Consider the following 72,089-nt stretch of genomic DNA (forward strand, 5'->3'; position numbering starts at 1 on the left):
GATCGACGGATTTGGGGATCAGGGAAATTTAATCATCGATTGGATTTCCACCTTTCATCTGATGCTAGTGCCATTCGGTATTAAATCCGTGGATTACATTGTGCCAATCAGTTTGATGTGATGATGAGATAATAAAAGAAGAAAGTGTGGAACTCAATTATTATGAATTATTTTCAGTATACTTTTGCTGATTTTTTGCTATTTAATTGAGAGAGAATAGATATTTCTGGGATTTACGCAGTTTGTTATAAGAGAATTGACGTTCAAGTTTTTTCAATTTAAGATTCAATGTCTCACTGATAATCGAATTAAACTCGTCTCTCTTCACGAAATTGTTTCTTTTCAGGAGGGAAGTGACGCCGATATATCGGAAAACTATGGTAATTCGATACGTGATTTGAGACTAGAAATAATAAATTATCTGGGAGGTTTTATTGACCTGTAAAAGTGACAGTTATGAAGATAGCGAGTTGGTATCCTAAACTCCGAAGCCAAGAGACATCACCCAAAATAATCCTGGAAATTGTGTCGACGAAATCGACGTCAAAGTGAGACTGAAATGAGGTTTTTTAGATTGGCAGGAGAATACCCAGTCGTGCACCAAAGAGGTCCTCGTTCAATATCCAGTCCAGAGTCTACATAAAAGTGGCTCTCCTTGATCCCTCCTAAACCTCTTATGCACATCCTCCTAACAATGAGAAATACTTGCCAATGGAATGTAACCCAATTTTCAAGATACGACGGCAAATGAAGGTAATTCCAATAGTATACATCGATACCCAATAAGGAACAATTAGAGAGAGATGAGACGACGGAGTAATGATGATGGGATTTTCTGTGGTGGGACGGATGAGGGGGAATTGGAGGATCCAAGATCCAATTTTGTGTCAATCGATTTACAAATCCCTTCGTTTTTACTCGAGCATTGAGATGTCGCAGTAAATAATTCCAATAATTTTGTCTTACAATTTTTTCTCCACGGTTTCTTCTTCGATAACTCCTATTGGATTTTCCTCTTACAGTAAATTCGGACATTGTTGAAATTGCAATAACAACTGGAGTTCCTCGCACTGAGGAAGATTATCCTGAGTGTCAATGTAATGGCCATTCCGACATGACACCACCAGTAACTCCTTCACTAAGATCCACCCCATCCACATTCAGACTAATGCCCCCAGTGGGTACCGCAAAAGTGGTAAATTGAATCTAAAATTTAATCCTCAAAAGTTGAAAGCACGTTAATTCGAAAGTTAACCACTCTGGGCCGTTAAGTAAATCAAATTCGCGGGAATCCCCATCGCCAAAGAAAGCGGAAGGTAACGACATCTCTACCCTTTCCAATTAAAATGACCCCTTAAAAAAATCCTCAGGAAAAAAGTCCTCAACTGTCTCTGGCAATGGCAATACCTCGGTGGAAATTCACCGGAGGAAATTCACCGGAGGAAATTCACCGGAGGTACATTTCAGTGATAGAAAGGGTTGTAGATGATTGGAAAGAACCCGGAAGAAGAATGAAATGTGTGAAAGCTCGGGTTGACCCCTCGCCAACCCCTCACCACCCATAAATAGCTGTTATGTCAAATGCAGGGTAGTTCGATACATTTCTCGAACATCATTGTTGTGGCATTGCCGGTCCTTCCAATCGGCTAGTTTGCCCCCTTCCTTTTTCGCTCTTTTCTCCGGGATCCATCGAATCAATATCTCGCCGTTTTTTATTCAACCGAAAGGGATTGTTGTCGCGAATATTTTTATCTCCCCGTCACTGCAGAAAAAAAAAATATCCAGAGTTCACGGACAGTTTACTATATACTTATCTTTATTGATTCCATGTCCTGAGAAAGAATTACATTTTCGCAAAAAAAATTAGGAAGTTGGAAAAAATGGATGATGAATTTAAAATCTGTGCAGGCAATTTCCAAATTGCAATGAAATATTTGAATCGTTGGGAAATTCTTCGATTGGAAAAATGCAATTTTTTATTTATAAATAATTATGTCAAATGTTTGGGTTTTTAGCGAAAATAGTTTTTTTTAGATAAGATGCAGACCTCCGTTTTCCATGTTATCTACAATCCACAGGGAGGAAAAGTTTCTTGAAAGAAAGTCTCTTCTTTCCAGTTTCAAACAAACGGTTTTCTTGAATTTACTAGACTTATTGCTGAATCTAAAAATTTTCTCGCAATAAAAATTTCTAGATCTTTAAATTTCATTTTTCATGATTTTTCAAGAAATCATTCGCGCTATTAAAAAATTACAAATATCTGGGAAACTGTCGTGCAAATAAATTCGAGTCTTCCAGGATCTTACCGAATCTCTCGTTTTCATTTCCTCGAAATGGATAGTTGTCGGAGTACTTTTTATCAGCTGTATTGTCGTACGTCTGCTGTACTTTACGGTACTCCTAATTTCGTAAAGACGCGCATAAAAGCTTTCTGGATGGTTGAGAGGGTTGAGGGGTGAAACGCAGTCACGTATATGGTTGGTCGTATGGTTGGAACGTGTAGGGACTGTGTAAGGTCGATAATGCCATCCCGAAGAACTCTCGTTAAATCCCCCAAGTGTTGAAGTTACACGGGGTCAGGTGTGTTCGAAGCTCCTTTCTATATCGTTTCACGGTGTATTTTCTTTTTTTTTTTGTGAAAGAGGGAAAGCTCTATCCCATCTCCTCGGAGTTTTCTCCATCCTTTCGCCTGACTTCACGACCAGCAATGCACGCAGGAAATTGCATGATATTGCGGAAAATAGTCGTGGGTGTTTAGTCAAGGTATTTTCCGAGTCGAGAGAGTGTCTCAGTGTATCCATTCTCTTATTTCTCAGTGCCTCTTCCGGTTCTCCAATCTCGCAACTCCACTTCTCTCTCTCGTTTGCTGGGGGATATTCTCACTCCTGTTAGGGTGGCACATGCTAGGGGAATACTGGATTATGAGAGCCTCCAGTTTTATTGGAATTTTTGGTCATTGTATCATTGGGGGAGGATTCGTGGAGAGATTTACCTGGTGGCTCTTTGTTTTCAGGGTGGAGTATCATGTGGAAAAAATGGATCGTATTTTCTTGGAAAAAAAATGTCTTCTGGACTTTCTCATTTTTTCTTTTTAATTTGGAAAAGTCGATTTTTACTGGAGACACATTTCTTGTCAACATTAAGGAACTTTTTCTCTGTGTGTATGTACCGAGAATTGATGTATATATTTTATATATATATATATATCTATTCCCATGCGAGGTAGATGAGGGGTTGGATTTTCGGGGTAGAGTTCGCATGGAATGCACAAGGCCTGGTCTAGTTGAATGTTGGAAATGGAGATGTCACGTATTTGGGTATGTACACGTGCTTTGATCAAAAGCTACTTGAAATCTACTTGAAGGTGAGGTGTATGAATTTTGTTGAGGCTGTTCTCAATTGAAGGGGATACGTGCAGTCTAAGAATTGAATATTATTGTGAAAAAGAATAAGATATGGGCGAGGGTTTACGCGATATTTTTATTGATGGTAAATTTTCCCCTGAGTCTACAGAATTTTTAGTAGACATGGCGAAATTTTTTTCGAGATAACCAGAAATTTTACGCAAAGAGCACTGCAATTTTTTATGGCTCGTAGATTGTGATTTTTTCCACTAGTACGATGAGAAGAAAAATAAATTTCTAGAATCAAGTTCATTCTTTCCATAATCTTCTACTCGATTGGATACCAAAGAGGTTGAAAAGATTGAAGTAAATCAGGCCATTCTTGAGAGAAGAATGGATAGTTTTCTGAGTACTTCATTGGATTCTGTCGCAATCAGGATGGCAGTCCTAGAGAATTTTGCTAATTAAATCGACTTCCACCAATTTTATCGTTAATTATGCAGAATTCGAGGGATTAATTCTAAAAACTGGCAAATGATTCCAGCAAATAGTCCTTTTGAACAAAATTTCAATGATTCTATGAATTTTTTATACGATTCATTACTGCTTTAAATTTAAATACCAAAATTGGATTTATTTGTTTATATTTCTGATTCAGAGTTTTCCTCCCGCCATTCGCCATTACACGAAACACGTTATAAATTTATTCTGAGTGAAGAGTAAATGAACCCGAGAAGGAAAAATATGCGAAAATGGATACCGAAGAAAATGGAAATTATGACATTCGGTCAATCCGATTTTCATCAGCGAAACACTGAGGATTTAGCAGGAGTGGACTGAACCAGTAAATTCGAGGTGAAAATATCTGTTTACATTTTCGCTCTCATGCGAAAATGAATTAGCCAACCATGTGAGAAGCCATTAGCTTCCGATCCGTGAATTCTCTTAGATACGATAATGTGTAGATACATTAGAACGTCAAGCACGGGAATTATACTCTTCACTGATAGTCTATGTGGGGCATTCCACGCCAATTACAGCAAATGTATGATCTTGATCATCCTGCGTCCATACCTCATAGCAACTCACATAAAACATCGAGATGAACTCTCAAAATACCAATTAACACAATGAAAAATGCAAATTGCATCAATAATTTAAATGAGTAAATGAAAAGTGAAAAAACTATAGAGCAGAAGTTACAAACAATTTCCGAGCCTCGGAGTTCTTTCCCTTGAGTTCAAACAAAAAATTATTAAAGCAAGTGAAAAATATATTAATTCGTAAGATCATGCCATAAAATTGCTGCCTTGCAAATAATTATAAAATATTAATATCAATTAGTACATATTCGGATATGTAATTTTTAATATTTGAGAGGATTTTGAGCCAGACTACAATTGGGAAAGCAATTATATTTTTTTCCACTGAATACTGATGAATAAAAATTCATTCGGTCGTTCATTCACACCCGCTCACGATTCAGCGATAGAATTCACACTCCCAAGAGCACAAATTTCATCTATTGTTTGAATCGACAAATTGCATCACCATTGAGATAAGTATTGAGCTGGGTGTGAGTGCAGTTATTTATGAATTGCACATGTACAGTACGAAATCCTTTGGGAACGAGAGACTTGTTTAATTATCGCAATACCGTTTATTCCACATACACACGGTTTTAATCACATTTATCATTCCCATTTTTCATCATGTTCGTGGGATTGAAATGATTGTTGGAATTGTTTTAATTCCCCAGAACGAAACAACGTGAATCCACTTTTCCACGGCTGAAAATGACTTTGTGATGAAGGAAATACTATTGCTTGTCTGGCACGGATTCCCTCGAGTGGAACCACATAGTTAAAATAACACTTCCTAGAATTGTGGCCCGTTCAATAGTAATATGATTCCACCGCAATCCACATTACGGAGATTCAACTCAGATGAACCGTGCGATTGCTTTCCGAAGAATTACAATTTCAATGTGCAAACATCTCAAAGCCCGTGTTCTATCTTCCATCTTCAAATTAGCCCCTTTCTTCAACCTCTTTTTAGCAATGATATCTTTAACGACCAATCCATTAAAAATATAATTACTCACCGGAAATTTCATAGAAACTTCGAAATTTTCAATTGTCAATCAGCCAAAATCCGATTCCCCTAATTTTCCCGTATTTCCATTGATTAATTTCAGTATAAAAAGGTGGACTATAGGATTGGTGCAATTTTTTCAAGACCAGTATTTAAAAATATCGTGGAATTGAAGGAATAAATGAAGATAAATACCTTTTTTAGAGTTCTCATATTTCCCACAAAAAATATCTGGACAAAACTATCGCTATCGTCCGTCAATGTCGAGATATTGACGAAAAAGAGGGCCCGACAGACAGCACTCATCCTAGTTTACCACTTGACAGAACTCGCGGAATGGGAATGAAATTGATATCTTGGTGTGTTATCCCCAGAGGGAAAACTAGAAGAAAAATGACGATTTGGTCGGTGCATGAGCAAATGACGCAGATCCCTTAGGAAAACCTCTGGAGAATATTCGGCGATTTCCCAAGGTCCCGGTTAGCCGTACAAACCGAATGGTGAGTGCAGTGTTTCGAAGAGTAGTTTTTGAAGATCCATACGTCCCAGTCAACGTTGAAATTCAATATGCACATGCTCTCGGGCTGTCGTTTGCAAGCACGAGAGGGGATCGAACTTGTTCCGCTAAGATTGTTCCTACCAGCTGAGCCAGATACAAGGGGGTGTGGGTGGGATGGAAGCGGGATTTCCAGTTGAAATCCACATGGCTCGCCAAATTCGTATTTTCTGCATCGTCTGCTTAAACGGGTCATTAAAGATTCCTGGCTTTATGTACATACATGCACTATGATTTGACCCGAGATTTCAAGTGTACCGGGATAATTCCAATTGATACGCCATTTTTGGTAAATGTACTACGTGCCAATCTTACACAAAATTTTATAATTGTGCCCGATTTTCATACTAGTGTGTAACTTGTGTGATTTATTTATTCGACCGATTTATTATCACACTGACACTTTCTGGATTTATAAATCATTTTGATTTATTGGTTGTTGTAATAATTTTAGGGAGTGACTTGAGCATAATTACTCAGAAATATTCTTCAGAAGGTGGTATACTGTGGATTGACCGAATTTTTTAGTAATTCAACGATTATTTTTGAATTTCTTCCAAGGGATGAGGGAACGACAAATGCTTTGTCGAATTTTATAAATTCGATGCTTTCACCTTTTCCACTTCTTTCACTTCTTTCACTTCTTTTACCTCTTTCACCTCGGATGTGACATCCTCTCTCATTCTGCCCTTGTTCAGGAAATTTGTTAGTTTCTTCTATCTCGCTCCCTAGGAGCTCTTCCAGACGGTACATACGAGCGAGAAAAATTAAATTTATACTGAGTTTACACGAACAAGACATTCTCAAAACTTCTACGTATTTCGTGCATCATTACACTGGAATGACAAAATATGTGAACCGACGTACTTATTTTTATGGTGTATTTCTCTGTCACCGTGACCCAATTCATTTCTTCCCTGAATTATCCATGAAGTTAAACGCGTAATATAACGCCGGAACGGAAATGAATGAGAGAAATGATGGATTTTTATTCCTTTCGCATCTTTTTTTTTTTTGTTTGACTGGGGATTCTGAGGGCTTCTCTCCTCGTTACCGCTACATTGAGAGCAGCTGTTAAGTTAATGCGCAGTTGGTATTGAATGTTGGATCGATGATGCAATGGATTACATAACGAGACGGTTTTTCACTGGCTAGCGAGAAGAAATGTTTGTCACATTTATTGGATGGACTTGGTACATGCGGTGTCCTACCAACGCTCGTAAGTATGATATATTCCTATTATTTATGCCTTTATTTTCTTTATCAGGATTATGGAAATATGGCCATGCTAGCCTTCACGAGTGCTCCCATAAATCATGGGATAATTACAGCCTTGGCTGTAGCAAATCCGAGGAAAATCAAGTTCTCGAATGCTCGGGGTAGTTTTGTGTTGCAACTCTGGGAGTTGATGATATGAGTGAGTTCGTTAGACCGAAGGTCATAAAGAACTTGTGATTGATCTGGGGAGTCAGAGGCTCGAGGTGAATCATTACTCAACCATTACATGAATCGCTTTATGACTCTGTTTTATTGTTCGTGCAGAATTCTACTCGAATTGTTCGGTACTTTCCTGCGCTAATTATCAGGCGTGGTCATTTGGCAAATGTTGCTGCAAACGGAAATTAGTCGGAAATTTCAGAATTCGCGTCAATTTTTAATCTTGCCATTCAGTGTGGAAACCAACTGATTTCTTTATTCGCTTGGAATAAGAAATGTGCAATTGAGATTTCAGAATTTCCTGTAGTTTCTATGAAATAATTGCGCGAGGTTGATTGTCGCGTAATTTTGCGGGAAAGTAATAGAACATACGATTTTTTGGGACGTGTAATTGTGTACGGAAGATTTATGTAGCATTTGGAGGTCAATTCATTTGGAGAAATAGTGTTATTTTTAATAGAAAAATATCGCATAATATCGATGATAAAATAAATAATTGTGATTCTCATGCATTTTAATCGTAACGATTTAATTCAGTCGAGTGGGATGCGTCAATTTTTATTCGTTTTCGAATTTACGACGTTGAACAGTAAATTTTCGAGTGTAACGAGTGCGGCTCTACGCTTTAAACCCCATAACAGAAATTATTGTTTCCACAGTAAAAAATGATTTGATATTCTGCCAGTGAAGCTTCGGCACTTCTGAATTTCGTTTAAACTCAGAAAAATATCATTCAAATTTCTCCAATAAAATTCGATTTTTACTGACATGCAATGGTAAAAACATGTCTTCTGACAATTTCTCTCGTGAATATAAAAAAATCGAAAAATGTCGGGATGAATAGTTTCGTTTCGCAATGATTGATGAAATTATTTTCACAACAATAGAATTTATAATTTACAGGTATGAAATATTGTGCTGGGAATTCATTCCTGATGATTTACACCTCTTACAATCTGCTTATTAATATTGATATATTTCGTATCTCTAAATATTCACCTCTATATTTCAGTTACAACATTGGTGAGATATGGGGGAAGAAAATGGGACACGCGAGAAGTCATTCGTTTGTTTGAATCAACGAAAGATTTATCGGTGCCAGTAACTTCTCGTTGACAGACACATTGCAGAATATTCTCCAAATGTTTCCAAAAGATCGATCTTTCACGTGAATAATAACTTTTTTATGGCATGAATTCATTATTAATGACTGACTTCGTCACTTGTTTATTCAACTTCATTTTCACATTGCAAGGTTTGACGGTAGATATAATTCAGTCAGCAGTAAATTAAATTTTTATGTGCCGACAATATTTTGATAAGACCATGAATTCAGTTGGTATTTTACTCAAATTGAGGATTGAGCTTATTTATTCCATTCCGTCTTATTTTATTAGTTCATTTCGGTAGGAAAATATAATGGAGGGATGTAGATAATCATTAGCTTACTCCCTCGACGATGCTCACAGCAAATTTATTCCCTGGAGGCGAATAAATTATCAAAATTTGAGAATATATAATCCAATGTTGATAAGAAACATTAACATTGTTTAAATGGTTCAGTACAAAGTGCAGAAAAGACATTGCATTCTTTTAAATATTAAACCATAAATATTCAGTGCCATTTTGTATTTAATAATTTTGCTAAACTTCAATGTCACTTTGCGATTATTAAAAAGCTGTCTATTGTCACATTAAATTCTAAGTGTAATCAATGAACTGAGACGCATCGCATTTCCTGGTTTCACCACTTAATTCTCATCCCCTACTGTTAAAAAATGAATTATCGATTAATTCCACTGATTCACTGACTTTTTTATAAAACCTAAAATTCCACAATCATCACGCTTTAAATAACTAAATGCACTTTATTTCTTTCGCCGTGCGCTTGAGCCGGAATATTGCAATTGAAGTTATTCATGAGATGCCCCCAGTATTTAATCTTCATTTCCTACCCGTTCGCCCTAATTGACATACGACGTCAAAAGCAAGTGATAGTACCGGAGTATTTTCTCTCAAAACACCTGCTGGTTGTTTTATATTCCTCTCATTCCCCCGCCCCTCAAAAAAAAAAATGAATTTCCTGGTGAAGGCTGCCAGACATGTTAGAGAACACCATATCAAATATTTTGCAGGATGGATCGATCTCACTCTCTCTATTTTTTGAATACTCTTTCTTTATCTCTACGTGCATTCTCCATAGCAGCACTTCCTCCCAAGCCCATCCCGTTGCTCTACACATTTTTCGTTTCAGAAAGAAAACGAATGGTACTGCACTCGAAAGGACAGGAGTGTTCCTGAAAGAAAGTAAAAATAAAACCAAACCCATCCTCGAATTTTCGTTTTCCTTCCGTGAATTCTCGTCCAATGCACCACTCCTCACACGTTCTCCTCTTTTATTATCCAGTTCCTCAGACAACCTTTGAGGTATACGAAGAGAGAACAAGAGCGAAATGTCTGTATGAATCAGTTTGACGGAAGAGAAGTGTGCGCACAGGTGGATGACCAAGCGAAATGCAGTCATGAATGATTCAAACCCAGACCCTTCTTACGATCCTATTATTTCTCACCACGGAATTCTGTACAACTGGAATATACTGTCAGCAGACCAGTCCCCATGTCATTTTGCTGTCTTATTCAAGAGGATTATCAATTCCCCGGGTCAAATGTTAGTAGAGCTGTGACAGTCGCTCATGTTGCTATTTAAGGTGGCTCAAGCTTTTCCACTGAGAAAAAATTGTTTTTCGCTAAAATCGCGTTTATCCATGATAATCAATTCCAGGTGTGATTACTGGTCATGATCTGGGATAAAGTCGACCAATAGTTGCCACTATTCATCGATCGTAATCAATTCGGAGGAAATTATTATGCACTTGTGCATTCAATTTTGCCGAGTAGTTTCTGATTGTTAACATGCAATCCCCTGAATCAACAAAATATTGCAAGCCTTTGGGATGGAGTGGTTGAACGCCATTCCATCGAGGCTTCTGCTCAAAGGCTGCTAAAGCCCTTTGTGACGAAAAAACAGTTCCAATAGGGAAATAGCGAAGATGTAACGAGATTGAACGGCGCAAGTCGATTTTTCACATCTCTTGGAATATTGAGTTATCTGGATAACGAATGCCTTCAGGGGCAAATGTGAGAAAACATTGTTCAATCGCGTGGGAAAATATATTCGACGTATATTTCAATTACATGCACGTATTTTTAAGAGCTCAATGCATTTTACTTCCAATCAGTAGAAAAGGTCCGCGCGGGTCAGACCCTCAAATTCTACAAAATTATTCCTCAAAGTTGTCTCTCATTTTTTTTACGGATTTATTCCATATCATTAAAGCTTTGGCTATTTTCATTTGCATCAGAAAATTACATTCTCCGGATTAATAAAATACCACTATAACTCTCCGCGAATTATGATGAAATACTCCAAATGAGTTCCTCATGTGATCCATATTATCAAATATTAAATTATCTTAATTGGACTAGTATTGTTAATTTTCATCCACTTACTCGTCTATTTCTTTAGCACAAGCATGCCCATTCTCAAACCAAGCCAAGAGGAGACTTCCACAAAATAAAGTGAATTTAAATTTAAAAATGATTGAACAAATTGACTCAACTAGACTCGTTCTGATAAATTACTTCTCCCTCTTATGAAGAAATTATTCTCGTCTTCGATACACGTACAGAGTATGTGACGAAATGAATTCATTTGGCAGTGTCAGATATTTCCTTTTTGTCAATTTTCAATTTATGAGATTTTACATTCATGGTGAATAGAAAACTGCTTTCGCCGTGTAATCGACATGGGTTTGGATATCAGATGGCAATGTAGACGGGGTCTGAGTGAACTCCTAAAATCGATCAGACTCCTGGTATTCGTGGACGCACCCGATGGCTTTCTTACATTCTTCATCCTGTGGCTGAGATTATAAATAGCCCATGCCTCTTTGGCGTAGATCGATCGTCGTGCAAGTATAAAGAGTCTACCATTACTCTCGAGCTTTTTATTTTCCCTCAGTTCCTCCAGAATTTCGTTTATTTTCTTCAACTGTCGGTTCTCCATTGACATCACGTGCCAATTCACCGTGTGATTTTCTCCAAATTGTCTTCATTTTTGGAACATGCAAATGCAGATGGAATGGAGCTGTACATCAATATTTGGCGGTCCCAGGCTGTCATGCATTCTGACTGCTCGAATTGTTGCCTCGATTAATCGATTCTGACACGTATAGAGATGTTACATGGGAATCGATGCGCATCGAATTACACAGAATATCATATTCCCGATTAATCATCGAGACTCCAATGGAAAATGCAGTTGAAATTGCACACCTGCATTTGCATGAGAAAAATTTTTCCATGACTGTCAACTATGTTTTCTCTGAAATCGATTTTCACGGTATAATCTCTCGCTTAACAATGGATTTTTCGTTCGAGGGGGGGGATGTGGGAGAATGGTGCGAGGTAAAAATAAAATCTACCACAAAGTTGATAGGAATTTAATCTGAAGTTGAACACCATCGTTGCTCGATGGAAAAAAACTTCCCTCGTTTATGCCGTGTCCCTTTATAAGTTGCGAACAATTTTCTGGAATTCGAGATTTTTTTATTTCGTCGACATTCGATTGAGAAAATGGGGGGAGAGATTGCCTGGTCAATGAGTATGTGTCTGGCATTTTTGAGAAACTATTGTTCAAGGAAGCAATACTGGGGGGATTTTTATATCTTTTTATTAAGACTCTTAAACAAAATATAATTTATCTGGTGGAAGAGTATTTTCCACTCTGTTCACGAAAATATTTTATTGAGGGGAGCAAGAACGTGTGGAGAATAGAACCGGCTGATGGATTAAATTTTTCCTTGATCCTCGCATTTTTTTCGTGAACATTAATTCATCGTGGCACGAAATACTGTGGGGGATCGTGTGGTGTCCATGAGATGGGTATATTGACGACCGAGGAATATCACTAGGAGGACGTTATTTTGCTGGAGACTCTTATTTTCTTGACGCAAACTCAATTTCCACGCGAGAAATTTGAGCTTGTGCATGAACATTAGAACCGGTGACTGCAATATGCACTTTGCAGCGTGAAATTGACGTATCAAATGAAATTTCACAACTTGCATCAATTTCGGGGGAAACACTATTATTCGGTATTGAATTATGATGAACTTTTGCTATTTTTACTGAGCAATCGCTAAATTCGTGATGGTAGAAAAGAAGTTTCTAGTTTCTCGATTAGAACAGTTTTCTTCGAGCTGGAATCTTCTTTTCTGCACTGTTAGAAATTTCTTGGAAGTTCGGTAGTCGTGTCATCTGAATTTTCAATTCGGTGAATTCTAATTGTTTTTTTTTATTTAATTATATAATATTAATAATGCCCCATGGAACAAGATCTGAACGCCAGAATTACTTGCGTATTCAAGAAAGTAATGAATCTATCAATCACGACTTTTATTAATAATTATAAATAGATATTAATAATAGATATTTATTTATTTCGTCAATCGCGCGTAACATTTTTTAATAGACCTTTAATAGAATATTTCTGACGTTAAACAAAAAATCGAATTCCCCGGAATTGACAACAGCAAGAATAGCGTCAAACCCGTCACTAACCGGAATCCATTGAGATCGCACTGTTGAGAATATAATTCTTTTTTTTCTGAAGCTAAAAATAAAGCCCGATGTTATTGAAAATTGGTGATTGATGGGCCAAACAATAGGGAGTTGCCGAATAGTTTGAAAAATACGGGCAATTGAAAGTGGACCGACAAGCTCAATACTATTTTGATGTTATGTACCCACTCCGTTGGTGAGGAACACGTACAACAATTCCTACAATTTGCCAAGTACTCCCCCGGGTACAGTATAAACATTCACCACTATTATAGAATATCTGAATTTATGGCTCTCCCATCCAACAATAAAACACTGATCTACCCGAGGGTTTTTCAATTTGTCCGTTTGTTAATAAAGTTGATGAGGTGTCACATGGGAATCTCCACAACTTCAGGGAATAAAACCGATCTCAGTCAGAACTTATAAGGGGATTTCCATAGCAGTGGTCAGACCCATTTAGTCAGATGCAACTGGGTGTAGATAAACTGTGACTTAGTACTGTTCCTCTGTTGAAACTCTAACCCCGTAACCTCTTCTTTGCCGGCTGCTCTTCCACCACAAACTCCTGGCTACCAACTGTCCAGGCAAACTTTAACGTCCTCATGTTTCTTTGCCCCATTTCCGCCAATAAATAACCCCAAAATCCGCTCAAAAAATATCATTATCGGGTGATCAATTTCCCTCGTGTTTCAGTCGACCCTGTCTATTGTAAAAACGCTCATTTTTTTCTGGATGAAAAGACAACGGAACACCATTTCAGATTTTTTTTTTATCGTGTATTTTCGCACCGGTGGCCTTTGGCGGTTGTCGGACCGTCAGAAAAATGATTCTTGACTCCAAGTGGCAACCGGGGCTATCACGCACCAGTCTCGTTAGTCTAGGGATAATCGAAGTGGAATCGGGTTTTTGGTAATCGCCTGAGAGCTTTTCTGATAAAATCCAATTGAGTTAATTCGTTCTTTCGAATTCGTTGTCTTTTCGTTGTCCCAGAGAAATTACCCTTCATCTTCAGAGCAATTACCTTAATTCACTCGAATCCAAATTCATTAACAAAACGTCTCTTTTGTCAGTGTAAAATATTGTTGTCCTGAATTTTCGAGGGATGAATTTCGCCGCAGAATAAAATGAGTTTCTCCGTGCCGAGAAACAATTGGGCCTCCACCGCATTTTCGATCAAGTGATTGAACGATCGACTGAACACGCATTTTTACATTTTCACCTATTCCCATACGTTACGACTCCCATTGTTCCCGGTACCATTTTATTTATATTTCTCACGCTATTTCTTCCAATAATCGAATGTCGTCCGGATATCGCAGGCAGTAGTTCTGGCATGTGGCCAACTATCTTCGGATCTCACGGGTAAAAGCCTCGCACTATCGTCCACATAGAACGCACATATAGTGGCGGTATGTATTCGTAGAAGCCACACAAGAATATTGTCGAGGCCATAGAACCTTGCCAAATTGACCGAGAACGATCAGACATGTATATGGTAACCCATAAAGTATCCGTTAAACCCGACAATGCACTCATCGTATCACCCGATTTTTTTACACATTAATCAATTGCTAATCTACCCTCACAGCCCCAACTATCCACCGAAAATTACCGAACAATAACGAACTATTCACGTAAACCGAAACAAATCTGTTCCGCGGAAATGATTTCAATCGTTAAGCAAAAATTAGTTGACTGATTATTCTCTTGTGATTTAGATTTTTCCCTGAGATCAATAGGAACGGTGGAAATTCCACTTCGATAATAATCGAAACAACATTTTCCTCCACAAACCAATATCGAATATAACAGTTGACATGATCCAATAGCTACCGGTGAAATAAAGGATGACCTGTTGTATGCTCTTCTGTAACATTTCGCCGTTTCACTACCGAAATGATTTTCCTCTCACAAAGGAGTCTAGCGAGGCCTTTGAGTATAGAACTCCATTGAATCATCGATAAACCGAAAAAAAACTCAGCAGCAAAGGCCTGCAATATCCAACTGATTCCCAAAATCGATGTGTTTACTGACATTGACCAATTGTCCTCATCCAAATTGATTGATAAACAATCCAAATCGTTTGGCACAGTCTCTCGGATTTATTTAGTAACGCCAACAATATTAACACGCCCCAATTATCGATAACACAGGATCGGTGTTTTTAAACGCATCAATTATGCGATAGAAAATGAATGATAGAAATCGTGAAAGATAAAAAAGTAATGACAAAAAATCGGTGAACGTCCGTGCAATCGATAGCTCGCGTTCACTCGATTTATCATGGTGGTGGGGAAAAGGCTTTTTCACATTTGCATTTGCGTGTCAAGGGAGAGAAGCGGGCGGAGAGTAATGTTTCCCCAGTAAATCCCCCATTACGTATCCCTGGGAATTTTGTCCCGTCAGTTGAACCGAGAATAATTCGATAGTGTTTACGAAGAGGTGAGCGGCTACCATTTGACCGCTGTTCTTTGACTCTATTCTATCCCCCCATACATATTCATTCGATAATAAAAAATACAGTCAGTGAGACTACGCATATGCATTCGAACAAGAGTTTTTAAAAATGTACAAGGCACTGTTTACACAGCTTACGTTGGGGATATGAATTCAAGATTTTTTTTCCATCCAACTGTTGTCTGTGTTAATTAAAAGCCCACGGTAACCTATTGTGCAACGAGCCTAGGGAGAATATTTTTTTTTTCCATGGAAATACCCGGGAGAAATCAGCGAATCAGTGGGTAAGAGTCTATTGAATTAATATTGAGTTCATGTTTTTTCTCTGCATCATTAAATTTATAATTGACTTTTAGATGTGCGCAATTGGGACGTCATATCTTGTGTGAGGGGATATTAAAAATAATTTATTATTTCCGCGCGAGGGATTTCTTGGAAAGAAGATAGAAGAAAAAATGTAGCAAAAAATGTTTAGAGTCAATCCGGAGAATTGGGAGGAATGGGATTTTCAGGGGGAAATTCACAGATATTTTTGGCGGGCGCGTTCTTGAATTTTAATTAGGGCGAAAAGTGTTGAGTTTATGGCAGCGGTTATAGTCTCATTTGATGTGAAGGTCGATAAATATCTAAACCCCTTTGGACCGTCTGCTTTAATAATGTGAAAGCAGAATTAGTTGCAGGTAGTCATGTGGGCCGGCATACTTGCTGTTACAATGATTTTCAAATATTAAATAAATTCCAAATCCTGGCTATCCAAGAGAATCATCTCAAGTTTAATAATTATTCTAAGTGAAGATATAGTAGAGATCAGAAGTTTTTGGAATAGAAATATACATAATTTCCATCGGACTAAAATCAGCAATCATAAAGAGCTTTCTGCATTCACGGGCACATAAAGAAAACTGAAAATCGTAAAGAAAACTGAAAAAACTTCTCATCTAGCCATTACCAAATATCTTGCTGCCATCACGAGCGATCTGTATGCCCGGATCCCCATCAAACTGTCAATCTTCTTTGACGAATTCTTTTGAACTTGCCTGAAACAGTATCCGCCCGAGATAAAGAAAAAAATCGAAGATTCGTCTAAATGAAAAAAACCTCATCTGTACTTCTAAAACAACACTAAGAGTGGAGCTTCGCTCATCAATTGCTCAACGAGACAAACGAAAGAAAAGAGCTCTCCCCGCAGAGACCTGAAACCATCAGTCTGGGATGCCATAACAGTTGGTCCGATATATGCACCAGACAATCGTCTGTTCGAAAACCATTACAAGCCCTCCAACTTGAACATTGTTTTCAGGTGGAGGTTTTTTCCTTTCCTCCCCCCAGATGGAAATGAAAGATAATGAGAAAAAAACTTGGTACATGACCGCGTATATAGAAGAGGAGAGAGACATGGTGATGCGTGACCCAAAGTGAAACATAGGAGAAGAGCCCCCGACGAATAAGTTGGACACGCTTGCGCAATGTTACTAGAGGAAAACGCCGACGTATTCGCCAGTCGGGTCTTTAACTCCGGACCGCGTATATCGTAGATCCCGGTGGAGTCGCGGTGCAGCATCCAAACAGATCGCGATACCATCAAGTCCAACACCCACTTGCTCCGACCATTGTCAATCCAATCCACACCCTTGACTGATCAAATCATCCAACACCTCCCAGACGTTCCCCAAAACACCAATTAACACTCCAAACACATCAACGACTAATTACCGCAAAATTTAATTAAAACAGTGAAGTAAATTTGGTAACAGTTAATTGGGAATTTGATCGGAGGGGTCTGGCAAAATTGACACAATTTCGTGTATCCATCGTAACGTGGAGAAAGACTTTATTCCACCCGTGTGGATCACTCATGCCAATGTGAATCTCAACGTAATTGGAAGCCACAAATACAATTCCGATTGGTGGTAGAACAGCGTGGGAAAAGTAGGTCGTACATTAAATGCGGTTAGCAATTGCTTGGGGTGTATGTATCAGTGAGTTATACCGTGGAACAGTCTCATTCATTCACCAACTCCCAACGGGAAATTGTATCAATAAGACTCATTACCGATAGTCTGAAGACCGTAGTGTTGATTCACCATTACTAAACAGTGAATTCTGAATTCTCAAATATTACCACAGCCGGCCAATGACCTGAGATCACTGGGAATTCACTATTAAATGCATCTCAAGTTGAAACAATAAACGCATTGGCGGATCCTCGGCATTCCTCCGTAGAATTTCCTAGCGTTGGAATTCACGAGATGTTACAAGTACGCTTGTGTTGAGGCAATTGCTCTTGACTGGGAGGGTAAAAAAATTGGTCGTGCATTGTTTTCCGGTCGTCTTATATCCCCAGAAAATTCAAAACGAAAACATTCCTTCGTCACGGATGGAGATCACTGAATAATTCAAATTCCAACGTCGACAACGTCAGTTGTTCGTGAGAAGACTCGAGCTGGAGAATACCTTTACGACTGTGTTCTGCATATGAAAATACACCCCAGGGAGTTGTGTAAAACTCGATAAAACCGGCCCGTCATCGTTTTCCCGTATTTTCGTATCAAATTCAGGGGGAGCAGTTGCTCCATCAACCTGTACACCCACTTCGACGTGGTACCTACCTATTTCGACACGGTACCTAAGATCGAGCAAGCTTTACGAATGACGTGTCCCCTCGGGACTCGTGTCCGATCAAGATAAATTGGAGTCTAGCTAGACGAGAGGAGCATCGATCAAGATTGAAGGTGCAATATTTGGAAGGCGTATAAGGAATTTTCCTGTACCAAAATGAAAAAGGTAGATTAGAGTGGAGTTGATTCTCAAAGAGTTGATTCTACCTGACGCCATTCGAGAGTCCTTGATAAATTCTCATAAACTGGAATCATCTCTTGAATTATTGTTTCATCTTAATGCCATCATTCCCATCGGGTTCACGAGTAACCCAGTGCCCGATCAAGATGAATTGATGTTCATCAGAACATCAATCAAAATTGAAGGTGCAATATTATGAGAACGGAGAAGAATTCTGGTGTACCACAATAAAAAGCTGAATCGGAGTGAGGGTGATTGTGCAAGTTCCGTGAATTAACCGGAGAGTTATTGAAAAATTCCGATGAACTTTCCACCGAAGGAGAACACTCTTGGGACAGCAGTTGTATCATGATCTGAAGGACACTCTTCATCTTCAATTATTGTTTCATCTTCCGCCTTCGGAGTGTGTCCACGGTCAAGGTTCACGGATGACATGTCCTCCTGAGACTCACGTCCGATCGAGATAAATTGAAGTCCAGATAGACGATAGGAGCATCGATCAAAATTAAAGGCGCAACATTGAGAAGACGTAGAAGTAATTCCGATGTGCGAGAATAAAAAATAAACTCGATTAAAGTGAAGTTGATCGTGCAAGTTGGCCAGAATTAACCCGAGAGTTGAAAAATAGTGATAAGGTATCAACCGCAGCTCTACTGAATCACCAAGAGAAGAGCAGTGGGAGAGAAGGGCCGTGGCACCACGATTTGAAGACCACTCTTCATCCTCAATTCTTGTTTCATCTTTCACTATCAGCCACAACTTGATATGCCAGAGGCAACCTAATTAATCACGGTGCACTAACGAGCTTGCTGGGATCCCCGCGGTCTCACGGACCCCCACCTCCTTAACGACACCCACGAGAGACTTAACTTGCAACGTCGCTGCTTGTGTATGTGGCACAGACAGTAGCTGATCTTACTCTGTTAAAGAGGGCAATATCTTCTCAAGAATAGAAGCGCAGCCACTCAAACGTACCTCAGTGTAGCAAGTTACGATGGCCCTCAGCATCGGTATCATCAGTTACTCGATAACAAGCTTTTAGCCTTTTTTGACCGAAGCTTACAGCACACCAATGGGTATGTATACCACGTTTTCAAATGCTGAATTGAGGACTCTTGATGGTATCCGGTGAAATTGAGTTTGACTACGTCCAATTCCACCACACTATTTGCTGTACGATCGAGGGATATTCTCCGAATTGAAGGACATGCATGATACGTTTTATCGGGTTGCAGTCATGATGATATTGTGCGCCGATCAACAATCCAAATAATTACACCGACAGTTAAAGAAGAGAGTATCAAGACGATTTGGTGAACTTTGCCTCGAGTGTGCTATCCCAAATTCGTATTGAGCTTCATCGAATATCCTCCAGCTCAGTGAATAATTGATCACTTGAAATGGTATAATCCAGCGATTCGATCCTGCATGTGCGACGAAAGCATCTGGGTTATGGCATGAGGACATTATCAGTGAAAGCAACCTGCGGGCCCAGCGAGGTGGAGGATGAGGATGGTGATGGGTGTCATGGTGCTGGGTCAGCTTTTGATGAGGATCCTGTTGGCTGCTCATGCCGTAGATCGGCTGGCAGCTGCCCGCAGGATACTTCGGGATGTGCCACTCATAGATGGGTAAGCTCAAATAGACAGCAGACTGCCAACTACTTGGTTGCACAGGGGGATTATGTTATGAAAAGTTGAATGGGTTTAATAAAGTAGGTTTAATATGGAGAACGCGATGGTGTGAAGGAAAGAGAGAAGAAAAAACAATATCAGTTGAGGGTTCCATAAATATGTTCACCGCGAAAATATCGCCAATAAAGCTCATACAGTTATACAATATGAGGGTTCATTTTTACCGAGACTGGTAAGTCCGATGGTACTTCCAGGAGTCGTTGTACAGTCGGGTTATATCAGCCGGGATATAAGCCAGCCGCAAAATATCGCTTATGATAATGAAAAAGTTTGCGACATACGTCGAGAGCGGCTCTTGCCTCAACTTTGAGCTTTCTTATTTTGATTCTCTGGTGTATGTAACGCAACTCGGAGACATCGTTTTTTCAACTTTAGCTGCACACTTGGAATATCCGATGTGACTCTTCCTCTCTTCGTGTCTAGGATCTTTTTCATGGCTTTGTACGGCTACGGTGTATCGACGTTCTCATCACAAACAACTTCACTCACATCAGAAAGCCAACGAATACGTCCTTTGTCGAGTCAAATTGCATCCTTTCTTCCCTATTTTTTAAATTCACTGGGGATTCTGGTGAATAAAATCGTTTTTCAACTGGCAACTCGATGATCTGGGGATGGGCTTGAGGAAAAATTGCTTCGTAAAGCCCTGGTTTGCATCCATCTTCAGGGATTCGATGGGGACGAGGTTAATATCTTCGTGATATACGTCGATGCCATTTTCATCTTGAAAAACAATTCATGAATTTTCTGGGTTTATGCGCGTTGGTAATAAAAATAACCATCATAACTTTCCACTTTGTCGTAATGTCTTTTTATGCCCTCCAGCTGGGATTGAATGCGACGGGAAGATAGACTTTTAGTTCACCGATTGTAAACATATTTTTATCGGGGCACGCTTTGGGATTTTACTACAGATGATTTGTTCTGATTATTCTGGACTGCTGAATTTCAATGAATGCAAGTGCTAAGTGCCGGGGGGAGGGGAGGAGGGTGGTAGGGGGCAGAGTGAACTTATTTTGAAACGAGGTGATCTGAGTGCTTTCACTGGGAGAAATATCGAGAATTTTATGGGTAACCCACATCCGGAAAGCAGTTCAGCAGACGAATTGTAAAATTTGAGATTTTTACTTGAACATATTCACCTCAATACTGCCTTTTTCTTTTCTATATACCTTGTCAGTTGATTGTTGGAATTCAGTAAAAGGGTTAATCGATTATCGCTTGGGATTATGAAAAATCTGGTATTTATTGGAATTCCAAGAGGGACTTGTTGAATATTTCTGAGATTTTCCGCTCAAAAAGTTTACACTGCATGTGAATTATTGGTAATGGTAATTTTCAGGAGAACGTCATTGAATTGCTGACAGAGGGAAATAAGTCATGTAATTTAAAACTTTCCAGAAACTTCAAGAAAATTTCACATTTTTAGGGACTAGAACGGTGGGAAATCGTTTGCAAATTAAATGTTCAAGTACATCTTGCATGATACAATGTTAAAGGTCCACGACCGATTACAATGATTCCTCGATATTCATCCCAGCCCTTACAAATATTAAAAGATGACGATATAAAAAGACACGCCGGTGCATGATAAAAAGACCCAGTGAAAAAGCTCAGCGGTATGACCTCCGTGAAAGACAAATTTGCAAGATTAACCGCCAGTAAGGAACTGAATGATCTAAAAAGGCGCGGATCCTCCCCTCGACTTGCCCCAGCATTCGATGAAAAGCGCTTATTCCACCACCACGAGAAAACCTCAGAGACACACAGCAAGTTGAAAAAAAAAGTGGCTAGGGGAGGCTTTGGCGCAAGAAACGCCAGTGGAAAATACGAGATATAGTTCGACGTACTTTTATTTTTTTTCTCCCCAACGATCGATGTGTGCGACGCATCCTGTACAGGGAGATATGAAATGCGGCCGTCACCTCGTTCTTCCAAAGTAAATCGCTTCGTTGGTAGTCATAGCGCTTTTTCATCGTTTGTAGAACTACGTATCTCGCATGAAATACGAAGGGACACACAATGTAAACCACGAAATTTCCGAAATATTGAAAGTACCGGCTTGAAACAATGGGCCTATTTCATTCTCGCGGGAGCACGTGAAATCTTCTTTTGTCCTGGAAACTCAATTTTAAGCTCGTGCTGTGCATTTTGTTGTGGAACAGATAAAGTGGAGGCATCCACTAGTATAATCTACCCCATGGATTTTTCTCGGATGGAAAAAATAATCATTTTATAATGGACTAGAATTTTCTGACGTTTTGCCGGGGGAGTCATAATTTCATCCGAAAATCAATCGACGCTTTATAATTCAGGTTTTCTACGTCGAGGTAATAAAAGTTAACGGAATTCAGAGCGATTTGGCGGTATATATCGATTTTGGTTGTGAATCCGTGGAAATATATATAAAATTTCATTTGACAGCTATTGTCAATCCATTCTGACGCTCAGATTTTTTACAAGTCTCTAATTGTTCTTTATACGCGATGTCATACTGTTGGAAAAATTTAAAAGTCGGTTGATATATTCTATATGATGGTTCTGACGTGAAATAAAAATTTTGTTTTGAAATTCACGTGATCAATTAGAAAATGCAAAATCCTCAATAGCGAACGTTTTAAAATTTTGTTTTAATAACTACTTGTCAAAAATCCCTGAGATTCCACAAATTAAATGCAGACAAAAAATTCTCAGTGGAATTGTGACGTAAATTACCTATCAATTTTGAATATTCTTCATGCTATAGAAATGATATCCGAAATCCATATGGAATGTGAAGAGAAATTCTCAAATAAACTCCCAGCAATATTTCTGGCTTGATAATTTCTCGAACTCCACTGAACGTAAAATGAATTATTAAAATTAGTTTGCTTGATGAAATTATATCAGTCTGGATAATAGATCCTCTGTGAGCATCACCAATGGAATATCTAATTGCTAACGACTCGAGCGTATTCAGTGTACAATTATCCAAGCTCTTTAATCACACAAACAGTTTAATAATAGTTATTGATTGGCGTTCATCCTCGCTTCATTATCGCACTTTGTCAGTCTATATGTTCGCACGATACTTCGATACCAATTGACTGATCTTCCCCATCTTGTAACCACATCTTGCGCCTCGTAATATCTTGCATGTTATTGATTGTGACTGAGAAATCCATAACGCACGATAAAAGTTATCGAGCTCCACGGGGCGTGCTATTTCACACAGAGAAAGCAATTCTCGTTTCAAAAGAAAAATTCTCTCTTCCAAACTCAAATTGTCCCGTCAACCGCCGGTTAATTTCTCAAGTATTATAGACTATTACTATAAATTCCCCAACAAGTGATTCCTCCCAACTTCCAAGAATTCCACTCACTCTCCTGATATGTTCCGTATTTCACGACTAATTAACACAACTGTCCAGCAAATAACAGTAAATAACAAGTAGACAAACAAAATGAGGACTCGTTGAATGGCTAGAGTGATAATTAATTGGGCTGTTTACCCTGTATCGATGAAATAAACAAATATTAAGGTTCGATTCCGATATTCATGTTTCATCAGACGAATTCAATCAAATAAGCATTACTATAATTAACAATTTGCCCAAGCAATGTCAATATTTTCAGGTACCCCCACATCTAGAGTGTTTTGATGGTTCTGGTCCGGTCATGGAATGTTTTCAATTGGTTTTTTAATCGCGCGCAGGTGGCAATAACGGAACTTCTCGTTATTTGAATGGGACAATGAGGAAATATTTTCCATCAAATAATCTGTCACGTTTCACGTGAATACACATTGAAGGTATCTCTCGGATTCATGAATTGGCGAATGCTTTTGCTAGCCCGGACTGTATTCCAGGGAATTCTTCAGGCTTTCTACCTTCCATTTTTCTCATTTTCAGCTGTTATATGGAGCTACCATGCGTGATTCCTCTCGGTTTTTGTCAGCCATTTATTGAGCTGGAATTTATAGGGTGCAAGTTCGGTTTCTCTGATTTTTAGCATTATTTTTCACGGAATTGGGGATATTGCAGTGAGTTTGTTCGATTGTATGTTGTTGCTGAACCAATTAGTTGAATTGTTACTGAATCAATTAGGTCAGCTGTGACCGAACTAATTAATCCTATCGGATGAACTGCTCGGGGAAGTGGCATGTTTTTTCTCCATTTCTGGAGCATTTTCATGGTGACACTTTAATATTGTCACGCTTTAAAGCGAAAAACGATATTCTCTATTTCGAAACCATTATCCTCAATTTGAAGGTTCCGGTTACAAACCCCAGGGGATAGGCAAATTATTCTCCACCTTGAGGAAACATTATATTGTATTTACAATCAATTTATGTGGGAAGGCGTAAAACATTGTCTAATTTTTAATTGAATCAATTATTCTAGGGATTTTTTAAAATTTTTACTTCAGATATATGACAATCACGTCTCCATTTTATCGAATTGATAATTGAATTGAGAAAATTGAGGACAGCTGATTGCTTTTGAAAAGATCAAAGGGGCTCGACTCATGGCGAGAAAAAGTTGTAGAGAACTACCCTTGACTTCCAGTAATCGTATCTTCTGAATTTATAAAAAAATTCCAATATTTTGCACGGAGGGAAAAATATTGCAAAAAGTCGATATGCAATTGGCGTGAAATTAACCCCTGGAAGCGATAAAATGCTGCAATATCATTTTTGGTAAAGATTACTCTTATTGCTTTTCTATTCTATTTCTTTATTGTCGAGGAATCTGAATCGGAGAATAATTTCTCAGTCTTTTCTTTTATCTTTAAATGGAGCTAACCTCAATATAAAAATGACGGATGACTCGCAGAAAAATCTACCGAGATAAAGACAATATTTCCGGGAAAAACTCTGATAATTTGCGATTCCTAGCATACTTGCTCCACGATTATTCACAAATTTCAACCGTTGGAAGAAAATAGCGTTGTACCTCAGTAAAATTTCTGGAATTTCAGGGACATATTTATGTTTTGTCGCATAATTTTCCCTGAATTTTCGTGAATAATCAAAATAAGCAGATAAAGATGCAAAATAAAGATGGGATTTGGGAGGGTTTACTCCACCTTATCCTCTGGAATTGAATAAATATTCAATTTGATATCCATTCTTCCCCAGCGTATAAATGCCCTCGAGACTCTCCATTGACAAGTGCAAAATTTTTGTCGTCATATTTCCTATTTCCATTACATTCCGTGACACCTTGTTGGGTTAACCCTCGTCGTGACACGAGGTTCTTGAAATATCTGACAGGAACCATTGAAAACTCCTAATATTTCTGGTGCACCATTTCTCCGAGAGATATTTCACCCCATTGTGCACCACTGGTGTCAGCAAACGAAAATTCTTTATTCGATTCTTCGCCTCTAAATTTAACCATTTTTTGTTTTCATCCCCACACATTTATATATTTGCCATCCACTATGCGTTATCATTATCATTCGTTATTTCAACGTTCTGCTAGGTAAGCACTTTCTAGCTGTGGAACAGCTAGGAACTCGAAAAAAAAATCTACATGAGAAAAGTGTTCGTATTTCAGTCGCTCGGCTTCAGGAGAAAAAAAAATACAACTCGAGTACAATTGTACATACCTGTGTCGCCCGGAGGTATAAAAAATGTGACAGCGTACTTTTTCAATTAGAATAACAATTACCGGGGAAAACCAGGTGCGGAAATTAGAATGGTATTGTATTTTAGGGATTCACTTCGCTTTTTTTATTTTTATGATTCTTCAACTGCTGAGAACCCCTAGCCCAGATGAGTTTAATGCCCCTGGTTTTTAAATTACGAGTGCTTTTTCAGATAAGACTTTTACATAATTCTCAGGTACGAATTTCAGGTCGGAATAAACATGGATGTTATTTTTTCAGAACGTAAAAACGAACGAAAAATAGCAGGCACATCTCTATTACATACGATTCAGTATAAAAAAAAAACAAATGAAAAATTGCACCTGCATTTTTAATTGTTAAAATACCGCGGGTGTTTGTTTCATGGAATCGAAGCCAATATCAGTCCCCGAAGAATTATTACAAAATTGTGTAAAAATGTTTGATTAGATTCGCGCTGGAGAATCTAGATATGAATTTCAACAAAAAAATGTATATATGCAATCACGAGGGAAGCAGGGTGTGAAAATTAGAATGATATTGTATTTTAGATCTGTAAATTTCTGAAATGACACTTGCGCTGTCGAGAGTGTTCCGGATAGCGTCCGGATGGGTTCAATACCCGCTCTCTCAAATTTTCAGGTGCACTCTTCGTCAAGTAATATCACAGTGAACAAAAATAAAACGAAGAAAATAAAAAATCTAGTTCAATCCACAACTCGCCGGGTATAGAGTACAGCTTCCGGGATAGTACTATCACAGCTCCATTGGAGTGGAATACATAAACAAAATTGCGCCGCTTAAAAAAACCCAGTGAAAGTCTGAAAAACCTTCACTAATGACTTTAGTAGTTGATGCCGGGTGGAATAACCGATATGAAGAGAAAAAAAAAAAACTTTCCAAACTGAAGCTCAATCCATATGTATTACTCTTAACGAATACTCAAAGTTGAACGGGGGGGGATGGGGTAAAAATTGAAAAAGTTGAGCCAATCTCGTGTAATCCCGTTGGAATTATTAATGCCGTCCCAATTTCTCGGTAAAGTGGCTGCGGGAATTTATACACAATTAATATAAAACTTATGTGCACTTGAGTTCTTGGAATGAACCATTCCCCGTGGCTGTGGGAGAATGAATTTTCCAAGAAAGCCCCATTTACTCTATCAACCCCTATTCAGCCTTACAAATGAAGTACGGAGGAGGGTTGACAGGGAAAGCTGGGCATAAAGTACCTTGAATTTTATCACTTGTGTTTTTGGAATAAGTAGAGTGAGAGTTTTATGTGCGTGCCCGGTATTAGAAGCCCTATAATCTCATATTTTACGCAATGAAATACGATGGCACTTTGGAGAATAGGGCTATGACCTCGTTTTTAAGATGGAGAAATGAAATTCGCCCTCCGGCACGTCAAGTACCTTTTCACACGCATGATTTCAGATTTTTTAAAATAATTTTACTATTATTAACTGGCTCAATAGTTTTTTTCAATAAAATAAGAAATTCTTTGAAAACACAACTCAGTTTTCAGTTATTCTTAAATTAGTTCGTACAAATTTTGTTTAATATCGAGTTTCCGATTCCACGGCTGTGGAAAAATTTTCACCACCCGCAAATTATCGAAACTTGAAGCCCCGTGAGTCTTTTCCCCCAAATCGAATTCCACATTGCCCTTCTGAAAATTATTACCCAATTGAACGCGAAATCCAATCCCCTTTGACATACTGTACATTCTTCGAAAAAACTTCCTCAAACTATTTCTCCATGTAAATCAATCCCTGAATTAATTTCAACTCCATAAAAAAATCATCTCCCAATAAAAAAAAAGCCTTTCTATTAAAATGTAATTATTGCTGCAATTCTTTCGGCAGTCGCTAATACAATTATTTACGCCAAGTAAATTTGCGAATTACGAGGAAATGAATTGCTTCAAAAAAATATTCCTGCACACCTACTTGTCCAGAGTAAATTACCTTGGCAGAAATGACTGGAATTATCCATTTGTCCTTTTTTTCACGGTACCAAAAATATGGAAAACACGGATTTATTTTGTGACGCCCCCCGAAAAATCCTCTAACCCCCAACAATGTCAACGGGGCGCAGCAGTAAATTGAAAATACATAAAAAATGGGATTTATTTTGAGGTGTGAAAACAATCTGACGCGCGAAAACTCATAAAAACTTAGAGAAGAAAAATATGCTATGTCACGCTTATGAGTATGCATGCGTGTCACAGCTAATTCCCTTAAAACACCCTGGGGGGTTTACAACCTCGAGTCGGATAATTATTATTATGCTAAGTGTCCTGGATACCCGTGGGCTGATCCCAGAACGTGTAGCTAGAGAAAATATTTTATAGCGTGTAATATATTCACAAAATAAATAACAATCACACGAAAATCTAACTTTGTATAAGAAAATCAAGATGGATAATTTCCTGGAGTTCCAATGATTGCCGGATGATTCTGGGGTGCATCCAAAGTTCAAAGGGCTGAATCACGAAATGAGTCTGTGAGCTTCCTATTGCCTTGATGGCACCAAGTATCAACAGTTTCAAGATCTAGGAGTGGTAGAAATCACTCAGTCGCACATATATCCTTCAGGGAAGCAGCTAATTGCCTCGTTGAGCTTTACGACGCAATAATACTATAAACGCGTTGAGTATTAATTACGTACACTCATGCTCTTAAAATTTTGTAATTCAGTGCGGAGGAGATTAACTGCAAGTCAAATTCAATTCGTTTGAAAAACGAATTTATGGGGAATCGATAAGGGGATATGCCAACCGATTTATTAGATTGAAAGGAGAAATTACTTTCGCTCAACAATTACGCAGGAGCGACCAGCTGAAGGGTACAAGTCAATTTAGGTAATTGGTAAGTTTTCGAAGAATATCTTTTAATCTGAGGGAAGTAGCGACAATTTGGTTAGGACCTTTTTTGTAGGGCTCAAACCACTCTGCAAATTAAGTCTTTATGATAATTTCACTATTTTCATTAGATTGAGAGATATTCCCGGAAAATGGAGGACGAAAAGCGTCAATTTGCTAGGCTTTAGTTTTCCGCTAGTGATGTATTGCACGTAAGACTATTCCATCGAGGAAAAAGGGTTCACTGGCACATTTACCAATTATCCATTAGTTTTTATAAATATTCGTTTTGGTCACAAAAAATTTGTAAGTTAATTCGTAAAATTCAAAGTTGCTCACCAGAAATTTTGAAATTTTAAATTAGTTTACCCTTACAAAAACTTTTGGTGTTGCTCACAGACAAATGGAATCAATACATCAAACCCCAAAAAATATATGAAAGCATGAACCCTGTTTCCTGTATCTTATACTCTTTCACCTAGGGAATAAAAAAAACTCAAGTACATGAGTGATTCAGTATTTTTTGGTGTGATCGCCCCTCAAAGTAAATGTTTCACCGTTATCCTCAGATGATCTATTCTTCCCGGCTGTAAATCATCCCTCAACCGAGATCATTTTATCCCCAAGACAGAAGCGGATAAAAATCCTTAGAGAAGGAGAAAAATCGGCTGAGCAGGGGTTCCACATCCCTCGTAATTTCTCACAGTATGTGTGCGTGCTCTATAATTTCTAGAGAATGCGAAAAACTTCAATCAATGATCATTAATCGCGATTGGTAATCGATGAGAGATAGTTCAACAGGAGAATTGTACCCTTGACCCCAGTTGTTCACCGCGATCCTAATCCTCCATTACCCTAGTGAAGATTTCTGATAGTCCCTCTACCTCCCTTCAACAATTTCCCGGTCTCAATCTTATCTTTAGTACCTGTGCGAGTACTTAAAGTGGTCTCCCAAGGATATACCACACAAATCTCGTTGCCCACAATGTGTCTCGTATGTGACAAATGAAAACACTTTGCCCTCGACTAGAGGGAATTTTTATTGCCCTTCGCGTCAAGATAAATAATCCCCAGGAGCTTACACTATTACTAAACGTCAGGCGAAATTTTACTAGAAATTTTCCCATAAGAAAGCTTTCTCAATGGGGATTAATTGACACCCCATGAAATTCCCCATAAAATTAATATTCACACGAGAAATAGTGCATGAATGAGGAAGAGATTTTTTCTGCATTTCGCAGAGAATTTCTTTCAACAGAAAAAAGGGAAAACTAGGCAAATTAGTATCTGAAGATTCTGATGAATGACTTCCCCTTCCCCTTCCCCGACAATTCATCGTATGTGCATTCATCATATTCGATATGGGATCCATATATATCCCACGAGATGTACAAACGATATGGGAAAATGTCTCTTTGCTCTTAGGCAAATGCAAAGTACTCGACTCCATTTCAAAAGTTGCTGGTGAATTTACGCATTTCGCTGGGTGTGAGATGTACCAAAGGAGTTGTACAGGTGTATACATAACAGTGTGTATGTATACTCTGGAAAAGTAATTTCTTGAAACTACTCATGGAAACTCGTTTTATAAACATCTGCTGGTCACGAGTGGTTCTGTCTGAAGAGAGACGGTCGCCGATTTTTTATAAAAGCTCTCTCAAGACCCCTTGCTTCCTGTTTACAACGAATATTTTCATTATAAAAACGACGGGAATTTTTGCGAACAAGTACGCTTGAGTTCGCGATATTTTTCCGCTGTTTTTGGGATAACATCGCGGAACAGATGGTCAGCCGGTACGTTACGAGTTTCTAAAGTGGAGTTTGTGATAATTAACGGTTCGTTAGTTATCGAAAGCATCATTTTTCCAGTTTTTTATAACGAGCGGTGATTAATTCCGCGTAAACTATTTCAAACTGATGATTTTCAGAAATATAAATTTTCCAATTTCATGCGGGATGGCATTAATAAAAATTTCAATGAATATCAATATTAACCCATTACCTCAAATCATTAAAAATTTGTTGTTGCAATTTTTACTTACATTCACTTCGGGGTTGAATTTTATTTCCGCTCCAATGACCACTCAAAAAATATAAAACTAAAAATAATTAATCAATCAAATTAATGGATTCTAGATTGAAATAATCACACAGATTCATTGAGTCGAAGTAATTTTTTTGAGTGCATATTTTTGTCGTTCCGAATCAAGTGGAAAAATGGAATTAAGTCAGCCAGAAATTCCCGTTTGCTTCTTTTGGAGTCGGACTTAATATAATTCAGTTCCACTTAATTCAAGTCAACATTTTTGGGCTGTTTGACGGTTGTTTATCCTTTTGCTTTATATTGTTGAAATTCTGAGTGAATCGCTAATCTCAATTGTTGATTAAATACCGCATTATCCGCTGATTGGTCTGACACATTCCGAATTCGCGGTTTCAACGTAAATTTAATTCCCGAGATGATGTATCGTGTCATAAACACGGAAGCGCGCCATTCCCATATCTTCAATCTTCATACTCCAAAATTGCATACACATCGTCGAATGGAATCGCAATATCTCGCACGTTGTCATGCTCATCGTCGATTGGTCCAATCCGACGTTTAAGTTTACGTCGGACGTAAAAAGGGCGGGCGCGGTGTGCATACCTGATATCTTTAAACGCGAAATAGCTTTCCCATCGTGATACCCTATATCGAACTAGAGTGTTCGAATAATAGACATTGCCGGCAAGATGTGACATTGCCAACAATTCGGATGCAACCATCAAATACCAAAATTACAGGTGCCACATCAATTAAACTCAAATTGGATTTTGATGATTGCAGGCACAACGATTTACCCTGGAATATTCGCAAGTTCCTGAAAAATCAACTGCGTGACTTTAGGTTTGAGGATCTGAAAGGCAGCCAGCCGTGGTCACAATCAGCCTGGAGTCACACTGATCTCAGAAGACTGAAGGAGGGCATGGTAGCAGCTCAAGTGAGTATTTACACACAGGTTAAGTGCCTCAATTAGTAAACCAACCCGAGTTCAGACCATTCACCCATCTGTATTTCCCTTATTAACAAAGTTAATTTCAGGTTAAATGGGAACTCCAGTGTAATGGGTTTTCGAAAAATAATTGGGGGCTTTTGTTACCGGAAATATCGGGCTTCTTCTGGGAATAATTGTTACATACAGCTCAATGCGACTGGGAATTTTTCACCGGAACGTGGTGTACACTTCGGAGTCAAATCAATAATGAGAGTTTATAATAGCGGAGGGTCGGGTTAAATAAACGGTGTGATGAGACAGACCGACGGAATTTTTATAATTTTTTTTGACAATGGAATTGATAATTGGTGTCAATCGCATCTGAATATCAGTTAAAATGAGAACTCAGCTATTAGCACTTGAGAATTCGATGAATTTCTCACATGGACTGAAATATTCAATGAATTACGGACCTGGAATTCAGCTATCGATTACCGAAGTGATGAAGAAAAATTACGCAACGGTATTGTAATTTTCACAGAAATACCAGATAAAAATTACGATAAACTCTAAAAACGCTCGTTTCCCTCAAATTATTATGTAATTAATTATTCCCGCGTCTTTTCCTCTCATTTTTTCCCCCGGATAGTGGGCCATAGCTTGGGAAATATTTTTTTAGTGCGATACAACTGCCAGGAGTAGTGAAAAAAGGAGTAAAATTTTTTTGTTGAATTTTGCCAATCTATTCATTGCTTTCCGCGCGTACCGTGATTCCACCAGAATTAAACATATTTTTTCCCCCAACAAGTGACAATAGCATCAAGTCATTTTCGGTTTACTCGTGTTTTACTGTAAAAAACAGAATATTGGAGAGAATGGAGGTTGGAAAATGGATCGAATGCAGCAGTAACGAGGCAGAAATACCAAAGCGCATGCTGTATTTGTCAGGATGCTACGGCGAAGCGTGAAAAACAGGATGTGATTATGAAAAATTATTTGTCACTCGTGTGGAATACACTCGGAAAGATGATACACGTATGAAAATGTATAAAGAATTGAAAAAAAAAACCTCTGCTCTAGGTACCGCCATGAAGACGCGACTATTTGTATTACCGTGAATAATTCGAGATACCCGGGATGTGAGAGTCACGAATGAAACAGCCAGCGCTCGAGTACATTTGTAATGGGAAAATTCCCACAGGGAAAAAGTAATTTTCGAAACTGAACAAAAGCCCATACTGTTGATTTAAAAATGTTAATAGCTCTTTGTTCCACCTCGACAACTGGTTGAATTCTAAAAGCCCCTCGTATGTGTTTCATTAAATTTGATTGGATGCTTCAATCTATGAAGTCCCGAAAAATCCACTTTTGCAGAATTTCCATGAGAAAATATTTCATTATGATTCTATGGACATTATTTTTAGAGCAGAAAATCGTTTATTATTCTTGAAAATTAATAATTGTTTCATTCTTTAAACTGTTTTGTATTTGACCGGTAAAATTTTTTATTTTTCTCACATTTACGGATTTTTCAACACTGAAGGAAAAATACCGTGGATTCAACTGAAATTTGTGGCGGGTGAATTTTTTCATGATCAGCAAAATGAACGCATTCACTTGTGAATTGTTATGCTAGGGTAAGTGCTTTTCATTTCACACGTTTTTTTTTTTTTTTGTAAAATCGCTGCCACAAATGAGTGAGAAGTAGTTCAACCGGTAAAATGGACGTAAAAAACAAATCCATTTATCCCAATTTACCAATAAACACCAGATTTGATATGTATTTTTACGTCCCCTTCAACAACACGAAAATTTCGGAAAATTATTCGCGGTCCAAAACGGCTATTCAAAAAACACCCCAACGCGTAAAAGTACGAATGAATATCGCTGGCCTGATAAAAATGGCTGCTTTAAGAAAAAATAATAATGTTCATAATAATGGGGAACAAATGAAATTGCACTGGATGGAATTTACCCCTCGATTTACCCTCAGCATGCAAAGGAGCAAAAGATGAAACTTTATACGTAGTCTCTACCACGAAGGGCAAATTCACATTTTGAGAATTTCTATTCCACCAGGATCTTGAGGATCGGTTCTCTGGAGCGATTCAACTGTGGGGAATGTAGGGCACATAACGCCTCAAGCAAAATTTGCCGGATAGCAATATTCATGTCAAGAGATCGATAAATGTGGGTAGACCATTTTCCCCTCTGGTATGAAACAAAATTAAGTTATTCATATGAATATAAGATTACGCAATTCTTCTCCACCTCAATGCAAAATCATTTGACAATCAGTGATTTCAGACCCCATAGCCCTCTTTTCCGATATACTGCTCTCACTGAATCAACATATATTTAAATTCCGACGTTAAATGTATCTCCATATTTTTCATTCCTATCTGAATTTTTTTACCCTCGCCCAACGTTGTCAAATGTCTTTTATCGTGACAAAATATTGGAAACCAGAGTAGAACCAGCAGTACATTTGCTTTTATTTTTATTCGATATGCGGCTGCGGTTCGCCTTCATTCAAATCGCTCAATCAACGTCAAGCGACAGTCTAAACTGTTTTACATCAAAAGTTCGGTATAAACATTCGTTCACTGGATAAATGAACAATGCGATTGTCAAGTAATTAACTTGCAGCTGCGTTAATTAACGCTCAATTAAATGTAGACCAAATGTCCGTTACAATCGGTATTCATATAATAAATGGGCAATCGAAAATAAAACAGATTTTCAATCGTTTTATTTCTCTCAGCGGTTCCTTTACGTTGGAGTTTCATGAGGAAAATGATAATTAAACGCTAATGAATATTTCTTGGAATTGCAAAGGCCATTTCCTCTGTCACATTTGATATCGGGACTGGGGCATAAATAATTCGCTCATCAAACAATGGAATTCAAATTGGAGTAATCACTACAGATAAAAACGAGTGGTCCCCCAGAGTGGAGTTTAATAAAATTAAATAGTATAAATAGAATATACCGTGTACGATTGGAAAGGGCATTTGTATTTGTTTTGACTTTTAGGAATATCAAATGTCGAAAGATATGAGACTAGGGAAACCGCAAGTTCTTCTGCAATTAATTAATGAATTCCATTGATTCATTGCGGTTCAAGATAATGGGGAAAAGAATGATTAATTACTGAACGATATTATAGTCGAAATTGGAGAGTTGGGGAGTGAACTTGGATATTCCTCAGATTTGATTTTCATCGAAGATTCAAAGTCTTCCTTTTCATTCGCATAAATGCAGAATTAAAAAATGAATGAATTCCAAATCCTTCGCACGGACCCACATCAAACCGATTTTCTGCATGAATGTGAGAATGCTTCGTATGCATCAGAGTCCAAGAGTAGGATGCAGGTATGTGACTGACATGTGGGGAGTGACAAAGCGTACTTGTTTTGTTGCCATGAGTAAATAAACGTGCAGTCTATTATTTCGTACGCAGACGGCAGAGGACAAAGGACAGCGACCATCCGTGTATTTATATTTACCTCAATGAACACGGTATTTCTGAAGTGAAATGTAATGCAGAAATAATAATTTTCAGTTTTGGTCGGCGTACGTGCCATGCTCATCCCAGCATCTCGATTCAGTTCAATTGGCCCTCGAGCAGATAGACTTAATTCGCCGTCTTGTTAATAAACATTCACAGCATATGGTTGTTGTTACAACAGCTGAAGGTATGTGCAATTTTCTACTTTTATGCATTCATAAACGTAACATTAACACCGAGAATTTGTCCATTGTTCCAAATATTTTTAAACACCTTTGCTGCTGAACCGAAATCATCATTATCTTTATTCCACTAATTTTTATTTAATAATTATTTATTCATGCGTTTGCACTGAGAAAAGATATTATTTCTACTAGACTAATACAGAGAACTAAACGCCCGAAATTTTTGCATAAATTCGCCATTTGAATTCGCGTCTCGAACGAATTTGTTTGCCAATGGTAAATTTAATTGGGAAGATATTTTTTCTGCGCGAAAGTGTTCCGATGTTATCTAAAGGGGGCCGCTTGAGAAATTAATAGAATAATAATTGATTTAATTAATGATGCAGTGAAAAGATTTTTGATAGATTGGCCTCTTGTGTTATTCTCAATATTGATGCGATTATCTCCTTCAGCAAAGTGGTCTATATCCCTCATGACCAATTCTGTAATCATTTACAACGCAACCTGTCCACAATTTCGCGCTGGTCATATTAACTGAATGCCTCCCTGTAGAATTCCTATTGCCATCTTGTGACCACTTCAAATTAATACGTTAACAAGTCTTTGCTTGTGCTCCTTTGAGTATCGAACTTTAATCCGCTATTACAAATAAAAAGAAGCAATATTTACACTAAAAAGCTACTTTCAAAATAGCAATAATCAATTTGAAATTGAATCCAATAACAATCAAATGATTTTAAATAAGTGGTTTATCATTTTAGATAGTCATTCTGTGATTCGAGAAGATATTCGAAAGTTTTGGCCGCCATTACTCCATTTTTAAGGAAAACATATATATATTATTCCGCAATCCTTAATATAATGATCAAAAATTAATTTCAGGAATCGAAAAAGCCCACAAAGAGCATAGATTAGCCAGTCTTATAGGAGTTGAAGGTGGCCACGCCGTCGGGACGAGCTTAGCTGTGCTAAGAATGTTCTACGAGCTTGGCACAAGATATTTAACCTTGACACATACATGTAATACCCCTTGGTGAGTACCTAAATTGTTAACCAAAAGAGCCTTCCCGCGAAACGAATATTTAATTAAAACTTGTTCAATCCCGTCACTTATAATTGATTCCCTCCGAAATAAATCAGTGAGAGAGATCAGAATAGATTCTCCAAATTCTCGAACAATGGATAAACATCTTTATCAATCCAGTACATAACTTTTACGCATGAAATAGCTTCATAATTAATAGCATCAATAGTTTGAAAATGACGATGGAATAAGAAGCAGTTAAAGTAGCAGCACGAGGTGAAAATTGACGTCTTGAATATTCATCACTTTTCCGATAGTCCAACGAAAGTTTCTTACATAATGGCTTTAATTCTTTAATAGACGCATTGAAATGCGCAGCGTCCGAGGAATTCCTTGGAGTTAATCAGTGGTTCAAAGGGAAGAGCACTCAAGAAATTAATGTGCTTGTCCAGGAAATAATATTACCGTCGAAATTTCAATTTCTTTCTGTTTTAAAATCACCCAAAGGTACAATGATCGCAGTAATATTGCCCTAAAATAATATCAAATAATTGGATGCCCATCAAGCTTAGAACATTGAAAACTGTTTTCCTTTGGGAATCCCACAACTTTTAAATCTAATAGCATCACCGGTATCAGCATGCCCTACACAACCGATTACCTGATCTTCCAGCTAATCCGATTACCACCTGAACCAATAGATTTCCATCACTTCTGCTTGCAAACTCCGAGTGAGGAAACGTGTTGTCCACCATGTGCGACACAATCATAATTCAATGAAGGGACGTGCACAGGGGGTCATCAAAACGATCGTTAGTCGATGCGGAAATGTTCTCTATGGACCCTCTCATTACATGGGAATTATGATTCAAGTAGGACTAGCCAACAAAACGGAATGGATCGATTTAACGCTGGACAGAAAGATAAATGGCTTTCTGGCAATGCATGATGAGAAGTGCTAACAATACAAGGGGAAAAATAGTAAAGCATTATCTACCGCATGACATACCCCAACCTGTTGATGAAGTCACAGAGATCAAATGGTCGAAAAGTGAGGAATCAATAACAAAAAAACACCCCTCGGAACCAAAACCACCAGACTATTGATAGAATGACCTACAATGACCTAGAATGACGCCCAGGATGATGCCTGGATGACCACCACATCGACCTGTCCATCGGAAAAATTCATCGTTCAAAATGAATATTGATGTTTCAACCGAACGTAATCAATTTTTCAATATTGAACGTGTATTAACAGTGATAGCCCAGCAGTATTGGTTAACAATTGCGGTCCACATGGGTCACAACAATTGACAATCACCGAGGATAAAAATAAAGGAATAGCGGTAATACAATAACTCGACCAGTGGTATACAGATAAAAGTGAAATAAAAATGGTAAAATATGAGGCGAGCGATGCACATGATAACCGCATTGAAAGCCAGGAATTCAAAATCCTTGTAGATTACTCTGACGATGAGTGATTATCAGCTCAACGGGGTCGTCGGGTGTGGAAAAAAAAAACGTCGATGGAAGTGACACGCTGATAGGATCGCTTAATGTGTACAGGATACGCGGGGATAAAATAGAAAATCATCAGCGATGATGGTGGTGAACGATCAAATATCAAAAGCCAGTGCTTCGAAAAACACAACTGATACGTTAGCAGTATGATAACAGTCATAACGTGGTAACATCCACAAAAACGTGTACCAAGTGAAAAGAGTGACAAGCAACAATGACCCGCATAGTGTAGAGCCCGTATACCACGAATACGCAATGTTGACCAAGCGTTCCTGTGGTGGAGATGACCGAGTTTGCTTGTGTGATGCGTTCGTATCCCTGTGACTCTGGTGTACAGCCTTGCTAAATCCAGTGGAGTTGGTAGAGTGGGTTGCCTGGCAACGGGCTTTCCTAGAATCCTAACGCTCAACATGTAACATCGTCTGTGGGAGCAGTGGGGACAATACGCGAGATGAATTAAATGCGATGATTGATGGCACTTGGCTGCCAAATGACCGACAAAAACTTATGAATTCCCATGTCCATCTAGTTCTTCCGAGTGAATACCTGTAGCTACCTATTGTTTGAGCTGTTCCACTGATAAGGTAGATGATGGTCTCCGTGAGTAATTGTGGGAGAGGCTGGGATTAAAGTCAGATTGAACTTTCCTTGAATTTCTCGATGCTATGAAGGTAAATGGCAAATGGTAAATGTTTTGCCCAGCATGCATTTTTTGCCGTCGGTTTTGGTTCTTCGGTGTGACGTGATGATTCAATGAGCTGAGGATCTTGTTGAAGCGTTTCACGTACATCACCAACATCCAGTTGTGAAATTAATAAGGGCCGAAATTTTGCTGGCTAAATTGATGGTCCCCATGCACGACACGTAGCCTGCGTGATCACTTTGACACGACAACGCGTAGATTCCTCAGATCTTGTTTTGCATACACGATCAATGTGTAAATTTCAGGAAGTTGGGACACATGAACGTCTGCACAGGAAGAGAGTCATTTTGCGGCATTATGGACGACGAAATGGATTATGGGAATGATGAGATGTGATGTACCTTTTGAAAAGCCATTTTGAAACATTGAGCGATTTAGGCGAATGAAATTTTACGAATGGCCTCTCATTGCAATATAATTCGACGAGAATTATAATGGCGTGGAATAATACCCGTCCGTATTCCGTAAAGCCTTTGTAACGCTTAGCTCGCTCGGTGGGTTCCTCTCAAAATTTATGGGAGTGGCGTACACCTAATCAGGTAGCGCGGTCGCGTGTCTTCGCATGAATAATGTTATTGACATAACAGTTTCCAATTCTCGTATAACCCGAGGTACACTATACTCCATACGAAGGCAGTCATACTGGGGGGATTAGAGGATTATCGCCGTTATAGGAGGGTTAGTCCTCCTATATTCAACGCCCCACTACACCCATTGCTCGGTTACCACCGAGCCCTTTCCCATCTACTATTTCCAACAAATGCATACGATTGTCCCTGTTGAGTTACTGACGTGTTGGTTCGGTAGGGCAGACTGCAGTACAGCGGACGAGCCTGGTCAAGTGCCTCACGTCGGTGGACTTTCTAGATTTGGAAAGGTGAGTCTCATTTCTTCATTAAATCGTCAATTAAATCACTTCATTTTTATTCGATATTTGCCTCGTAGACTATTTTTAAAAATGTTCCCTTTGCACATGACGTAATGGACTCATCTAGAATCTCTACGGGAGACAGTGGCTTTTTCGCAAAGTCGATTTTATTTTATGTTTGATAAGGCAGCATACGAAAATAAAAGTTTTTTCTCAATGCAGAATTTTCAACGGGTACAGTGCTAATTATCATTAGCTTCAACGGTAAAATATCTCCCATAATTGTTGTGATTAATTACTTCATTTAATGTATAATTGACTGAATACATTAACTAGTCCAATTGAATTCAATCCTTCCTGGTACATAATTTGATTCAGTATCAAGTCAATGTGAATAAATATTCATGAGTCGTATGTATGAAAATCAAGGTCCATTCGGCCGAGAATCGGTGGGACGAGTTCGGTAGCAATTGATAAAATACAATGTATAGATTTGAATCAAAATATCGTTTAGAACAACACTGGAAATCCAGTGAAACTCCAAACAAGCCCGAATGTGCGTACGTGTTACCCGGGTAATTAATGAGTGGCTGCTATCTCCGTAATGATATCTACGTGGTTAAACTGTGGGGGAGGGATCTTCTAGTTGCGAGGGGGAATTGAATGGGACTATTTTGCGTGGTAACACCTAGGAATCGAATAAACGGTCGAATAATATGTGCACCCAATGTGTCACACGATTGCAAGAACAAATCCTTCCTCAACATTATTATAAATTTAAAGGGGAAATTTACCTGAAATTTCCCCACATGTTTTGAATATTCAATGAAATTTTAATTTTCTGGTGCCTACAACAATGAAAATGACAAAATTATTCCCTAGACTTCTCATTACGTTGGAAGATCAAATAAATGACATTTTCACTTCTCAATTCTGATAATGGATGCAATGATATGATTTAAAATTGAATTTAGAACGGCTACATCGAGAATTCAAAAAATAGCCGGCAGTGTGAGTAAAAAATAGAGTATGTAAAGAAAAATGTTGAACTACTTGTGCGGTATTTAAACGATGCATGCGATGTTCTTGTGTGGAAGTTCTGGAGTGCTGTCGCCGGTGTATACTGTACTGTGCACATGTTTCATTTAAGTATCGCACAAGTACTGCATTCATCCAGGCTCCTGCTGTCTTCAAATGACTATATACCTGGCGTTTAAATACCTCACAATCATGGACAGAGATATACGAGCGAATATACAACCGGCGAACTACCATCTAGGCCTTGACTACTTGAGTGTCGTTTCGTGTTGAACTGTTGCACATCAATGGTCAACACAAGCTTGTAGCACACTACTTGAAGAGGTACTATGTGGCTTAGTCGAGGTGGGAAAGCACCCGGGTGACATGGAGATGAAGGTTTATTCTCAAAGAGCATGTGTAAGAAATTCTGGTCTATTTGCAAATGGCCAGCGGTCGTGAATTACTTTTTCCTCGAATCACAATTTTCGTCCCCTTTTTACCCCTTTCCTCTTTAAATAATTCGCCGCTCCATCCTCTATAAACATTCCTCATGGTTAATTCAAACTTTTCGTACATATCCTCTTCATGTACTCCATATAGTTCGTGTTGCCTCAAAAGTAGTTGAATATCAATTTTTTGACCACTTAGACTTCACAAAATATCCCAAGACAACACATTTTCTATTATTTTCTTGTAAGATAATTGAATATTGAAATTCAACTCGGCTGATGACCACACCGAACTTGAATCGTTCATGGGATAAATAAAAGGAAACACTTGAAAATTAAAAAGATAATCATCAGTGCGCTATAAACTGACGGAAAAAATTGTGGTCATACGTCTAAAACTCGGGAGATAGACGAGAGCAATGTTTCACTTCTTATGCACAGTTCCTTCCGGCGGATCTGGCCTGGCCACATAAAAAACTTAAACTGATTTGTTAAACTTCTCCAGCACAGCGTATAGATCCTGACATGGGCATGAGCCCAGTGTCCGGAAGCAACACTTTTGTCCTTCAGTGGCCACCTGGAGGGAAAAAAAAAAACGATAATTCTTAATTTATCCTCCAGGAACTCCCCAATTCTATCAACTTTGGATTAAAGTAGTATGCAAATTATCCAACTTCATGCAATCCAATTATTTTTCTTTCGGCAGAGTGTAGTCTGGGAGATGAACAGACTGGGCATGATGGTGGATCTCTCTCACGTATCTGTACCAACTATGCTGGATGCCATGGCGGTCTCCAAAGCCCCTGTCATTTTCAGTCACAGCAGTGCACATGCACTTTGCAATTCGTCGAGGAATGTGCCCGATCATGCACTTCGATTGCTGGTAAATATGCTTTTCATCCCTTCTTTTGCCATTCCCATTGAGACGAGTGGTAGAGAGAATTTCTAAAGGAACTGCCAGAGGAATCAACTTTTCCAATATTTCACAGGCACAATCAGGAGGTATAGTGATGGTATCCTTCTACCCACATTTTGTTAGCTGCGGAGAGAGGTCAACTCTGGATGATGTTGTCGGTAAGTTCCTTTTTGTCTCATTCATCAACTTCCTCGGGGCTCAAATTATACTCTGCACTTCATTCTCTCGGAATTTTTCAGCTTCAATTTCCACAACACTCCTCTTTATTAACACCACTTGTGCCGATTATACCGATAATTTTCGTCATTATTTGTTCAATTATTATTAAATCAATAATCATATTTGATATGAAAATATAATAATTATTATCTTCAATCCAAATTAATTATCTTGTCATTCAACAGAAATAAATGGCGATCTGTTTATACGGTTTCATGTAATTGCAAACAATTTCAATATAAAGTCCTGCGGAACATCAAACAGAGAAATCTTCCCCCTTTCAATATCGCAGTATCTTCATTGAAACAAATTAATAGACTTGAATAATCCGCGCATACAAAGAATTGTTGATTCGAGCGAATGGAAGTTCATTCATCTGAAGAATTTCCACAATGTTTTATTTTCCACTCGAGCAGTAACTCCTTTTTTTTTAATTTCTGCATAATCCCCAGATGTCTGCAAAACTATCTAAAACTCTGCGTCCATTTAATTATTCATTTATTGCACTTAACGTATAATTCACACACCAATGCTTCTGTACGCTTGAGATATATTCTGTACATATATATATCTATCTCTACAGAGGATAGCATCGATGATGGAGCACCAACGGTATTTCTGTAGCGAACCTCGACTTGAATAAAGTTGAAAGTTTACAGCTATGACCGAAAAGCAAAGTTTATTGCTCCAACTCAAAGTGCATTTAAGTGAAGCAGATGTGGTTGTATCGAGTCTGAACTAATTCTGGAATAGTTTTCAATCAAATTCCTCTGACAGGTGTAGGCGCCAAAGGCAACATTTCCTTTTCAGTTTTATTTGGAGTGAAAATTTTATTCTATGCAATATTCGTTATGCTCCCGCGAGCTTGAATGGTCCGATGGAATTGCAAATGGGCAAGCGTTGAAATAGATAGATTGACTTCCACCCTTCACCCCCTCAAAGTACAACATACCAGCTTTGTGAAAGGGCTATTTGCGAGGATTGGTCACATTGTAATTAGAGTAAGCTTCATCTGATTCAATCGTCTCGGTCGTACAGTCTGTCGATGATAAACTTTGGCATTGACAGCGGAAAGTTTCATCAGAAGGATTCGGGGTTGAGTGAACGTTGTCAATGCCGATGTTATCATTCTTCCAGCAGTGCAAACAAATCTTGGTGGATATCCTCAGAATTAAGGTAGCAAGTCTTTAGGATTTGCCAGTGAAGATTCCGTTGAGATTAATGGTGAGTTCCTCGGGAAATTAACAATCTTGCATTTACAGAACGCGTTAATTAATTATTGATGTAGTTTCGAGCGAAATGTATCGCATGAGTAGAGATGAGATTTCCTTGAAGCTCTGGTTTTGAGGAGTAAGTGGTGTGTGAATGTCGTTTCGAGTTTTAGTGGTGGAATTGAAGGAATTGGCTCAACTCTTTCTTGAGAAGCTTCAACAGTGGCGAGGCCCGAAGTTCTCTGGATACAGTTGTTGAAGAAATACTGGTTGAATACAAAAGGTGGTATTGATAAACTTCTTGAGCAATGGAATTAGTCACACTCTGAGAGGAGTGTGGTGTTAGTTCACCAGAGCTTCTCAATTCATCATTTGAATGCAAAGACGCTTGGCAGAGGCGTCTTACAGCTTTGATATTTACTCTCTCAGTCGTTGGCATATGGGTCTCTTTCGAAACTTGGGAATTCAGGAGCTGTAGACGATTTAGTCTGTCGGGGAATGAATGCATATGGCCGTTTATACCACTCGTTTCAACAATTGCGGTGATGCATGACGTGGTTTTATTAGAGGATAAAAATTGTTAGACGCGCAAGTTGACATGAAAAATAGTAGAGACGTTCTTTTCGCTTTTCCAAGATAATGGAAAATCGGCAAGTAATCGATTGGTTCATACCTCGTTTTAGAGTAGTTCACGAAGAGAATTTTTATATCCAAGTTCATATATCGAATTTCATTTATAAAGGTTACTGCTTACTGACATTTTATTTACTTCCGTATTCTTATTTATTTCAAGAGTTTAATGAAGCTAGAAATACCGTAATGATCAACACCGTAATTATCTCGCCGATATCCTCTGACCTTTCTCAAATTAAACGGCATAAGAAACACGTAGTTCACCTCGCCACTGACAACTCCGAGAGAATTGATGGTTCTGACAATTAATCTGACAATTAATCCGAATTTCAAAGTAATACTCGATTCTCGCAATAGTTGAAAAAAAAACATCGAGTTATCATTTTCCACAATTGCTCAATACTTCACGCACAGCTGTTTCTTAAAGTGGCAAAAAAATGCACGAGTGTACCTGAAGTTTCCGTCGAATTTGTTCAACGTAAACCTTGTTTGACACTCTATTGTTCACGAAATAAAAGACTCAGCAGGAGTAATAAATCACGAAAGAAATTCAATTTCCATCTTTATATTGCAGCGCATATTAATCACGTACGAAAAGTGGCAGGGACAAACCACGTGGGACTTGGTGCTGGATACGATGGAATTAATCTGTAAGTACACTGATAATTGTCCGATATTATTGTACAATATTCTCCCGACGAATCGATAGTAAGAGAAAATCACTTGGCAGCTCAACCCACCAAAGATATCCCGGTAAGGTGGATAAATAATTGAATGAGTCTGGTCACGTGAAAGCCATTTAATCCGAGATTACAGCAAACTCGACGAAATGGCCGTAAACGACTCTGAAATTTCATACGAGATACATCATGTAATGAAATGTAATTGGCCATCGTGCCATTAGTAGTCCCCGGTTCTTTCGGGGAAACAGTACATTTGCTATGTAAATTGAGTTTTCTATTCAGGAATTTAAACACCTTGAACACTCCAGCCGACGGAATGGGATTTCACATCGTGAGAGATTGCGGGTGAGGACATTTTATCACGTCCCGACGGTATTGATTTTTTTTCCGTGGTTTTGAGCCACTGATTTCGCAGGTTGTGGATTATGAGGGATCACAAACCCACCAGACTGAAGTGAAAAAAAAAACCTCAGGGTTCATAAACGTTCAATTCCCTCTTCTCTTCCACATGAGATGAACGAAAAAATTTCGTAATGTGGAATTTTTTAAATTTCCCGAAAGTACAGAAAAATTGAGAGAATATGAATTCTTCGTCACTCTTTTATTCGCCATATTTCACGCACGTCTTGTTCTTTCTGTGATAAAACACAGGCGAATTACAATAAGTGAAGCATAAAATGCGCCGAATCAAAGAGAATATTCTTATGATCTCCGGGGAAATAGGGGAATAGTAAAGACATAATCGTGGAAGAAAATACTTTTGCATATAGATTAAGGTTGTAAACACGTGTACAGTGAAATCATCTAGTCAGACCAAAAATTCACCGCTTCTTCCGCATGGCTTGAAGACAAAAAAATCATAACGCAAATTTTATAAATTTCCATAGTACAGGCAAAATTGAGGAAGAAAAGAGAAATGAATTCCTCGCCTCTCCTTTATTCGTCGTATTCCGCGGTTTTTCTTTTTATTATAAAACAGGGGAGAGTTGCAATAAGTAAAGCATAAAATTCACCGAATCAAAGAGAGAGTTTTCTTGTCATGCCAGCGAGAAATAGAAAGACGATAATGACATAACAGTTGAATAAAAAGCATTTGAGTATAGATTAAAGTCACAAACATGCGAGGGAGAATTATCCCGTCTGACTGAAATTAATCTGTTCTCATTGTCCGATTGAATTAAGTAAAATTAAGAGAAAGAAAAAAGAACGAATGAATAGGGAATAAATTCCGGTCGCTGCTCAATTCTCAATGCTTCTCTCAATGATTCTTCCCTTTCTCGATGAAACAAGAGGAAATTCCAATGAGTAAAACTCGAGTACCTCAAATCAAAGAGAGAATTTTCCTGTCGTCTGTACACTATTCCCATCTTTTATTTCAGAACACCTGCAGGTCTTGAAGATGTAAGTAAATATCCAGAACTGTTTGCTGAACTCTTGGCACAAGGATGGTCGGAAGGAGACATTCAGAAACTCGCTGGTCTTAATCTAATTAGAGTATTCAAATCAGTTGAACAGGTCAGTCTCAGTTTATGTGATTTATATACTAAAGTATGTAGTCCTTCGTCAGCGATAACAACATTTCGAGAATATTTTCTATTCATTTCTATTCATTTCATTCCATTTCATAATTCCGATGTCGAAGCGCGACAGATAGATGAAACTGTGTAATACTTTAATGTAAATTGAATATATCATGAGCAATTCACAAAAAAAAAATTGACTAGAATGAAAGATGATTCATTCATTAGAATTTATGGGATAAACCGTGTGTTTGAACACGTAATACGATGGAACCCCGCAAAGATGAAGATTTAAAATTTAAAAAACGTGTTCATTATGGAGAAACTGTTCATGAAATTCTTCACGCCTCATGTATATTCTCTTTCGCATTGCAATTATAATATTATTTCGTAAGAGGACACCCTACCGGCCAGTAGTTTTAAAAAAAATCTATTCATTATAGTGGAATGTATTTGAAAAATATACCGAACAGCAATTTGAGAAATTTCAACATTCTTGATATTTATGACTGTCACGAGATGGATAATTAATCGAGCAATGAACATAGTATTCTGGGAATTGATTACAGATAAGAGATCGAATGGCAGCAGATGGCATGGAGCCACTGGAGGAAGATATCCCTAACGAGGACATCCTCGGAAGAGACTACTGCCGTTATAATCTTAAGCATCATCTCGCCATTACACCTTGAAGGACACTCCAACATGGTGCATAATTGTGAATTCTCATTCGATATTTTTTACAAACGTCATTAGTAAATTTTCTCAATTTAATTACGTTGTGAATGTTTGTAATCGATTGAATAATACGGAAATGAATTTCGGGAAAGGTTCTGTGAAGAGTGATAATGATTCTGGTGGGAATTGAAGTGACAGCAGTGCGAAATTACGAATGATACAGTGAAAAAATGAGATTATCAATCCTCAAGAAAACATATAAATATGGACCATTGTAATGTTCTATTAATGACCAAAGAAATTTATATGAAAAATCTCGGTGGTACCTGCAATTCAATTGAGTTCCTTTTAGTGTAAGCAATACGTGTGCGTCTAAGGAGTACCTGAGAAGAATATAATAGCGAACGCGGGAGGAAACATTATGGGAAAAACAACTGAGGGAAACTGCCAATGGGTCATACCATGGTACGGCCATCCAGAAGCCCATTATTGCACCCTCAATTAGCACTTCACATAAATATTCAAAAGCCGTACCAAACAGTGGGTATTGTCGAAATAGCCGCATTGAACGGGCTCACTCAACGATTCAAAACCAAATTGATAGTTTCATCAAATAGCTCGACACATTCATTATGTGAATAATTCAACTGCTGACTTATATTGAATTTCTAGCACTGAATATTTCGTTCTTTATTACCCACAATATAAGTTGTGATAATTATCCAGAGTAAATTATGCTATAATTTGAAATTCGGGGTAAACCGACTACGGGATATTTCAGAGTTTAATAACCGAAAGCTCCACTCAGAAATTTATAGCAAGAATTTTTTAGATTCACTGAAATACCTCGTATCTTTTGTCGACACATTCTGCACTTTTATGGTGGATCGATGGTGATATTTTTTATTTTTTCACGAATCATTTTTGTCTTCGTATTGGTTTCGACAGGTATGTCGGTGGAGTCACTACATTCCGAAATACCCGGGAGGCCATGGGGTTGAATTCCGTCGAGTGGAAATTTTCGATAATTTTCAATAACGCGTTACTTGAAGCTCTAGCGGAAAATCACCCCTGGGTATCAAAACCACCCCAAATACGTAGGGATACCCACAATCAGGGGACAATGACCGTACGACAGCCGAAAGCGAATCGTGGAACGAAAATTCACTGACCTGTCATGGTCTTCTGTTACAGTTTTGTTATTGGAGGCACGTTAAAATCACGAATAGAGCAAGTGTTTTCCCGAATGAATACTACAAAATTTGTTGTCCATAGTCATATACAAACATATGACTAGACTCAGAACACAGCGCGATAAATGTTACCCAAACACTTGGAACGAACGAAATGCAATAAACCTCGAACGTTAGTCTCAATTGCTGCCAAACCTGTAAGCATTCTCACTTAGTAATTTCGGTGTACGGAAAATATTTTCAATTATTTTGAGAAATAATAATTATATCCCATCCCCGTGGTATCAAAACCACCCAATACATGCAGACACAGCCAAAATTACGGGAGCATCACTGTGCGACGGCCGAGATCAAGTGACGAAACGAAAACACACGCAATCGCGTCTCCTAACTATTTCGTTAACAAAGGGGAATTAAAATCATAAATTTTACAAATATTCCGGTTTTCCAGAGCAGATACTGGGAAATCTATTACTCCATAATCCGACAAAAAATGGCATGACCCGGTTCTGATACCAGTACTTGTGGAAACAACGGAGACTGTTTGCTAACTGAACAGCTAAACTCAGGGAACAACGCGATAACTGTTGTCCAAGTACTAGAACCAAATTGAACAGAATAAACCCTCGAATATTAGTGTCAATCGTGGGAAAAAGGAAAACCGATCCAGTCCGTAATGTATCCGCAAGAAAAATAGACCGGTATATCACGAAAAGAGTGTCGCGTTTCATTTAAAAGCTCCAATATCAAAGCTCCAGTGAAATTCGTTTGAAACCACCTCGATATTTGCGCAAGTCATCAAAATGTCAAGCAACTTCTGTAAATCTTGTAAATTCAATTTTTCCCGTACAAGAGTGACAGAATATTGAAGTGGGGTCACTTCCTTTTGAGTAACTTTACTGCTCACATCAGAGTATTGCAAAGTACGAGAGCACAAAAATTATATGAAATAACGGAAACAGCTGATTTCGCTCTGCTGGAGGTTAAGTGAAAGGGAGAAAATTCAGTAATTTCCTCGAGCTGAGTAAACGATGCCAAGAGAGTCAACTCTCTACATCTAATCGTTCCAGAAACTTCAAATACAGAGAGCGAAGAGGTGGAGCCCGAACTAAACTGTGAAAATGACTAAAGTGCGAGCGTCAAATGAATGCCCTGCAACTGCAACTGTCTGAAGTAAACGATAAATTTCTGTTCGAAAGAAAATATAAAAATAATTGAATATTTCACACGGCACGTACTTAACGTAGAAATCTAATTTCCTTGCTTCAATAAAAAAATAAAATACAACGCGGATGAATACTGTATATTCGTTACGAAGTTTCGCTGGTACTTTGGACCTCTAATTAAACGAATGAAATGCGAATGTCGGGGGTAATCTCTCTATACGCTCATCTATTGTGTTTTTACCCAAGCCGCGGATTACTGTGACATTCCGTAAAAAGATACAAAACCTACGGTTCAGAGGGGAAAAAAACTTTATACGGGTAATTGGTGTCTCCTCGCTGTTTTATTTCACTCATTCGTGATAATTCAAACGTAGTCCAGGGCGAAACGATTTTCTTTTAAAAAAGGCATATAGTAGAAATTCATAGTATGTGAGCGTAATATAGTCTAGTGATTAACCAATTGCTCTAGCTACGCCCTCGGGACACACCACGAAAATCCAACCATCCATCCTTATTTCTTTGTATTTTTATTTTGACAGAATATATTCAGGACAATGCCAATACAATCTCAATATGAAGTTCCACCGAAAGGCGATAGTACAGGAATACCAAACAAACAATACGAAATTTCAATAATTTGAAAAAAAAAAGAACTTTGATCAAATTAAAACTTCATTAGGAACATGGCGCCATAAAATTTAGTAATACGGATCATTTTCATCAATGAGTACTCAACGGAGAGAACAGAAAACGTGTCATGAGTTTTAAAGTGAAAGTTCTTATTTTAGAGAGGTACTTTGTTGCGTTATGAACTAATTATTATTCCTTTCCTTCTTGAGGGCGCCAAGTTCTTCGAGCATTGTTTGGAGCCCCTCGGGAACACGTCCAGCGTCGAGTTCTTGTCCCCACGATCGATACTGGAAAATTAATATTTCACAAATTTACATAATTGATTGGATTCATAGCATGAGAGGAGAATAACCAATGTAATTAACATGAGAAAATTTTGCTCAACTATTGATTCAGGCTTATTTGATCCTGACAGTAATGGCAACAGAGGTTTATTTTCCATGGAACCTTCACGAGAAATAAAAAGAACACCCTATGAACAAATACCAATAAAGAAGGGACAAAAAAACTATTGGTGTTGGGATTCGTTTGTGGCGTGGGTTCACAAGACATACGTAACAAAAAAACAAAGAAATTGTCCATTGCCACTGCCAATACACAATGTGTGCGGACCAAAGTACATCTCTATCAACAGGATTTTCGTTTGCACTGTACAGTAACCGAATTCATCAAGAGTCAGGAGGTGGAAAGCGAAGTGCAAATATGAATCTGTTTGACGAGGAATGAAACGTAACGAGAGAGTTTATGGGAAAATCCATAACTCGAAGGACAATCCTTCGCTGATGAATTACCGAGTTTGCCGTGCTTTTACTCCACCGGGTTTGTATATTCGTGACAGACGAAAAAAAAATGTGTAAACAGGGAGTAGCTGGGGAATACTTAAAAAAAAATTCTATTACCATATCGAGCTCTTTACGCAGCGCAAGAACAGCTTTTTCTCTGTCGGCCACCAACTCCTCCAAGTACTGGTACCTGAGTTTCTTACGAGCCCGACACTCCCTCGCACTCTGCCGACTGCGTTCTGTTGAAAAATTTTCATGAAATATATGCTAAACTATTGATTGAAAAGATTAGACCTCAATACATTTTTTGCCAATCAGTCTGTGAGGGAATGCTTCACCCTGTCTACAGATTGAATAGCAAAAAATATTGTTCATCACTCGATCAAAAAGAACTTCTCTAACGATTGTGTCCGCATGCCCACAATCGCCAGAAAAGTTTCTAACGACCTAGCACATACTATTGACCTGGCTATTGCATCACATTTTCATACAATACATTTCCAATTTCTTCTATTCTGCCCTTGTATTGCACTTCCGCGTAATTTATCTGGATATCATCATAATCAATCAACTATACAAAATTGATTGCAGTATTGGTCACGATGATTATTTGTACAACAATGCTACAGTTATCGTAAAATATTATTATGAATTTCAAACTTACGCCTTTCCACTGTATCAACCCGCATTCATTCATTTCATCATTCTCTCTTTATCTTCACAGTCAGACTCTTTCATTCTTCTTTCTCATTGTTACTTTCTTCCATTTCTTTCACTCACACGAATTTAATCATTTTTTTCATTTAATAAAACTTCATTTTCATACCCCGGTGGGTTTGAATATACGAACTGTCGGTATTTTATTACAGTTCTTACTATATATCCGAAGTATTCAACGGTAAAAGATAGTGACAGTCGTTTTTCGATATAAAAAATTCTGTAAAGTCTGTCATTTGCTAAATGTAAATCGTCATGAATTGTAAAAAGCCAGTGTACAATTCCACTAGTTCATTACAGACTCGCAAAAGTTTCGACGGATATTAATTTTTTACAATCGCTCTCTGACTCTGAAAGGCCATGAATGTAAAAACTATATCAGGAACAAAAGGTTTCAGTCCGAATTTATCTCATAACTATTCATTATCCCAATGATGTACCGAGGAAGGATAATTAATTCGGGGGCTTTGGGGATTTCTTTCATCAACGAATCTAAACGTACAACTTTATCGCTGTGACCTGTACCAGTAGCCGCCCAATCACCGTACTTCACTGGAATTACTCGAGAGTAAGCTGCGTTAAGCACCATAGGTACTTTGATTGGCGAGAACGCTTGATGCCCGATAGCTTTGTATATATACCTCGATAGATGGGATCGACGCTTAAGCCACCAATAACATCCGAATAGTTCGGGAGGTTAAAAGTGAAACGACCGACTGATTTCACCCCTTGGATTCCAAGTGGTAATACTCGTAACCTTATTCGACTAGCCAAATCTGTACTAAAGTTTTTACATTTTTACGGATACCAATAACCAGAAGAGATTTTTTTCGCAGCAAAGAGAGCATTTGTTGTAAATCATCAGAACAATTCTCTTCCAAGTGCTTTACTTTGGATGAGTTAGAATAAATTTGGAAATTTGAAGGAAAGTACTTTGCGCAATTTCCTACGATAAGAACAAATCAGTTCAGCAGAATATTTTCTACTTGATCCATTCCGCTCTCCACCAATCACAGGTCGTTTGTATTATCCCGGAAATTGCGACCTAGTCCGGATAATTCATAATCGCTCGGTATTTGTTAGTGTATATTTCACAGTCGTGGTTTTTTTTCGTATTTCTCGAATAATGAAAAATTTGAGTGGAAAAATAATCCGACAAATATCGGTCATGTCCCGAAATTAATCGCGCATTTATCTGAAAGCTTATCTCCGTAGAAAATATATTAAAAATTTTATACACAAATTAGTGCGTGATTTTTTATTTATCGAGTGAAAAATCGATATTTTAAATAACCCGAAAGCAACAAATTCCGACGGCATTTCAAGAAATAATTCCTAATCTCAAGAGAAGTCATTTCCGAGTATTAAGATTTTTTTCCTCGCTGCGGTAAAGACGCGAACCGTGATAAAATAATAAAAACTATTTAGAGAGAAGAATCTCTGGAAGATTCGAATGCCCGATGATAAGTTACTAGAAAATTCGATGATATAATCAATATAAAATATAATCGCGATGTTTGAGACTTAACTATGAGAGCGATTGAGATAAACAGTACGACCTCTCAACGGAATAGTTATTACGGATATTCTGGTGGTGTCATTTCCACCAAAGTGCTCCCTCCCAAATAGATGTCGCTGAATTTTTAACCATTCGCAAAGGAATATCTCGTTGTAAATAATTCATTGTAGCCAACGGTCGTATTTGGGTAATATCCACTTTACTGCGTAGTGCACTTACCAAGCTTGGCTCTCATGTCCGCCTTGTCGGCCGCTTTCCTTCCGGGCTTGCGTCCTCGCTTGCCCCCCTCTTTCCGATCACCACGAGAACCCTCCTGAAACATCCCAATCATTAATATCACACAAAGATTTAACAATGACATTGGCTGAAAAAAAGGGCCCAAACGAATGATAAACTTTGACTTTACATTGAATAGATTTTTTACAATCCGAAAGTTTTCACAGGACATCAATCCTTGGCAGGAGAAACCGACTGGCAGAGATAAAATGATCCCTTTATGTTTGATATATTGATCTTCACATTTTCTTTTTTTTCATGGAAATTAAATCTAGCGGACCGCTGAATGCACGGGGAGAAATTTATAATAAAATTTAATCGTCCGGCGGGAATTCGTCGGGAATTCTTCGCGATATGAATGCTCATATGATAATTGATGGCACCAAGGAAACTAAATAAATTGGTTTAGATAAAACGCAGAAATAATTGTTTGAATCACTCTTTTCCGTTGACAACTCGTTTTGCTACAAGTCGTATATCTTCGATCAACGCTGCAATTCCCGTCTATCTGTAAAGCTTTAGTTGTTGGGGCGGATTAAACTGTAATTATGAATTCCCTCTAGGATTTTTTTTCCATCGGCCTGGTACATTCCACTCATTTTATCTCTTCATTCGCCTCTTTTAATCCCATTCTCCCATTCCCCAATTTAACATCTTTCCCAATGATTCTCCTTCCCTCCCGTAATTTCTTCGCCTCCCACGGTTTACCGATTTCCTTCTTGTCGAGCTTCCCTTTTTCCTCCTCGTTATTTTTTATTTCCCCTTGTTACAACCGAGTTCCACCTTGCTTGTCTCGGGTTGTTATCGTGAAAAGCAGCTTTTCACTCTGCATGTCTTTTTTTCCCCACCCCAACTCGACTGGGTTTTCCCTTACTATCTTTCCCTCGTAAATATGCTTATAGAATGTTTGTTATTGTTAGTCAACATGACAGTACACTCTCCGTAAAGGATGCTGGAGACTCGCCCAGACAGTTCGAGTGGATTTTTCCACTGTACAACTTCGTCTTGACCATCAAATAGTCCAGCATTTTGGATAAAAACCTTATCGACTGGGAGAGTTTGCAGACTAGCGCTCGAAACTTTCCATTCAATTCCCGTAGAAGGTTTAATCTCACCAATTAAGTTTGCAAAAGTACTATCGATAAAAGAGGGAAACACTTAAAGCTTTATGCCAACTCTTAATAACGAAATATAGAGGCAATTAAGAATTGAATTAAATTCAAAATGTTTCTCCGCTTCATGACGGCACCATGAATTTAACGCGTTATCTTACCTCGCAGTTATAACTGCGATAAGTTTACTGAACAATTAGCAAGTGGAGGTATTAAAGTACGTAACGAATTAAAAGGTCAAATTAAAAGGATGCAAAGCCCGTGGATTTGAAATGAATTACCTAAAAAAAAATTACAGTGCTTTCGTGATAATTGTGAGACCTCTGTGATCTAACACCTTTGATAAAGAACAGGGATTCTTCATGCAAATCAAGAAGACGTTCCAGGCATTGGAATGAACATTTCGAGATTCTCATTCTATAGTGCCACCATCAGAAACTCCCCAGTTTACAACAGAGCCTTGATATTAAATTCATGAAATTTTCTCGTTCCCCGAATATTTTAACTGTTGGACGGCCAACGACGATTAATTGCTCGGTTGGGTGAAGCTTCCCCGTCGGGTTGAGCTCGGAATTGTTCCTTTCACGTTTTTCAGTAAATTCGTTGCACTTCGTCGAGAATCATTTCATTTAGAACTTCGTAGGCACTCCCGTTATCGATAATTTGGTTTCACGTAGTAGAGGAGATTCGGAATTTCTCAAGTTTATACTGACGGCTGACGCTTGCAGTGATTTTCCAGAAACCGTCAGAATTCGTGGACTGATGTCATTCTCTGTGTTCGCTGGGCAGAGTAGGATAATACAAAATTATTCCATCTGCAGAACGAAATTCAATCAAGATTCCGTCGAAATCGACGCTAGTTTCCCCACTGTACAGGAAGTAACAAGGGAATGTGCCAGTTAATATACGTTCCTTCCTGCAATAAACCCATCTGTCACCCGTTTCCCAATGTTCGACGGAAGTCGTTTGCCTGAATGCATAATCGAACGGATATTTGAGGTGTGAAATACCTTGTTACATTCAATGCCTGGAAAAATTATTGTTTCTAGTGAAAAACTGAACGGCCATTTCCCATTGTGTAAGCTATACACTTTCGAGAATTTTTAATAGAAAATGTGGAGAATTTCCAAGAGAGATTCGTGTACCTTTGGCAATCAAAAATTCAAGTTGTGAATGGAAAGACGGAAGTCGTGAAAAATTACAGGAGCGAAGAAAATCTCTAGAGTTTTATAAAATTCACCCTCGCTGAGAGAAAAATTTAAGTCTGTCCAAAGATATTTCACGTAAGAGACCCGCGTATTGGAGCAATCTAGCTATTGTACATGAAAGAAATTGTAAATTGAAACAAGTTAAGAAATAATTTTTTATGAGTTTTACTTGCAGCAAAAAAATAAAAATCATCTACTTTAGTAAATAAACTTAATAAACTTAATTAATATTCAATTAATCAAATGGACTATATTAACCTGAATCTAATTTCCATTCTATTAATTTCAGAGGAATTATATTGAATTATCAATTAGTTTCCATTCATTTTTTTTTTGGAATTGTGTTTTTTTATCGCCGAACTTCAAATTCATCAGATGCAGGATTAATTATCGACATTACCCTCTCGGTATCGATAACATGTACTTCAGAGGTAGCATCATTCATTGCACAGGTATTTTCTCCGCTCAATATCGCGATCTTTGGTTTTTCATCTTGAGAGTGTCGAATGTCTCGCAATTACGATGAAAATTCAAGCCATCTTAATTAGAAAACTATCTCATGTATAATTACTCCCCTAATTCCCTGTGCCTCAGTAAAACAACCTCAAAGCTTCTCCCAAACCGTCAACAAATTAATTACTCCAAGATATTCCTCAGTTCCTTGGGAAACCAATCGCTCAATTCCCTCTTCTTCAACTAACTCATCGAGATGAAATTTTCTTCGGGCCAAGTAAATGCCATTTTCAGAGTACATCCACTTATCGATCGACCGATTATCTCTGATGGGATTCCCAGTAAGACGCGCAGCATTTACTTTTCTCAGGATAAAGTTCCTAAACTGCTTTCTCCACCGGCCAACCAAAAGTGCAACAAAGAGTTTAGAGACTAGCCTCTCAAAAGGGGATAATTATCGTGCAAATGCTCCCCACGTTGGCTTGGGGTGTCCTAAACTTCAAAGGAGCCGGGGTCCTTAAAAAATTGGACAAAATCTAGTTCACACCCGACGACCAAGTTCCAGGGCCATCCATATTCATAAAATTATAATAAAATTCAGACAAGAAATGCAAAGTTTATGATCAAGCCGAAAAACTCGTCAGAATTTCCACTCAAAAAGAAATCAGTAGCAAAGAGGTAAAGGGTAACACAAGTCGAGTTCTTCTTTCAAGTTTTTGAGGAATACCGTTCAATTGTTATTAAAATATCCGAAACTGTTGACAAATATAAACTTTTTTTAACAGATTAAAATCGCCAGTTTGAAATGAGAAAAAGTTGAGAGACTTCCAAAGGTTTTTTCAAAATTCAAATAAAGTTCCGGGCTGTAATGAAATTACATGAATTTTCAAGTGAAAATAAATAATTCAATTACGGATTCGATGAAAATTGAATTTTCGTAATTGCTCATTGATTTTTGGAACTAATAATATAATCCAACCGAAATTCGCAATTCCCACGGACTTTTGCACATCATATACATCCGCCAAAAAGACTATAACAAATTCGTTGAAAGCGTCATTTAAATTTTATTTTATACATCAAAAATTTCCCCAACTCTCACCAGAAGTATCAGTGAAAATTTTCAACAATCGATACTCCAGATTAAAACCCATTCGATTCCGAAAGATAACGGACTTTATAGTGGAATCAACATTACATGTCAAGGTCATAATTGCGCAGTACCCTCGACTGCACCTATGTACCGCTGATGAAACACGATCTATAATCGACCCGGCATAGCCCCACATCTCTCCGCAATTACGATTACCTCCCCAAACAATGCCAAAAATCTCCCCAAAAATCGCCACTAAAACCTGCAAGACCCCACCACAAAACAACCCACCCCCCGACAAATTCAAAATCGAAGAAGTCAAAGTTAAACCCTAGAGTCACGTACAAGGGTTAGAGCGCAAAAATATAAAACGCAACAAAATCTCACCGATAACTAACAGAAAATGCCATAAAATAGTTGAATATGTGATACCCAAAATCCCCAGATGCACGTAACAAATAGTTTTTACGTGGCCCCAGAGGATCAAAAATAAAATACCATCAATTGAAAAAGACTCACCGGTGCAACGCGTCGTACCAACGGCTTCAACTGCGCAGTTCACGAGCTAAAGGCCTGGTCCAGGGACCGCTTCTTGCCACTAGGTGCCCCCCCTTTCCACCCCGATATTCACCATTTTTTTGCGGTATTTTCCCGTCATACGCCTAGCGCCTCATTGCGGTGAGACAATGATATGCCTCACCTTAATCACCACCCCGACGAATTAGAGCCACAACAACCCCCGGAAATGTGCCTCCATCCACGAAAATCCACCTTCAACTGCTAATTCTCCGAGACAACCGCAAATTTAATTTTTCACGCTGGCTAGTGCATAACCTAGACCCGAGACAACCTCACATTTCGCTGAATGAATAATTCTACCGCAGGAAAATAAATTAGACTCAATTCCCTAGAGCCTAGTGATTGTCGCTTGATCAGCAACTGGTGATCATGCACATCTACTGATTGTGCTTTAGCTGTTATTGCTGACAGCACCACTGACTGCCCTGACAGCTGATCGCCACCGAGCGAAAAATCGAGGGGCTGTCGCCACCGAGCGAAAAACATCTGAAGCTCTCGACAGTGGCGACATTAGGCGCCATCCTGACGGATGAGTACTTCATGTAGGAATTCCCTCTCCCCCCCCATTCGCACATTCCTCTCTCTTTCTCTACCCCCTCCAGGAATGGTTTATCGTATTTATGACCCATGAACCCGAGTTTCGACAAAGAAATCAACGCCCTTATCACAAGACTCCAAATTCCCGAGGATTCTGAGTCGCAGGACATGACATTTGACAACAAAAGACACTCCAAAACCGATTGACACTGATCTATTCATAATGTTACGTGTTTTCCTATCCGTTTGCATCACGCTATGTAACTCTGGAGTATTAATCGTTATTTTTTTTATAAGCTCACCATTTCGTTGTCGACGATACACGATCGCTCCGTTTCCATCGGCTTTGACACCCCAATGTTCTGAGAACTGTGGAAATCACTGGGGAAACACTAATCACTTTGACAGGCACAGTGCAAACACTTGGTACAATTAACTTGGCAATTCGTACGACAACGTGTGTCTGTTTACAAACACTGCAAGGTCACTCAGCTGGCGGAGAACTTCAGCCACTGACGAGCGCATGTGCATTACGTCATGGGAGGGGATGCGCTGGCGCTAGTGAGGGGGGCGTGGCCCGCCAAAAATTCAACATTTCTATGGACTTTTTGTTCCCTTGTCGAATATCGATTTACCAGCAACGCATCATAATATCATAATATCACAATATAAGCTAGTCAGTTCAATTCGTACTACAATTCTGAATGAACAATGAATTTGAATGTAACAACACATTCGATTTTATCAAATGGAGTGGATGAAGTATAGGCCGGTTGGTACAAAATTTATAATTCTTCGTTGGCAGTTTAACCAATGATTATTTCGGCAGTAATAGTTTCTCTTTAGGCGGAAAATTTGGAAGTATGGAGACCACCCAAGTCCATGGGTTTTTGAAGGATTCCGAGCACAATTGGCTCGTACGAACGTGCATGAATGCTTTCAATGTTTATTTGACGATGATTCATCTGGTCATTCATGACAGCATCTTGCAGTTGCATGTAGAAGATGATCCCCGTGAGTTTTACTTGTATTAGGAAGTGATTTTTAGTATACATCTGGAATTTTGTGGTTTTAGAAATGATTGATAGCATGTGCTATCCAATATTCTTAGCTGGGATGGATGTCATCGTGTACTTAATCTGTGGTTATGATGGACAAGGATAAGCCTTGAAAGATCTTCAAAAAAAATTTTACGTTCTTTGATAAATTATCGTGGAGGGAAAATTGAATTTACGAGTGAGTCTTTTTTGGATGGAATAAAAGGTGCATTGAAAAAAATTGTGCTTTTTCTGTTTAATATTTACTGATTGATCAAATGTAATTAGAAATTGCTTGAATGAATTTCCTTCTTATGAGGAACTTGAATAATCGAAAGAAAATTTCAAGGAACCGATGAATATCTTCAACTCTCAATCTCAATCTCATTCAATTGGAAATATATGATAATCTTGATAAGGTTCCACAACTGATCGGTGTCCTTTTTATTTATTGAACTGGAATCGACATCTGGATGTACCTGGGCTGTGATGATAACAGGCAGGGATAGAAAACACATAAGAAAGTGATAAAAATTGTAAAAAATATTCCATACTTATATTTTAAATTCTCAATGAATCATCATTGACGCGGGAAATTTACAGTAAGTTTATCCTCAAATTCAGTAATTACAATTTTTTAGTTCTCTATTATCAAACGAAACATGAAAAAAGGGCTCGGGTAGATTGTTATTTATATAATTGTACAATTACTGGTTTTCAATTTCTAAAATTCATTCAGAAATATATTCTCGAGAGACTTATCACTTTACATACATGTAAAAATTAAAATACTCTTCATCAAATATCAATACGAAAATTAGGTCTATTCAGTAATAATTTATTCTAAAAACTCATTGTTTTACCTACTAAAACAAATAAACACACTGAACCTAGTAGAAAAAGGAGAAGTCCCTAGCACAGATAAAAATAATGAAAATTGAACATTCGTGGTATGGATGATAAAAAAAATCATAGTTTCGTTCACATGACTAAAAGAACCATGAGACTGAAATTTCAGCGAACACTCGTCGCTGCATTATACACAAATTATCATACAGAGATGTCAATTTCCACCTGTATAACATAGAAATTCGTTTATAAGTACTGTACATTAAATGGGATACACATTACACTTTCGTCAATGCGTGTATGTACACTCTTTTCGACCTGATTGAGAAAATACCAGAAAACTTCTCTATATAACTTAACTGGAATCTGACGCTATAAATTTCATATAATCAGTCACGATGACATAAAAAAATGAAACATCCTACTCTATCCTCCCTTGAATAACTCCTCCCTATTAAAATAAATGGAAGCATCTCTTGCACATTATTGTAACTACCATTGATCGTCCTTGGAAAGTCTCATTTTGTCATCCTTTTTCGGATAAAGTCGATGATAATCGTCAGGAAATGAAAACTCACCGCTGGATTTAGGCAGTTGAAGTTCCTGAAGCTCTTTCAGGGATCGCATCACCATCTGGACATCCTTATCCTGTTCATCGCTGGACTGAACAATGCCGACAATTCCATCGTCCCCCAGAGCCCCAGATTCCTTACGCTTATCGCTCATTGAACGTGGCAAATCATCGTTGATTATCCGACTCAGGTAATTGGTGGCTGCCATCGTCTCCTCAATCTGCCTTTGTTCTTGTTCCTCTTTAGAAAGCATCGGTGGCTGAATCACACTCGATACATCCACTTTAGAATGCATTAAACCTTGATTCTGCTCCAGGGGCTTGTGCTCTTTACGAGATTTCTTGGAATCGTGAGACTTGTGCTTCTCATCCAGCCATCTGTCTCTAATATCTTTGTGATTAATTTTGTAAGGATCACTTTCACGCTTACCCAACAGCTTCTCAATCTTAATGTCAGTACTGTCCTGCAATATTCTCTGTTTCAAGGATACCACTGGCTTGGAGCTTGAATTTTGGTTTAACATTGAGTAACAGATTGAGTCGGATTTTGCTGAGTGTGATGGGTCGGTGATTACACTCACTGCTCCTGGTGACTCTGAATAGGGGGTTATTGATACAACGTCTTTCTTTATTTCGCTGTGGGATTTCGCTAACTTTGGGTAATCATTCACAGGGGTTATTGACAGGGAGCTGCTTGTTAGGTCCAGGGGATTGAATTTGTCGGGATGATTCTTGGGCTTTTGCGCCAGTAGTTGAGAGGTCGGCACCACTGATATCTTGGCGATTGGCTGTGCTGCTGTTGAATTATTCAATTGACTAGATGTTGAAGAGGATTCTTTGTGCTTCTCCTTGTACTTTATCGTCTGTTTCTTCTCAATTATGAGATCTGATGGTTTTGATTGTTGCAGTGGCATTGTCAAGGCGAAACCGAAAGAAAAGTTATCGGTAAATGTTGGTGGAGACTTGGCACGCTCTTGGGTACTAGGTGCCACTGTGCTATTAGCGTTTGTATTTTCCGATGGTACATTGCAGTTTGACACTGCAGTGGAGGGTACATTATTCGGAACTGGTGTGTCCCGTTGTTTTTTCTGTTTTGTCTTGGCACTGTAACAAATTTAATCGGATTGTTTTTTTTTTCTTTCCGTGCGTGTGCTTGGAATTTTTACGACTGTAGGGAGTAACCAGCTAGCCACCAGTGAAGTGTGAGCTTGAAAAAAGTGTAGCGTTATGGTATCTGGAGTTGGATAGAATAAAGAAAATTTATTTACCAAAATAACGTAACAAATCAGTACAAAAAGAAGAATCTATCAGCCGTGATATGAAATAAGAAAAATTGTTGCTCTGAAATTTGTGCAACGAATCACAGTTCTTTGTTTTAGTTATCGCAATTGAGATGGTGGACTTGTGCATTCACATGGTAAAGGTACCAGCGCTTGATTTCTGATGAGCAGAAAATAGGACGATGCAACAGAATAAATAACGGACAGAAACATAAAATGGAATATTGGGTAAATGACTGATGATTTTCTTTCGCTTGTATTAGAAAATAATGAGAAATTAAATAAATTGAGCATTAGTGATCCGCAAATGAAATTAGCGAGCCGAGTGACCAGAGCATTATTATACACTTTCATCCGATTTTATCACCTCCCTAGAACATACAACCAGCAGAAAATAAAAAAAACGACATGCAAGAAAAGGTTTAGAGTGTTTTTCAACATCAGTGAGCTATTGAAAGCAGTGTAGATTATTTTTTTTTATTGAGGAAATCCGAGGGTAAGCGAGGTACTATTTTGTCATTCACGGATTGACTGACGAAAAGGAATAATCAATTATTTCATTAATTGAACCATCGCGTTTTTAAAATAATTTAAAGAAACTCATTTTCAATCAGATTTTTTTTTCTTTTCAATTGTAACGTGACATCGAAGTGAATGCTGAAAAAAAACAACAGATATAGTTTCAATTACCCGAAATTTATCATATCAGATTTAGAACTGAAAATCGCATTACGACAGCTGTTCCCCTTGCATATCCTCTGGCATGCATTAATAAGTGAAAAATAATAAAAATATTAATCGTGCTTTGAGTTGTTTTACTCACTATGGCTCAGGATTTGTATATTTGCATAAAATACTATATTTCATCCAACCCGCTGGCCAAAGGGACAAAATTTTAGTCTTCAAGAATGACGATAAAAATGATTCTACACTCTCCTTCCTCGGTTTTCGAATGGTGTAATACTCCCGCCAGAGAGTCGCGATTTCACAGACTAATTTTCTGCGAACATCAGAATTTCACGTGAGAAATGGAAATTATAGAATTTATGACTGCTAGAGATTTAATTTCAAATACTTACTTCGCTTCTGGAGACCAAGGGTAGCGCTTTGGTGGATACTTCAACTTCTCCAACGTCTTGTCATCAGTCTCGCTGCTGTCGGCATCGGATAACAAAGCAGGAATCCCTCTACATTGGGAGAAACAACTCAGTTATCATCCATGTGATAACAAAATATTTTTTAACAATGGTGAGTCGCGAAAATGAAGCATGATACTGATGACTAAATACCCGGGGCACCTGTTTCTCTATCTCCATGTAGAAATTTAATTTCATGTCATTGCACACAAGAAATAATCGATAAAAGATACAGAAAAAGAAATTTGTTTAATTGAGGAAATTAATTATAATTATTATTCCATGACGATGAGTGATGAGTGTATTGAGAAGACTGCCAGTATTTCAAACAAAGAAAAACATAAAATCGAGAAGACAAATAAACAAATCATCTTGTATGCCACACCTCTGACAGCTGAAAATAAAGTTATCAACAAAATCACTAGAAAGATAGGAAAATCCCTGACAATCCTCTCCCATGAATTGGAAAAGAAACATTAAGAACATCGATAGAGTAACTAATAAGATTTCTGGGAGATATAAAACGAATTTGAAAGATCTGCGTTGGGAGCAGTCTACCCACAGTACCGATAAGCTGTCCAGAGTATATGGTGGCTAGGAAAATATAAGATAACAATAAGTATCACAAAACCCACTTACTCCCAGAATTTTTTTCCCAAATCTACATAAAAACAAATTTTAAAATACGAGTCACTCACTTCTCTTCAACAATCCTCTTGCATTCAGCATTAAACTTTTCTTCAGCCATCGGCATAGTCTCCTTAATTATCCTCTTTAACCTGGAAATATTGGGGGCTACATTAGGGTGAGTATTTTTTATTTTATTCCTGAATAATACGTTATTAAAATAATTTCAACGATCGAGTTATTGGATGGAACATTTTTATCGGACCAAATGAATAAGAGAAAAATATTCGTTTTTCGTTAGCAATTAATTAATTTCGTAGAATTTGAGCTTCCTGATTGAAATTGATGAAATATTCCATGCAAAACCCCAATTGAATGTTTAAAAAAGTTTTTGATTTACCTGTGGATTGGTCCACTAACGCGATCATCAGCGTCCTGACTGCACAGTTTCTTGGCACGATTGATTATCGTCACTTTGCTGACCCCTACAAAATCTGAAATATGACTGTAAGTCTGAGAGCGGGCTGAGGACGAGTCCAATCTCCTCAATTTCTTTTCAAGTTGCAATAAGGTGGAGTTAACATTAGCATCGAAGAACTTGGTTTTTCCCTCCTTGCTGTTGGCCGCTTGTTTCTTCAATTTATTTATTATCTCCTTGATGTCATCTGGGAGTTGATCAAGAAGAGGTAAATCCGCTTTGTCGTTGTCCTCGCCATCTGAAGATGTTCCCACAACTCCACAACGTGACTTATTGGAGTCCACAGTATCACGGCTGGATTCGTCGTCGATTTTTCCATCATTGACAACACTCTCAATGGCATCATCGATGTTAGCTGTCTTTCCCCCCAGCTTCTTCAGGTCAAGAGCTTTTTTCTCATCAAGACCATTGCACATGGGTTTTTTGTCGAATCTTTTCATATCAAACTTCTTGTCTTTCTTGGACAGATCATTCTTCGATTTCTTTCTCTCCTCTTGATTATCGTTTGGCAGTCGATCGATTTCCATATTATCACGTTTGTCGTCAATGGAATTTTTCGATCTGTTGTAATCGATTTCTTGTTCTGAGATGAGCTTTTTCCGCTTCTTGGGGACACCCTCGTGGTTCGATTTTTTCTCGCCATTCTCGTCTATTTTAGATTTCTTGGATGGAGGTTCACTGACAATCTCCTCAGTGTCATCCTCATCGGAGGAACTGAGACTGCGAGTTCCCCTTCTTTTTGATACTGAACTATTACTGTTTTCAATCTCATCATCGCTACTCTCGCTGCTGTCATTCTCGTTGTTGTTGTTGTTGTTGTTGTTGCGATGCAACAACGAATCACGTTGGGCTGCTTTCACACTGAATTCGAGGGGTCCACTGTTGATGTAAAATCCTCCGTAGGCTGTCGTGATATCAGCTGGGACAATCTCATCGTAGGCATCGGTATTGTCGATGAATGAATCGTTCTCGTCGTATCCTGCACCCAGATCCACGTCGTCGTCATACTTCTTCCGGTTTTTACCCACGGTATTTCCTCCGTATTTAGTCTCGAATCGTCTGGCCATCTCCCGGAGCTTCTCATGATCATCATCATCGGCGAATGGGGCCAGCCCATTTGCAGAATTCTCCTCTGTACTCTTGGCCTCTTTATTTCTCTTTTTCTGCAAAGTAGAAGCAAGTGCTGTGAGTCAATAGTGGGAGTAAATGTGTGTATCTAATGGCACGAGCATTTCGTGTGGTACCGCGATATTTCACACTGTCATTTCTATTCTACAATGGAAGACTGACAGGGGGAAGTCGAGGTGGAAATGAGTGGGTGCTAATAAATCTTCTTGACTGTATTTCTGTAGAATCTCAAGTATTATTCAAAACTTGAATCGTGTGCATACATAGATAAATGAACAAGTTAAGAATTCTATGAAGTTTGATCAATTGAGTGATTTTTTCGAAGTAAACATTAAGGCCCGGGTGGACTACCTATAGAACGTCATCTTTTGTTTAAATTTTATCTTTCTAGCCTAAAATACATAAAAATTTGGGATAAGTTTTGAGGTCACGAAAATCACTGGATTTGGCATGAAAAAATAATGAAAAAAAAGAGGAAAAAATCTTGAAGGGCGCTAAAGAGCAATATTTATGAAAAGGGATTTTCCAGGTTTACAAAAAAATAATGAAAAATCTGCAGCATTTGATTGCCTGTAGCTGCATTCAATTCAGTGGAGGGTTTGGTTTGTGTGGTGAATACTTGACATACATGCTACATATTTTTCATTATTTTTTTGTAAACCTGGAAAATCCCTTTTCATAAATATCGCTCTTTAGCGCCCTTCAAAATTTTTTCCTCTTTTTTTTCATTATTTTTTTATGCCAACTCCAGTGATTTTCGTGACCTCAAAACTTATCCCAAATTTTTATGTATTTTAGGTTAAAAAGATAAAATTTAAATAAAAGATGACGCTCGATAGATAGTCCACCCGGCCCTTAAGGTATTATTTAAAAAATCAACGATATGGTATTAATGGCGGAGAACTTCCGTTTCAAGTTTTTAATACGAAATTATTATTTTGATGAATTGAATTAGGTGAAAGTAAATGGTATTAGAATAATTTATAGTTATCAAACGTCAGAAAATATATTTGAAATATTGAGCTAATATTGAATTCTATATCCTAATTTTAATTTGAAAAACGTTCAAATGAAAATTTTCGCCAACAATGAAAAAATTACAAAAATCGATTGCTATGGAATTTCGCAATATAAATAAAAGTTCGATTAATCTTCGGACACAAATGCGCGCCATAAACTCCAGAAGAATTTATCCTCTCACAACAAAATCCGCTATCCCCTTCTCTTCTTGTAATCCTAATGACTTTCTCCAGAGTATGACCAATTGCCAATCAAAGATTTGCCAATTCTCTAAATTACAAATTATTGTTTAGTTGAGTTGGTGGACCTGGCAGAGTACAGCACCACGTTTTCTCGGTTGAATTCACAGTCCAGGAGTTGGCAATAATCAACAGAGGGAAACACTAATTTTTTGTCCGGGAACCTTTACTTTATTGTGTCAACATTATAGGTGGCCTTGTAGATGCTCTCGTTTATATATCCCGATAGTATATTAATAAAATGACGTTATAGGTATCTTGGGTAAGATAAAAGGCAAGATTTCTGATCAGAGTTTATTACAGGTTTTTATCACTGGTATTTTCAAGAACTCTGGAGATCAAGTTATATTTATACAGAGACGTGGAAGATAATGCCCCGAGGGAAAGGAATAAAATTTCTTTTTTATTAGTCATTTGAATCATTGATTGATATCAGTTTTAGCAATCCGAAGCTCTCTCTTTTGCCCCACATATAGACATTCAACCGATATCTTGATTTTTCCGTGTATTTAAAACATGAGGAAATAATCCTTTTGATAGCTTTGCAATAAAAAAAAAGTTCCCGTCAAGGAAAAAATTGATAATTACCAAAACAGTTTATTCCGATTCTGAGAAGGTGATCATTATTGCAAAAATATCATAGAAATATATTTTTAAAACGTACATACGATTTCTTATAATTAATTTTAATAAAAAATGGAAATTAAAAAAATTATGAGATACAATCTATCTACGCGAGGTCTGCTTAAATGACAAAGACAGTATTTTTGAAAGTTACTTCCAGATGATTGAGGAGCGAAAAAATAAACATAACATTCGGAATAAATTCTCAATAAAAATATAGATCTTTTTTTTTCATATAACAGAGAAGATGAGTGGCTGTCCCTCGCTTGGCGTCACCCAACGAAATTCCTCCAACCCCTCCTGCCTAATCGTACACTATATCCTACTCCTTCTCCATTAAATTATCCCTCCAAAAGGCTCAACATCCTAGAGGGTTAATATCCTTCGGTGACTATTCCCTTCCAATGAAAAAAGCACGAGACAGAAAAGTTGGCAAAGAGCACCATTACAATTGGACAGTGCGCTCCACGTATGAAACACAAACAAGGTGTAGGATAAAAATTCCTAGGATAAAAATTCTTTTTATTGTCTCTCACTGATGAAACAGATGCTTGAATGCCTACGAATATCTACCACCGTAATAATTTCCCATCCACGCAGAACTCTTCATTATTATGCTAATGAATTATCCACAGCCAGTGTGAACTAACAATATAAACACTCGTGACAATTAACGAAAAACATCCACAGATCGATCACCTCCTTCTGATCTTCCCATTGCTTTCCACTTCGTGGTATCTCAAAGTAGCCAAAACACGGGGCCATAGGGAGAGAACGAAAAAAAAATTATCGCCGCACTACGATAATTATCACTGAAATCTCCTAACCATAAAAATATCAATTACCCAATAAAAAAAACAGGAGTTAATTGAGTAATTCGGTTCCATACGACTAAAAAAACCACTTCTTGATCTATTTTCATGGAAACGTCGGAATGGATGTGGATGTGTGGAATAACTTACAGGTTCGGTGAATAATATTAAATTTCATGAGTTGTGGTATGAAAATGATAAACTAGGTGTACATGATGGTGTAGTTATTGAGTACGACGCGAGGACGACGCGGGCAACCGGCTGTGGAGATTATAACCCAAATTAATATGAAAAAAAAAAATACAACCATTGTCATACTGACCTCAGCAGACTTAATTAAATCTGTATACGTGAATTCGGAGTATCCATCTTCATTTTTGTCATCGAGTGACAGATCAAAGCGAAACGAGGGCTCGAGACGTTTTCCCTTCTCACCCTTCTCCTTTTTAGTTGCATTAACCGAGGAACTAGAGAACTCGAGGGTCTGTGGTGCGACACGTTTTAATTCCGACATTCTACATAAGCACTATCACACTTATTCCCTTCACATTAAAATATTCATACAATTTGATCATCAAACTCCCCCGGGATCACGGACAAACACTACAATCACAATGGAACAACAACGTGGTCCTTTTTGAACAGCACACCGACATGGACACCATCGGATATTGATAACTTCTTACCCACGGTTTCCTCGCACTCGTTCCCTATCTTTTTCGTACCTTCTCAGCTTCACTGTTTTTAGAGTGCGCTACTGATGCCCCTCAGTTGTTCAGTACATTCTGTACCTCCCCAACGCATTGTCTGTACTTTTTACCCCTACTATTCACTATTCGTTGATTCTAATGGGAAAGTGGGGGAACATCTCCAACCCAACATTCAAGACCAATCTCGTACGCTAGACAGTTTAGCCACTGCAAACCGTCAATACTGTGAATTTGCAGCTACACGAGGAGCAATCGCTCAGATTCAGAAGGAACTAGTATTACTTTCAAAAATTCGAAATATTCTTAATTCCTTTCATCTTCTAATTATAATTTCATTAATCGAGTTATTTCTATTTTGCGATTATAAGCGAATGGTTAACTGGGGATGGGTAATGAATGAAAAATTTGTCACACATGTTTAACATATTTGTAGAAAATTTAATAGAGCTCCAATTATTTGAAGACCCAAATCACAGTAAAAATATTAACTATTAAATGTTTCCTGGATATTTAAATCAGTGATGTTCTCCAAGGTCTTCATATTTTCAACTGAACACACATTCTTTGCTTATATTTATTGCAGTAGATGTTTCCTTCTCGAGTTGGACTGGAAGAAATATATTAATTCTGTTCGTCTAGCGAATTCATCATTTCGAATTGAAAAACTCCAAGGCGCAATCGAGTCTCACAACTGTAATTAAGGATGAATAATAAATAAAATATGATCGATAAAATTTCACGAAATTTATAGGGAATTTGGCAGAGCTCTCAATTTCTTGACGTTCAAATCACTGTAAATAGTATTTCATCTGTTAAAATATCCTAAATAAGAATCTTCGTCGTCCCTCCAGGTTTTTATCGTTTACTATAATACAATTATAAATCTGCAATTTTCAGTCATTCAATTAAAATAAAAATTGCTTTAAAGAATGGAAAATGCATCGTCATGAATTCATACAGTTAGTCGATCAGCAGTTTCCATAAATTCACTTAAATTGAAATCTTTTAAGACATATTTTGTTTTAATTTAACGGCCGAAAATTGCTGAGCTAGTAACTGCATAATTTCGCTGTGCGAGCTACCTTGACGCTCTTTCTTCACCACTGAGAAATTCTCCTTCACAAACAAAGCAAACCCTGAGGGCTGCTTGTTGTGTGGGGTCTGCTGCATTGTTCCTGATCGTGTGACTCGATTCAACAACAGCTCAAAACGACCAAAACAGTGTCCACAGCGTTTCTTCTGCACGTCCAAAGATTTTGAATGTCGTCCAATACTGAGATAAAAGTAATAACCAATTAGATTCAATAAAGATTAAATTATCAATAATTATTTCTAATTTTACCTGTAGCCACATTGCGTGCACCGATAGGTGAACTTTGTTGTAATCGTGTAATCATGACAAACTTTGATCGGTGGCAATTCTGGAAAGACCTTCAGACACTTTCTAGTCCAGGCTTTCCAATGAGCACCATGCCCATCATCAAGCTCATCAATTATCCAGGTAGCAGCATGACACATCTCATGAATCAGGGTATCCCTCAGTCTGTCAGCAGTATCAATGACTTTCGTGGATAAAGCGATCCTCGATGATCTCTTGATCCCAATCACACTCTTTATCCTCTTGTTGTAGCAGAATCCGGCAGTTCCTCGCATACGGACATTCCACTCGATCAGCATATCAGGTGGTAATTTGTTATCAAAAATTTTCTCATTGAAAATTTTATAGAGTACCTTTACCAGTTCAGCTCTCGTCTTCTTGAAATTCGAACGATATTCCACGGCATCTTGATGGCACTCCTCCAGGGGAACTATTCCTGAAAGTGATGCCAGGAAAGATTTTTTTTCTCTACGACGAATAGCAGCACTGGAGGGTAAAAATGTTTTTGCCGGAATTCTCAATTTGTTAACGAGGGGTCGAGTATTCTTAGGCAACTCGAATTTGGGCGGTACCACTTCCTCAGGATCGTACTCACTGGTTCCCGAGCTGTTGTCATTGTCGTCATCACTGAAGACAAGTTTCCTCCTGTTATTTACGTTAATCACAGGAGTACCATCCTCGCTATCAGAGTCACAAATCTCAATGGCTTTTTTTGTATTCAGACTCATTGGAGTCTCTCTCCGAATATTCTTTGACTCTGAAATCCTTGGATTTGTCAGAGCAGTCATGTAAGTTGTGTCCCCGGTGCTCTCCTCAGACTCCGACGAGTAAATAATGAAGCTGTCTCTAGTCTTGTACTTGATGGGCTGTTTCCGTGTGGAATTCAGGCCTGGTTTAATATCCCTGATAAAATTCTGGTAGCCCTCCTCCTTGGAGCTGTGCTCCGACTGCAACAGTTTCTTCGGTTTTCTTATGCACTCCGTCTGCACTCCCCTGTCCTTGAGCACGACCTGCCTCCTGGGTTCTGTAATGGGGACGCCACCAGCGTGCTGCCTCCAAGTTTCTCCATACAATTTATCCAGGATATCTGCACAATCGTCAAAATTTGACTTGGGTGTATCCACAGCTGGAGACACTGCCACTGTTTTCGCCTTGATGGTTATTGGAGTGTACGTCTCAGATTTGCTGCTACTCTTCGGTTTCCTCAAGTAATCATCTATCAGGGTTTGCCGAGGTGTTTCTCGAGGAATATCCGCCAGGGGATTCAGGACTTTGGGTGTGTTGAATTTCTCCCTGAACTTCTGTCGATTATTCGGCGTCTCGTAATTCATCTCCAACCGTTCCAGACTTCTGTGCCCCGAGCTTGTGCTGCTCTGTCTATTACTGGCGGAGATATTACTCATGGAGTCGTCACTCCTGTCATTGGAGGAATTGTTCATCAGCCAACGTGATATGTCTTTTTTCTTCTCCTCTGAAAGTGCATCAGGATCACGGTAATTTGGATTAAGGAATCGTGTGACGTGAGTTTTCGAAGGTTTTGGATCGAGTGAAGCCTCTGAGTCAGTCTCATTGATGAACGCCGGATGAGTTACCTTGGAGTCTGGGTCTTCGTCTGTAACCACAGAGTCAGAATCTGTCTCGTCCACGATGTGATTTTGCTCAGAGACTGCTGGAGAATCGATCCTTTTAGATCTGATGACTTTGATTATATCTTTGACTGTCCTTTTTGATAATGGTGTTGTGCACTGGCTTAATTTGACCGATCCCGGGGTTTCCAATTTCTTGTTACTGTTTAATAATACCTCACTTGGCTTTGCACTCCTCTCTGAAATATTTGTGGCTGTCCTAGATTCTATTCTCGAGTTTACTTGTCCAGTCATCGAAATTAATTTTCTAGCTGGTGTCGTGTAGGAGGAATCAATGACACTCTCTACATCGTTCTCCTCAAATTTCAGTTCAAAATTTGTCTCGTCTGATGAGTAGCGAACACTTCTCTGGCTCCTTGATTTACCCTCTGATCCTGTTGATTGTCCACGAGTTAATGAACCTGTGAATATCTCCGCGTCCTCATCGGACACTTCAATACTATCCTTTAAGGAATTTTCTTTTATTTTTCTTCGTGGTGAAGACTGCCAGCTGAAGGTTTGAGTTTCTGGTATCTCCTCGCCATCACTCGAGTCACTGATTATTATAATTTCATTGTTCTTCGCACGCCCAACATTATTATTCATTTTCATCCTAGATGATTTTGCCTCTTCGTCAGAATTTTCCACACAAAAACTATCCGAGACTCTTAATTTAAAATTTTGGGAATCACTTGGATCAGACGTGT

The 72,089-nt window shown here is 38.2% G+C and overlaps 4 protein-coding genes across 7 annotated transcripts in view; 1 reads left to right on the forward strand and 3 right to left on the reverse strand.

Moving 5' to 3' along the window:
• The first annotated feature begins 17,040 nt into the window (after positions 1 to 17,040).
• On the forward strand, positions 17,041 to 46,891 carry LOC105269890 (dipeptidase 1). The gene is made up of 10 exons (XM_011310480.1): positions 17,041 to 19,943; positions 31,309 to 31,462; positions 35,022 to 35,154; positions 36,035 to 36,185; positions 39,214 to 39,283; positions 41,450 to 41,626; positions 41,733 to 41,817; positions 44,297 to 44,372; positions 45,785 to 45,920; positions 46,495 to 46,891. Exons 1-10 carry the CDS (start codon positions 19,819 to 19,821, stop codon positions 46,615 to 46,617), a joined length of 1,230 nt encoding a protein of 409 aa, XP_011308782.1. The 5' UTR covers positions 17,041 to 19,818; the 3' UTR covers positions 46,618 to 46,891.
• Positions 46,892 to 49,472: 2,581 nt separating this feature from the next.
• REPTOR-BP (REPTOR-binding partner) lies at positions 49,473 to 58,363 on the reverse strand. Its single transcript, XM_011310484.1, has 4 exons — positions 58,171 to 58,363; positions 52,830 to 52,923; positions 50,492 to 50,613; positions 49,473 to 49,879 (listed from the first exon to the last, which is right to left on the reverse strand). Exons 1-4 carry the CDS (start codon positions 58,207 to 58,209, stop codon positions 49,775 to 49,777), a joined length of 360 nt encoding a protein of 119 aa, XP_011308786.1. The 5' UTR covers positions 58,210 to 58,363; the 3' UTR covers positions 49,473 to 49,774.
• A 1,257-nt stretch (positions 58,364 to 59,620) lies between these two features.
• On the reverse strand, positions 59,621 to 68,479 carry yem (yemanuclein). Of its 2 annotated transcripts, none has more exons than XM_011310482.1 (6): positions 68,356 to 68,479; positions 63,769 to 65,009; positions 63,440 to 63,520; positions 62,685 to 62,792; positions 62,429 to 62,605; positions 59,621 to 61,429 (listed from the first exon to the last, which is right to left on the reverse strand). In XM_011310482.1, exons 2-6 carry the CDS (start codon positions 64,911 to 64,913, stop codon positions 60,247 to 60,249), a joined length of 2,694 nt encoding a protein of 897 aa, XP_011308784.1. In that variant the 5' UTR covers positions 64,914 to 65,009; positions 68,356 to 68,479; the 3' UTR covers positions 59,621 to 60,246. The 2 variants fall into 2 exon arrangements, with proteins under 2 accessions (XP_011308784.1, XP_011308783.1); XM_011310481.1 differs by having other exon boundaries at positions 59,625 to 61,429; positions 67,992 to 68,479.
• A 349-nt stretch (positions 68,480 to 68,828) lies between these two features.
• Positions 68,829 to 72,089, reverse strand: part of LOC105269893 (uncharacterized) — a 3,988-nt gene continuing 727 nt past the window's right edge. For 2 of the 3 annotated variants that reach the window (XM_011310485.1, XM_011310486.1), the window contains exons 3-4: positions 69,722 to 72,089; positions 68,829 to 69,652 (exon numbers count right to left, since the gene is read on the reverse strand). The exon at positions 69,722 to 72,089 is cut by the window's right edge and continues 81 nt beyond it. In XM_011310485.1, coding sequence (XP_011308787.1) covers positions 69,385 to 69,652; positions 69,722 to 72,089 — 2,636 coding nt within the window. In that variant the 3' untranslated portion in view covers positions 68,829 to 69,384. The remainder of the gene's footprint in view (positions 69,653 to 69,721) is intronic. The other variant, XM_011310487.1, reaches the window with a different exon arrangement.

Source organism: Fopius arisanus, unplaced genomic scaffold, assembly GCF_000806365.1.
Source record: "Fopius arisanus strain USDA-PBARC FA_bdor unplaced genomic scaffold, ASM80636v1 scaffold00076, whole genome shotgun sequence".
Taxonomy (NCBI): Eukaryota; Metazoa; Arthropoda; class Insecta; order Hymenoptera; family Braconidae; genus Fopius; species Fopius arisanus.

Excerpts from the sequence above, each read along its gene's own strand:
- LOC105269890 (XM_011310480.1), top strand. The coding sequence starts at position 19,819 with ATGAGGATGGTGATGGGTGTCATGGTGCTGGGTCAGCTTTTGATGAGG. Across the intron at positions 31,463-35,021 it reads AGGGCATGGTAGCAGCTCAA|TTTTGGTCGGCGTACGTGCC; the intron begins GTGAGTATTTAC and ends AATAATTTTCAG. Across the intron at positions 39,284-41,449 it reads GACTTTCTAGATTTGGAAAG|AGTGTAGTCTGGGAGATGAA; the intron begins GTGAGTCTCATT and ends TTCTTTCGGCAG.
- REPTOR-BP (XM_011310484.1), bottom strand. The coding sequence starts at position 58,209 with ATGGAAACGGAGCGATCGTGTATCGTCGACAACGAAATG. Across the intron at positions 52,924-58,170 it reads GTATCGTCGACAACGAAATG|GAGGGTTCTCGTGGTGATCG; the intron begins GTGAGCTTATAA and ends GGGATGTTTCAG. Across the intron at positions 49,880-50,491 it reads TGCGTAAAGAGCTCGATATG|TATCGATCGTGGGGACAAGA; the intron begins GTAATAGAATTT and ends TTAATTTTCCAG.
- yem (XM_011310481.1), bottom strand. The coding sequence starts at position 68,183 with ATGTCGGAATTAAAACGTGTCGCACCACAGACCCTCGAGTTCTCTAGT. Across the intron at positions 62,793-63,439 it reads AAGAGGATTGTTGAAGAGAA|AGGGATTCCTGCTTTGTTAT; the intron begins GTGAGTGACTCG and ends CTCCCAATGTAG. Across the intron at positions 62,606-62,684 it reads CCTTGGTCTCCAGAAGCGAA|AAAATTAGTCTGTGAAATCG; the intron begins GTAAGTATTTGA and ends TGATGTTCGCAG.